The sequence below is a fragment of the Xenopus laevis genome, chromosome 3L (genome assembly GCF_017654675.1).
Source record: "Xenopus laevis strain J_2021 chromosome 3L, Xenopus_laevis_v10.1, whole genome shotgun sequence".
NCBI classification, from domain to species: domain Eukaryota; kingdom Metazoa; phylum Chordata; class Amphibia; order Anura; family Pipidae; genus Xenopus; species Xenopus laevis.
In genome coordinates, this window is record NC_054375.1 from 152,787,232 (window position 1) to 152,848,179 (window position 60,948).

At 41.9% G+C, this 60,948-nt stretch overlaps 3 protein-coding genes across 5 annotated transcripts in view; all 3 read right to left on the reverse strand.

The window, feature by feature from the left end:
* Window positions 1–3,404, reverse strand: part of gal3st4.3.L (galactose-3-O-sulfotransferase 4, gene 3 L homeolog) — a 3,797-nt gene extending 393 nt beyond the window's left edge. The window contains exons 1-3 of the mRNA XM_018251763.2: window positions 3,165–3,404; window positions 2,394–2,682; window positions 1–604 (exon numbers count right to left, since the gene is read on the reverse strand). The exon at window positions 1–604 is cut by the window's left edge and continues 393 nt beyond it. Of these exons, the coding sequence (XP_018107252.1) occupies window positions 1–604; window positions 2,394–2,682; window positions 3,165–3,358 (1,087 nt within the window). The 5' untranslated portion in view covers window positions 3,359–3,404. The remainder of the gene's footprint in view (window positions 605–2,393; window positions 2,683–3,164) is intronic.
* An 11,127-nt stretch (window positions 3,405–14,531) lies between these two features.
* On the reverse strand, window positions 14,532–21,517 carry gal3st4.4.L (galactose-3-O-sulfotransferase 4, gene 4 L homeolog). 2 transcript variants are annotated; one of them, XM_018253758.2, is made up of 4 exons: window positions 20,975–21,517; window positions 18,542–18,652; window positions 16,871–17,159; window positions 14,532–16,082 (listed from the first exon to the last, which is right to left on the reverse strand). In XM_018253758.2, the coding sequence occupies exons 2-4, from the start codon at window positions 18,646–18,648 to the stop codon at window positions 15,255–15,257; spliced, it is 1,224 nt and encodes a 407-aa protein (XP_018109247.2). In that variant the 5' UTR covers window positions 18,649–18,652; window positions 20,975–21,517; the 3' UTR covers window positions 14,532–15,254. The 2 variants fall into 2 exon arrangements, with proteins under 2 accessions (XP_018109247.2, XP_041443274.1); XM_041587340.1 differs by lacking the exon at window positions 20,975–21,517 and adding an exon at window positions 19,416–19,684.
* Window positions 21,518–28,962: 7,445 nt separating this feature from the next.
* gal3st4.5.L (galactose-3-O-sulfotransferase 4, gene 5 L homeolog) lies at window positions 28,963–52,990 on the reverse strand. Of its 2 annotated transcripts, none has more exons than XM_018253760.2 (4): window positions 52,695–52,990; window positions 31,814–31,924; window positions 30,861–31,149; window positions 28,963–30,261 (listed from the first exon to the last, which is right to left on the reverse strand). In XM_018253760.2, the coding sequence occupies exons 2-4, from the start codon at window positions 31,918–31,920 to the stop codon at window positions 29,428–29,430; spliced, it is 1,230 nt and encodes a 409-aa protein (XP_018109249.1). In that variant the 5' UTR covers window positions 31,921–31,924; window positions 52,695–52,990; the 3' UTR covers window positions 28,963–29,427. The 2 variants fall into 2 exon arrangements, with proteins under 2 accessions (XP_018109249.1, XP_018109248.1); XM_018253759.2 differs by lacking the exon at window positions 52,695–52,990 and adding an exon at window positions 52,262–52,645.
* Window positions 52,991–60,948: the final 7,958 nt, after the last annotated feature.

Sequence of the window (60,948 nt, forward strand, 5' to 3'; positions counted from 1 at the left end):
TCCCTCTTACAGGATCCAACCCCTCCAAACATATCTCAGCTAGCTGTTGTCTTCTTTCTCTCAACCTACTAACTTCAATGTCCATCTTCTCTCTCCCAAATTTCTCTACTTTCTCCCAGAAGGTACGGTTGAAGTAGACATAAAGATACCAGTCTAGGGCATTCCAAGCTCGTAACATATCTTTCTCTCTTTTATCCAGTGGTGTGGAAGACTCACGGCTATTCTGCTTAAAGTTCACAACGTCATCAAGATCCCAGCAGAGTTCTTCCTTCAGAAGGACCATGGATTCATCAAAATACTCTGAGAGTAGAACTAGGTTGAAAACCCTCTTTATCTCCTTGACGTCTGCTCTGGCCAGAGATTCATTGAATGGAGTGTCAGGGTCCAGTCCTAGGTCAAACCACTGAAAGTTGCGTGCATGTTGGTTTCCTTTCTCCCCTGGTTTGTAGTAGTATAAAGGGTGAGCTATAAACTCTGTTAAGTTGGGGGCTTTCTTAAAGACAGATGACACTGAGTGATAATAAGAGAAAGAAGACTCTGCCAAGGTGGCTGGATCCCGTAGAATTGTGAAGTAGAAGGAATCTGCAGGCATGAGCTTCCTGACCTGGAGGCAAAAATATTTATTATATTTTAAGTAACATATAATCTGACACACTCACAACCTGACAAACAGGACTGGGTTTCTAAAAATGGGTCTGAAGGTAAAGACATTTATGGTTTACCTGTCCAAGACCACATATATCAATGTCTCTCTCTAACTTGAGAAAGGAACTGGGAGAGGATCCAACGTTGGCTAAACTATGACAAAGTGGTAAATTGGAGACAAAATATTTGAACCTGTAACTGTTAATATTTTCCCTCACATACAAAGTGTACAAGAACATGGGAGGTTTTGAAAAAAAATGTTGGTTCCTATGGAGTCTATAAGGGATGTTTATACCTTTCACTGGGGTGGACATTTGGGCAGCGATACAACCTTAAATCATTTGATGCTTTTTGTGCCATGTACCCAGACTGAAAGTTAAACAGCCAAATATGTCCAAAACCTGCACCGTTGATACCTTTATCTAATACATGTTCCCTTTGAGAGAGTGGGTGTGGCTTGTGTTGGTCCTTTAGAATCAGCCTATGGGTCGGCACTCACAGTAACACAGAAAAATGTTCTGCTGGTGCTAATATCACAGTTTACAGATGTGTTCACACACTAGTAAGACACATTGGATGACACAAAAAGTAGAAACAGAGCCAGGGGTAAAAATTGCATCTCACCCTTATCGCTTCCATCACAGTAGAAAAGGTCTTGCGAGGAAGGAGCTAGCATGTTTAGGTTAGGGGTCTAATAGGGTCTGGTGTAGCCCCATAGTCCTGTCTCCTGAGCCAGATGGGTCAATAAGGTTTTGTGTAGACCTGTGCAAGGTCAATGCAGTGTCTAAATTTGATGCCTACCCAATGCCGTGAGTGGATGAATTACTAGACTCCGTGGTCAAGACAACTTATACATCAACCTTAGTCTTAAGAAAAGGCTATTGGCATATTCCTATTGAGGAAAGGTCTAAACCCAAAACTACCTTTGCAACTCCCTATAGTTTATACCAATTTACTATCATGCCATCTGTCCTACAAGGAGACCCTGTACCTTTCAGGTGCCCTAATCCAGGTCATGCAGACCCCAATTCCAAAGACAATAACTGAGATAAGGTCCTTTTTGGGGTTCACTGACTACTACAGCCACTTTATACCTCATTACTTCACCAGTCACAGAACTGACAAAGAAAAGTTCCCCAACAAGGTAGTCTGGTAACAAGAGCATTAAAGGGCTTTTTGGTCAAGATCTCCTACTTTAAAAAGTCAGAATTTTACAAAATCTTTTGCTTTTCAGTTAAACTCCTCAGAGATTGGCTTAGGGGCAGTGTTACAGTCTTAAATGGGGTTGCAGAGACAGACTTGGGAAGGCAGGACCTCCTGCAAACAGTAGAGGTATGTAGCATAGTGGAAAGCTACAGGGAGGCCAGCTGGGTCTGAATAGTCTTAGGTGGCTTATCAGTGGGGCTTAAAACCTTTAATAAAGTCTAATTCAGCTCATAAAGGTAAGTGCTACAGTCCCTCTGGGGAAAAATAAAAGGTTGAGTCTCAAAACACTTTTGTATCAAGAGGGTTTTGGGGTGGTTGGCATTACTGGAACCCCACATTCCAGTCATATTGACGTATCTGATTGTGTTATTATTATATTTTGTACAACTTTAGGGTAATGGCACATGGGTCATTTTAGTGGTAGAGTAATGGTCACTATCAGGCACCCCATAATCATTTTATTATACATAATGACCACAGGAACGCTACCAAATGGGCCACATCGTCAAGGAAATAGTTTAAATGTGTCCTTGTCTCCTTACCTCCGGGAGGTTGAAGCGCAAGTGGTGGCACAAGATATCATACGTTGACTTGTTGACTTCATCGTATCCTTTCACCATGTTAGAGTTGAACAGGTTGGGGTAACTGAACTGATACTTCTGGGGTAGAGCAAATGTTAGTGAGTTCCTGTCCCCATATCGGTTTAACATATTCAGTACGGTGCTACCGGCGGTCTTATGGGTCTTCAGGAACACTATGTGAGACTTTGGCTGACAATTTGATGTTGAGGGTGAGAAGAGTAGGCGCTGTACAGTGAAGGTCTGAGGGGAACTAGTAAAGAAAGAAATCTCATGTATCATCCCCTACATATATAAATCCATACACAACTGGATATATGAAACTGTTTAACAACATTAGAATGGGTCTTCTGTTTCTTTGACACAAATTCAGTGGGCAAGAGACTTTTGGTCACTTAGAAAGACCCTAGATCCCCCTCTTATTTCGTTTCCCCACAAAAAAAGGACTATTTAGCTTAAATAACTGCTGCCAATCCTTGTATAACATCAAGAAATGCCAGAAAATAAATATCCCCACTCTTGCAGTCCAGTTTTTCTTTAGAGAATCCGAAACTTGGTCCATTTTTCTTCCTTCCCTATCCCTACATAATAAAATGTCTCTAATCCTATAATTTCTTGGTCTTTCAGCAAACAATTTATTTGTGTCGTTCGGCAGTTCCAGTTTACTGACTCTTGACTGCTATAGTCTAAATTGGAGGTGTGCCCTTCAGAATTATGTTTTTTAGGATCACTCACCTTTTCTGTAGATGCCTGCCCAAGAACTGAGTAATGAAACCAATAGCAAAAAGGACTAACAATCCTTTCCAGTGGATTGGAGAGATCTGAAGTAACCTCATGGTTCTGGAAAGTAAATGCACCAATGTGAGGTTGTAAAGCATCAGAAACATAATGCGCCACATATATATACGCTGGCATTCGAACAAAACCATGACCGATATTAAGGCTAAAATACGACCAGTCTAAATTTAGTTTATAAAGTAGTTATACAACCGGTTACATATGTCCTGCACTTCCTGCACCACCTTTATAAATGTCCACCAGTTATCAAGGGTTGACCTCCTGCTAAGCTTTTTATTCCACCAAATCCCTCAAGGCTTTACTCCTATTAATATTATAAGTAGCCTATAGATCCCAAATGGACAACCATATATATTTAGCTGTACTCATATCAGGCATTTGGACACCCAGATTGACAAGATCTCCCTGAAAGGATGACCCCTCCAGGGTGGATTTAGTTGTCCTACATAATGTTCATGTAGAGACATTACATGGTTTCCAATACCAGCTTACAAGGTAGAAGAAATAACCGGCTTAATCGCATCTCTTTTGCACATTCTATCATATATTGGGAGGGGATAGACCCACTGGACCTGCTTAGGAATACAATTAGAAACCTTTCTCACATCTTTCCTAAGCAGAAGAACATCAGAGCAGCCTCTTTCTTTCTCCTGACAACTTCCTTGACTACTTGCTGGTCAGACTGGTGGGAAACTGACCAGCAGGTGGCGCTGTTGTAACAAAATTCATTCATATTAACAGTACATGTATCCCTTAATATCCTGGAATAAAAAATAAATAAAAAAATAATGTACATTGCAAAAATGCTTAGAATAGCACTCTCATCAATTCTATATTCACTTATTTTAAAGGTTTACTTATGCAATAATATAAGATACACTTAAAGGAGAAGTAAACCCTAAAAATAATATTGGTTAAAAATGCCATACTTTATATAGTGAACTTATTGCACGAGGCTAAAGTTTTAGCTTGTTAATAGCAGCAATGATCCAGGACTTCAAACTTGTCACAGGGGGTCACCATCTTGGAAAGTGTCTGTGACACTCACATGCTCAGTGGGCTCTGATTGGCTGTTGAGAAGCTAAGCTTAGGGCTCGTCACTAATTATCCAGCAGAAAATGAGCTTCCCTGGCTGTAATATAAGCTGATGCTACAGGTTTGCTGATTATTAAATTCTGATGCTAATTGCACTGGTTTCTGTGCTACCATGTAGTAATTATGTGTATTAATTACTAATCAGCCTTATATTGTGACATTTCTATTCTATGTGTACTGTATATTGTGAGTGGCTCCCTAAGCTCAGTAAGTGACAGCAGCACAGAGCATGTGCAGTGAATCAGCAGAAAAGAAGATGGGGAGCTACTGGGGCATCTTTGGAGACACAGATCTTTACTGCTAAAGGGCTGTGGTTGCCTTGGGCTGGTACAGAAGCACAAAACATCATGTGCAACATTTCTAGCTACTTATTTAGTTAGGCTTTAGTTCTCCTTTAAATATACTGTACATACACACAAATGCTTAATACTTAAAGCATTTTGATATAATATATTAAGTATATTACAAGCAGACAGATAACCTGCACCCCTATCCTTACCAATACACTAAACTACCTTAATATGTATTAGAATATGTATTAGAGGTGTCTTACCTGTATCCATGCAGGTAGAGGTCTGATGTCTTAGGTTCCTTTGCATAATCCCTTTATATACACAGGAACAATCTATGGGTATATAGAGACGCTTGAGGGATGGTGTTTGTACAAAGCTTTGATAAGCCAGCCCACCCCTGCCCAGTCCTGATGGATTGCTCTTAATGTATATAAGCTTACAGTAAAGTGTTGCACTACCTGCATTGGTTGGAACTACATGTAGTACATTTTTCCCACTCATGTTGGGAGGAACAAAAATCCTCTTCTCCTTCTTAGATTAATATTCAGAGAAAGATTCTGCTCGTGGTAAAGGTTTTGACAGCCTTTATTTCAGGCAGTTCCCCAGGAGGTTTTGGACAGTTAAGAGCTGGTTCTTATCTACAGTTGTGAGGGAGAGTTGTTTCCCTTTCCTGGGTTAAAATATTTCCATGGGAGTTTAGAAACTGTAGTAGGTGAAGATACTGCAAGAAAGTTATAGCAATAGCTCACTCTAGTAGTGAGAGGCAGGATAAAGATCATTAGTAGGGCAGCCAGAAGCTCCAACGAGGAGGCCAATTGGATTAGTACCCTAAGGTTTCACCTGACAGTATTGCGACTGAAACATTCAGGTTCAGGGATATGAGATTCCTTGAGTGAGGGGCCACTTTCAGCTTTGCCAGGCACTGGGAATTTTTTCACCAAATCAGTAAATGAGTTAGTACTACATCTGGGGTGTTGTGAACACTACATTGAGTAATAGTGAAGTGATTGATGTTTGAACCGTCAAATCAGCACCAAGCAAGAGATCATGAACCTCTCTGTCAATAAAGAGCTATCATTTTGTTTTAAGAGCAAAGTCATTTGAGAGATCAAGTTCTGTGTGTGAATTCAGCATGTGAATTCAGAGAGGGCCCGCCTGAGAGGAACACCAGAAGAGTGCACTGACGAAATGTCCAGAAGAGGTGGCAGCTCTGTTTTATTCTCTGCTGGCTTCATTATCCCATTCCCAGTGCATTTCATGATGCTTTAAACAGTGGAAGTAAAATTTGGTCAACGATGACACCTCATTACTGATGGACGAATCTGACCCTTTTTGCTTCGCCCCAAAACCTGTGAAATAGCGAAAATTTGCTGAAATGCATTAATGTCATTGGGCGTCAACATTTTTTTGACGCACAACAATATTTTTCACCCAAAAAAATTATGGATACGATATGGCTTTTCCTTATGCCCCCAATTTGGGCTCTCCCTGACTTGGATGGATATTGTCCTCAAGCTTGCATTGGTCACTAGTACCCTGGACTTGGGGGAAGAGCCACCAGTTCTTGTTTTTTCTGGGCTATGGAGTGATATCTCTATGCTCTTCACCAATAACTCACTCTGTGATGCCTTTGCTCAGGTTCTGGCTGGTTGTGAGTTCAGAATCCACGGATCTCGTGCCAAATAAAATCTGTCTTTCACCTCAAGTGGTCTCCGGTAACTGAATTTCCCCAACAAAGGAATATGCTGTCATTAATTCAAGCATATTTGTTTCTTTAGCTACAGCTTAACAGCTGGGAAAATGGAAAAACCACTGAAGATCCAAAACAGAGGAGGGCATTTGTACATGTTCTATACAATTCTTCAAGTATAAGTCAACCTTGAAAAAATCTTCATAAAATTGCTCAGGGTGCTTTTCGAAGCACTCTTGCAATTTACAGCATTATTTTTTTCCAGTTTCAGAGCTATTCAGGTTTTTATTAACTACCAATTTTGTAACAGCACCACCTGCTGGTCAGTTCTTATAAATATAGAGTAAAATAGAAATACCATCAAAAGTAAAACAGAGAAGTGTTCTGATGTTGCTCTTCTCAGAAAGAGATGGGGAAAGGCATCTGAGGCTTCTGATCTCCTTCCTGAGCAGAGCAACATCAGAACACTTCTCTGGTTTCCTTCTGAAAGTATATCTATTTGACTGAACAATTACAAGAACTGACCTGTTACAAAATTAATTCAATTGCTCGTTAATGAAACATTTAAATGGCTCTGAAACTGAAAAACTAATTCGAGTAAACTTCAAAAGTTCTTAGAAAAGCACCTTACCCAGAACAGTATAATGCATTTTACTCTTCATTCTCCTTTAAATTCTTCCTGCTGTGTCTTTCATATCCTGGAACTGTATAAAAACAAACACTGACTTAGCAAAGAAATAGGTTTATTTCTAGGCCTGGATATGTAAGAACTTCATTAGACATAGATGTCTCGTTTACATTCCTTCTCTATTACCGTGCCATATGAGCCATTCCTTTTAACATCTTGTCCAGTAATCCAGGATATATTCTAAAGCCTAACAACAATTTTATTTGCTCAAATATAAAGAAGCTGCTGATGGTGATGTGCTGGCTTTCCTGCCTGGAACATTTTGGCAAGCAGATACTCTTACTCTTTATAAAGTATAACAATTGGAATAGTATCATTGTTTCTGGTTCAGGTTTCTGGCACCCTACTGTGCATGTCAACATCCTATGTGGCTTCTGGTTATTGCCAGGACAATCTAACCAGCCGTGGATATCATTCTTTGGTTTGGATGGGACCACATTCTGGGGTACAGATGTGCTGATAAGGACTGACAGATGTTGTTTGTCTCTAACATTGAATCTGTTGAGTATTTGTCTCTAAAATTGAATCTGTTGAGTATAACTGGCATATGGAGGTGTTTACCACATATTCTTCTTTACCAGATACGTCGATGATGTTTATTGTTTAAGTCTTACTTTGCAAGGTTGATATGGGATAAATCCTTATGACACACACCACAGACTGGACTCCTCACTTAGATAGGAATGTTCCAGACGATGGCTTTCTCATTCATTTCAAGTTTCACCCCTCTTCTGCTTGTCCCACAGTGGAAGAGGACTCTATACTGCTGAGGTTGAGAAATATAAATAGTTACCCTGGGTCTATGGTGCAGGAGGAATCCTGTCTCAGAATGTGCTTCAGCCTATAACAGCCCTCTTTGACCCCAAAAGGACAGAACCTATGAATGGGTTACTTGGTTTCCAAAAAGCACTTGGAGATTCCCTCTGGCCAGACAAGGGCTACATGAGCTAAAGCTCAGTCATTGACGTCGATAAACATTATAGATATTATACAGATGAGGTCAGAGATGGACGTTTATGGGAAACCACCCTAGTTGCTTTAAAGAGGTGGTTCATCTTTAAGTTAATTTTTAGTATATTATAGAATGGCCAGTTGTAAGCAACTTTTCATTTTTTTTCTTTTTTTATAGATTTTTAATTATTTGCCTTCTTCTTCTTCTGACTCTTTCCAGCTTTCAAATGGGGTCAATTAACCCTTCTAAAAAAACGAATGCTCCGTAGCCACAGCCAAGGAGGAGACATGTTGTTATGTTAATCAAAAATCCCTGTACATTTTAGCACATGCTATAAAGGTGTTAGAGCAAATGCTGAAATGGCGATGGAATGAGGTTTACTGGGGTTTGTGTAAGGAACCTTTTCTTTCATCGCTGATCCATTTCTACAGTTGATGCGAAAAAAAACTTTTTTCAGTGCAAAGAAGCCGATGATATTTCTGACTGCTGTGCCTGATTAATAGGCCACGTCCAGACAACATTTCAACGTAGCAGAGAAGAACAGACATGTTTACAAAGGAAAAATTACAGTTGTATGAAAAAATTTCTCAAATCTGTGTCCATGAATTTGCCTTTATATCGTCAGCACACTTCTTTCCCCATAGTGCCCAGAAGATGGGAGAGGCCCTCCACCTGCCAGGTGCCCCCATCTAATAATAATAATACAATTATTATTAATAATAATAATAATAATAATAAAATGTATAATAAAGCACCAACATATTCTGTACAATAGAAGTACATGCACATCACAAATTACATTATAAAAACTCACTTATACAGTTCATGAAGTGTAGTGAGCCCTGTTTACAGGAGCTTACAATCTAAAATAATTGTTAGTCAATGGACATGGGGAGGAACCAGAGGAGGAAGAGAAGTTGCCGTCTCCCTTTGAATGGAGAGTGTTAGAGTCCAAGCTATGTGGGACTATAAAGCAGAGGAAATTTTGCTGAACAGGAGGGTTCTGATCCTAGTAGCAGGTATGGGACCTGTTATCCAGAATGCTCGGGACCTGGGGTTTTCCGGATAATTGATCTTTCTGTAATTTGGATCTTCATACCTTAAGTCTACTAGAAAATCATATAAACATTAAATAAACCCAATAGGCTGGTTTTGCCTCCAATAAGGATTAATTATATCTTAGTTGGGATCAAGTACAAGCTACTGTTTTATTATTACAGAGAAAAAGGAAATCATTTTAAAGATTTGGATTACTTGATTATAATGGAGTCTATGGGAGACAGCCTTTCCGTAATTTGGAACTTTCTGGATAAGGGGTTTCCGGTTAACGGACTCCATACCTGTAGTTTGAACAGAACAGTTATAAATAGGGATGCACTGAATCCAGGATTAGGTTCAGGATTCAGGCAGGATTCGGTCTTTTTCAGAAGGATTCAGATTCGGCCAAATTCTTCTGCCCGGCCTAACCGAATCCTAATTTGCATATGCAAATTAGGGCAGGGAGGGAAATCGCTTGACTTTTTGTCACAAAACAAGGAAGTAAAATATGTTTTCCCCTTCAAACCCCTTATTTGTATATACAAATTACGATTTGGGTTCGATATTCGGCCGAATCTTTCGTGAGGGATTCGGGGGGTTCGGCCAAATCCAAAATAGTGGATTTGGTGCGTCCCTAGCTATGGCACCTCGGGGCAATACTGACTGTCGAACTGACCCATTGATGTAGTTATACATTGTTTAAGCTGCCACTACTTCCCAGACAATGGCAGGGATTCTCAAACTTTTCTTACGTGGGAGCTGCCATATATTTTCAGTCCAATGTTTGACCCCAGGGTCACAGCTATAGGAGACCAGTGAGTTGTCAGTTTCACTACTATTATTGCAGAATAAGCACAACAAGGGTTAAAGTCATGCGCATGCCTGATACTAAGGGGACTGTGCATTTCATCATGTGTCCCGGCAGACTGGAATGCGTTGGATACATTTCATAGCCATTAAACAAGAGGCATTTAATATGAAACAAGTTAAAGGAATTCACCCACCTGCTCGTTCACCCCTCTGCAGCATTTGCTCTGCATTAATCCTCTGCAGCTCAGTTCACAGTCTTGGTCTGCATTTCAGCTACTTGATCTCTGATCACCCCCAACTATACCCGCCAAATTCTCCCAAGCTACTTGCCTCTTCTGTATACTCCTAGTATGTTCAATCTATGGAAAGAGGCATTTACTGCTCCCTTATTACATCAAACTGGGAAACTGGCACTGCATTTATCTGATTTATGATGTGTTTTGGGCACATGAAGTTGGCACGGTATTTGCACTGCTTTTTGTTTCGGACCATTGAATAATAAATTGGTGCTGCATTTATACTGCTCTCTGCTCTTGGTCTTTAATTAATAAATTGGCACTGCATTTGTATTGCTTTGTGTTCTGGGCCTTTAATTAATAAATTGGCATTGCATTTATAAATAAAATTAATTTATTTATGAAATTGGTGCTGCATTTATTTCGCTTTGTGTTCTGGGCCTTTATTTAATAAATTGGTGCTGCATTTATATGCTTTGTGTTCTGGTTCTGACAGGACTTTGAAGTGACATGTTATCAGTCCTGCCCCTGACATCATCCGTACCCGCCTCCCACATCACTGGCCCGCCCCTGAAATCACCTGGTTCACCCCCTACATCACAGTCCCACCACCCAATGTCACCGGCCTTCCCCCTGCCCCTTTTCAAAGAAAAAAAAAGATGGCCACCCTAATTTACAGTGTTCTCTGCTCTGGGCCTTTAATTAATAAATTGGCACTGCATTTATATTGCTTTGTGTTCTGGGCCTTTAATTAATAAACTGGCGTTGCATTTATTTATAAAATTAATTTATTTATAAAATTGGCGCTGCATTTATTTTGCTTTGTGTTCTGGGCCTTTATTTAATAAATTGGTGCTGAATTTATACAGCTTTGTGTTCTGGGCCTTTAATTAATAAATTGGTGCTGCATTTATATGCTTTGTGTTCTGGTTCTGACAGGACATTGAAGTGACATGTTATCAGTCACGCCCCTGACATCATCCGCCCCGCCTCCCAAATCACTGACCCGCCCCTGACATCATCCGCCTCGCCTCCATCACCTGATTCAGCCCCTACATCACAGTCCCACCCCCTAATGTCACCATCCTGCCCCATTTTGAAAGAAAAAAAAGGTGGCCACCCTGATTTACAGTGTTCTCTGCTCTGGGCCGTTAATTAATAAATTGTCACTGCGTTTATACTACTTTGTGTTCTGGGCCTTTAATTAATAAAATAAACCTTCCTACTACAAGGTAAGATTGATGGCCCAGGCGGCAGAAGGGTTTCTGGAACACAGGTTTTATGATTACGTTTGTTATGGACAATTCAATTATTTGTAATTTATGTTTGCAGTCACTAAAATGCCAGTGTTGTCTTTTATTTTTCTGTGAATTATTATTTGTATTATTTATAAAGCACACATATTTTGTACAGTAGAAGGGGATACATGAAACGTTCAGATTCGATTACATAAATTGACGGACTAATGGAGATCCTTAGTCAATGTGCAACATACAATAGTTCTAAAGACTGCGACTTCCATATCGTGGCGCTGTATCCAGAACCTTGCTGCTTAAATTGGTTCCAGTATTCCATATAGAATAGAATGTCAGATGGCACACAGTTCAGCAATTGTGCTAAAACACTGTGTGTGGAGATCTAAATAAATCGAAATAACTTTTAGCACAATTGCTGAAGTGTGTGCCATCTGACTTTTTATGCTATATGGAATCCTTAGTCAATGGACCAGAAGAGGAGGAGAGGCTCCCATCTTGCTTTGCAGTTTTAATGGGACAGTTGAACAGACAGTGACCAAGAGTCTGAGCTACGTGGGACCATAAAGCAGAGGATCCAAATATTCCCTTCAGATACTAGATTTCAGCTAGTTTATACCAACTCCTTCCATGGAGGCCATAGGATTTCAATCCCATCATCAGGGTGGTCAAAATGAACAAAAATCTGTACCTTGGACGACATCACTAAACTATTGTCTCTTCCAGTGTCTAGCCGTTTCAATTTATCAAGAGAAAGAACCAATTCTTGGAGAATTTCCCTCTAAAGGATAAAACCAGCAGGGATTTAGCTCATTTTATTGAATACAGAAACAGAAGTTCTGCCGCCCTGGCACAATACTGGGCACAGAGGAAATAGTAATGAAACCCAGAGCTCTGGGACTGCTTAGTACTAACTGCACAGTGCTAATACTGACCCAATATGATAAGCAGAACAGAACCTCTGTTACAGAGCTATTATCAGTCTCATAAACATCTGATCCTGATATCCTGGTAAGTGAGTATAATCACATACTATCCTCAACCATTGGCTTATTTGTCCCTTTACAGGCTAAGCGTTCACGTGCTCTGAACCCACAACCCTGACTGAATTCACAAACCAGATTCTTATGCTCCTGTACGAGATCTGCTGAACGTATGTGAAAGAAATCCCATACGCAAGCAGACCTTATTCACTATAAATTTCTATTGTCCTGCCTCAATTCTGCCTTGTCAAAAGCCAAACAAGAGAACTACAGTGACCTTATAAACAATCACAAATCCAACCCACGACGCCTGTTTTCTCTATTCAATACTCTTCTCCTCATCAACAGTATCAGTCAACCAGACACTCTCTCCTCAGGACTTTGCTGATTTCTTTAAAGACAAAGTAGAGTCCATCCGCAATCAGATCCCTACCTCTACTAATGTAAACCAGCTCCTCCTTCCTAAGCCCCTTCTGCGTCTTAATTCCTTCCCTCCGGTAACAATGTCTGAAGTCTCCAAGCTTCTCTTGTCCTCCCCACTCACAACTTGCCCTCTTCTCTGCTCAAACACTGGGTTGCAGAGCTTACACCACCACTTACTCACATCTTCAATTCTTCTCTAGCTTCTGGAACCTTCCCTTCTCCTTTCAAACAGGCCTGTGTAAACCCTATTCTTCAAAAGGCCACGCTTGACCCAGCCTGTCTATCAAATTACTTTCCTGTCTCCCTTCAACCACTTGCCTCTAAACTCCTAGAGCGTATTGTGTTCTCCCGTATTACTAACTTTCTATGCACCCATGATCTGTTGGACCCTCTGCAATCTGGTCTCTCTACTGAGACTGCTTTGTGCAGAGTTACAAATAATCTTCAGGTTGCCAAAGCCACAGGTCACTTCTCCATCCTTCTCCTCCTTGACCTATCATCTGCATTTGATACAGTTGATCACTCTCTCCTGATGCAGATTCTCTATTCGCTTGGCATCCGTAACCAGGCTGCATCTTGGCTCTCTTCTTACCTCTCTAACGATCATTCACTGTCTCCTATGATAACAAAACCTCATCTCCAGTTCCACTTAATGTTGGGGTGCCGCAAGGCTCTGTACTTGGGCCGCTGTTGTTCTCCCTGTACACTCTGTCTTTGGGAGATCTCATCCATTCATTTGGCTTTAATTATCATCTGTATGCTGATGTACCCAAATATATTTATCTACCTCTTCATTAACAGCTGAGACAGAGGCTCAGATCTCTAACTGCCTCCTGGCTATCTCAAATTGGATGAACCAGCGTCACCTCAAACTCAACCTAACACTTAACTAATCATCTTTCCACCTAAGCCTGGTCCTACTCCCCTATTTACTATCTCTATTGATGGCTCATTAATCCTATCAACTCAGCTCGCTGTCTGGGGGTAATCTTTGACTCCTCTCTCTCCTCTGATCATATTAACTCCACTGTCAAAACCTGTCACTTTTTCTTACGCAATATTGCCAAAATCTGTCCCTTCCTTTCAACTGATACATCCAAGACGCTAATGAATGCTCTTATCCTATCCAGACTAGATTACTGTAACCTTCTACTAACTGGCCTCCCTAACTGCCATGTCTCCCCTCTGCAGTCTGTATTAAACACTGCTGCCAGAATTATCCTCCTCTCATCCAAAAGGTACAGGCCCCTCCCCTGCTGAAGTCCTTATCATGGCTTCCTATAAAACAAAGAATAACTTATAAACTCCTCCTCATAACCTTCAAAGCCCTTCATTCCTCTGCACCTAACTACATCTCATCTCTTGTCTCTCTATATGTTCCTGCCCGAAACCTCCGCTCCTCTCAGAGCAACCGCTTAGTTGTACCCCCCACTACTACTGTAGTATCAAACCCTTCTCTCTTGCTGCTCCTTATATTTGGAATGCCATTCCTGAATCTCTCAGGAGAGAATCCTCCTTCAATGTTTTTAAAACAAAACTCAAAGACTCCCTCTGGGAGCACCTGGATAACAGCTGAACTGGCACTTATATAACAGTGTAACAAACTGTAACCCACAGCACCTTAATACGTCTCCGAATTGTGTCTCTAAGTTACCCTCCCATTTAGACTGTAAGCCCTACGCGGTAGGGTTCTCTAGCCTTTTGTTTCCTTGGCACTGAGCACTTAATCTGTTTTGTAATTATATTTTTTATATTTATGTGATTTGTACTTCTAATAATGCACTTATTGTTACTTTTTATTCCAATGACCCCTTGTTTGTTACTACTTATTTATTGTTTTGCTGTACAGTGCTTTGCCCTCAAGGAGCGCTATACAAATAAAAATATACATACCTACATACATATACAGTAATTGGTTTCAGTTTATTCCTATTGGAATCTTCTGCTGTTATTCACCAGTACCCCATTAGGTGGAAGCACTGAGCATCATTATGGACCTAATTGCTCTTACCCACAACAGTGAAGGTTCTCAGATTGTTCCTATGTGATTAACCACAGTACTGCTTAACAGGAGGGATATAATATCATTGCTTCGATTAGCTAATATCATGTATGGTAATGACAAGGGTTCCCAGGCTGTAGAAGACCATAGTGTGTCTAGTGACACCTGCTGACATTAGACAATCATGTGGGCAGTCCATTGATATCCCTATACACCCCCCCTCTTGAATGATGTACCAGTAGCTGCTGATGTGAGGGGCATTGGCAGTATTAATGACTTTTTAGCCTTCCACTTACTCAATGGAACTGCCACCTGGGCACTGATTATCACATGTGAGGGAAGTTCCATTCCTTGGGGTATGGGGAGCAATCCTTTCTCTCCCACAGTCCCTACTTTACTGAAGATGTATCATATAAGGTATAAGGATTACAGTTTAGAGGACAGTAGTTTTGAAGCATCCTTGTATAAGTCTTATGGGTCTGATGTCTAATAAACTCAACAATAATTACCTTTATTCCTAATACCCACAACAATGTCAGTTCTGTATTTTAATTTAGGAACCTTCTAAGACCCTGGAAGCTTCACTGTGGTCCCCACTGACTTAGACCTGTTTCTTACACTTCCTGGAAACTGCTTTGCATCCAAAATGTCCTTGTATTGCAGCTCTGGAGTTATCATTTGAATACACCATGCCCTGGTGTTGGGCTCAAGATCGCTTTTCACCACCCACCCCAAGATCTTCTGCTTTCCAGGTTGGTATGGCTTCATACCCTTTTCTTTGATTTGATCTGCTCTTATGGGATTTTGCCCTTCAAGACATATCTCGGCTAGCTGTTGTCTTCTTTCTCTCAACCTCAGAACGTCAATGTCCATCTTCTCTCTCCCAAATCTGTCTACTTTCTCCCAGAAGGTACGGTTGAAGTACACATAAAGATACATATCTAAGGTATTCCAGGCCCGTAACAACTCTTTCTGTTTTTTTTCCAGTGGTGTAGAAGTCTCACGGGTGTTGAGTTTAAAGGTCACCACGTCATCAAGACCCCAGCACAGTTCTTCCTTCAGAAGGACCATCGATTCATCAAAGTACTCAGAGAGAAGGACCAGATGGAAAGCCCTCTCTATGTCCCTGACTGCTAATCTAGCCAGAGGTTCTATGAATGGGGTGTCAGGGTTAAATCCCAGATCAAACCACTGCAAGTTGCGTGCAAATTGGTTTCCTCTCTCCCCTGGTTTGTAGTAGTGAGAAGGGTGAGCTATAAATGCTTTTAGGTTGGGGGCTTTGTTAAAGGCAGGTGACACTGAGCGATAATAGGAGAAAGAAGACTCAGCTAAGGTGGCTGGATCCCGTAGAATTGTGAAGTAGAAGGAGTCTGCAGGCATGAGCTTCCTGACCTGGAGAGAAAAATACATTTTAAAATATTTACGGAACATGTTTTGTGACACACTGATGAGAATAGAACGAATGCCCCAGGTGCATGTACAGTATATATCTATCTATTTATGCATTACTATCTATCTAAAAGCCATAGCCTATGAAATATTACCTTATAACAAGTGCTTAGCAATGTCTTCACGTATAGCCGGTGATTAACAGCACCAGTTATGATAGGTGCTTACTAATTACTTATTAATTACTGATAACGTACGAGTGTCACATTAAAACTTGTGCATGGAATCACCTGCCTTTAAAAGTCATCTTGGACTTGGAGACCTAAATTAAATACGATGGGCCTATGATGTTGTTCTTTTATACAACCATGGGGCTCCTGAGTGACTTCTTATAGTCTTATAGTTTATGATGGGGCTACATAATATATATTTTTGACGACTGATTGCTTTTTCTCTACACAAAGAAACCCAAAATCTCAAATCCTACATACATTTTGGGGGTGACCGACTCTAAAAGATCAGGGAGATGACATACAATTTGGATGAATGGATGAGCTTTGGTCAAAATGCATTTTTCACACAAACACCCTCATATAGGCCATGCCTTTGTATGACTATAATGAACTCCACCTCACCTCCATAAAATGAGTGCTATAATCCCTTTGCCAATATTAAGGAGGGGGATATATAAAAATGGCTGGTTCCCCAAGAACATCATTTTGTCAAGAAGTTTTTAGGATGGTTGGCATTACTGGAACTCCACATTCTGATTGCCATATTGGTTTCCTTACCTCTGGGAGATTGAAGCGCATATGGTGGCACAAGATATCATATTTTGGCTTGTTGAGTTCATTATATCCTTTCACCTTGTGAACCATGAACAGATTGGGGTAGTTGAACTGATACATCTGGGGTAGAGCAAATGTTAATGAGTTTCTGTCCCCATAACGGTGTAGCATATTCAGTACAGTGCTACCAGCAGTCTTGTGGGTCTTCAGGAACACTATGTGAGTTTTGGGTTGACAAGTTTGTGTTGAGGTTGAGGAGAGCAGGTGTACTACATTGAAGGTCTGAGAGGACCTAGCAAAGAAAGACATGTCATGTACCATCCTCTAGATCAGTGATCCCCAACCAGTGGCTCATGAGCAACATATTGCCCTTCAACCCCTTAGATGTTGCTCCGAGTGGCCTTAAAGCAGGTGATTCTTTTCAAATTTCTGGTTTGGAGGCAAACTTTATAAAACCCATGTGTAATGCCAAACAGAAGATAAAGAAGCAGGGCTGACCGGCACTCAAACGGATCCACAAGACCAGAGATATTAGGTTAAAAGATAAATTTATTAGTAGAAAAATTAAAAGTTATGGCTTCATCTCCATCCACCCTACGTGTTTCACACCCTACAGGGTGCTTAATCATAAACGGAGCCCATGATTAAGCAACCTGAAGGGTATGAAACGCGTAGGGTGGATGGAGATGAAGCCATAACTTTTAATTTTTCTACTAATAAATTTATCTTTTAACTGAATATCTCTGGTCTTGTGGATCCGTTTGAGTGCCGGTCAGCCCTGCTTCTTTATCTTCTGCTGTACCGCTCCCCGAAGCTGGGGGTCTGGAGCTGGTGCACCCGGACCACTTTCACTGTTTGGTGAGTAACTTTACAACCAATTCTGGAGCACCTTGTCGTCCTTTAACCATTTGTAATGCCAAACAGAACCTCCTGTAGGATGCCAGTCCACAAAGGGGCTACCAAGTGTCAATCATATCCCATATTTTGCACCCCTAGGAACTTTTTGCATTTTTATGTTGCTCTCCAACTTTTTTCATGTTTAAAAGTAGCTCATGGGTTGGGGACCCCTGCTCTAGATAAATGAAGACATACAATGAGTAACAAAACAACTGTATATAAGAACATGCTTAACAACAATACAATGGGTCTTCTGTTTAGTAGACACAGTATATGTTGGCAAGAGTCCTATGGTCACTTAGATCCACCTAGATTCTCCTCTTTTGTACTTTCCCTGCAAAAATGGTTTATTTAGTTATTTAAATAGCTGCAGCCAATCCTTTCATATTATCAAGAAATGCAAGACAATATATCTGGCGATTCTTGAGGCCTAAGTGTCTTGTAGTAACCCCTAAATCTTGTCCATATCACTTCCTCCTCTGCCCACATAAATAATGGCTCCCTGACTCCTGTCCCATCATTCCTTGGTCTTTCAAGCAATTAACACATTTGTGCCATTTGGTTCATAGAAAAGCCTTGGTTGGACAAATGCTACTCTAAGCCTCCAGATGAACAGTCATTAATATGAAGAACAGGTGGGTCATTTGTATTTGTCCACAATTACTGGGTGCCAATGTATCTGGGCTGAAGGCATGTGCTGATTGTGAGACCTAAGGACTGAACTGAAAGGTTATGGCATCTGTTATTTTATAGATTTGTGTATTCCAGATCACTTACCCTTTCTTGAAATGGGTTCCCAAGAGCTGAATGGAAAAACTAACAGCCAAAAGGACTAATAGTCCTATCCCAAGGATTGGTAGTCGGCGAAGCTGACGTAACCTCATGGTTCTGGAAAGGAAATGAGAGTGCACCAATGTTAGATTGTAAAGCACCAATAAAGGAAATATAAACACTGGCATTCTAATAAAACAATGACCTCTACTAAGGCACCAAATTAAGCATTATATTAATCAGACCTGCTCCCTGCACAAATCTTCCTGCGCAACCTCCTTTTTTTGGGCACATTGCGGCAAATACAAAGCACGCGCATGCACACACACATGTGCGGTGTGGGCAACTCGGCAGGGGAACCTGGCAGGGGACCAGGGGGGCTCTGAGACAGAAGCCTTGGTGGACCCTGACTGGGCCCCCCAGTCCAACCCTGAACGTAGGTCTATTTTCATAGTTCCTGGGTGCGCTTATTCTGTTCTTTATCCTTGACCCTTGCCTGTTCCTGACTGCTGATACCTTGTACCGACCTTTGTCTGTTTACTGACTACTCTGCGGATTCTGATTTTGTATTGTTGGTTCTGACCCCACCCTGTGACCCAAACTACTTTATTGCCTGATTGTTTCCCACCCAGCCTTACCATCGACTACGCTTCTGGTTCCCAGTTCTACTACAATACGTTTGGTTCCCTAGCCTGCCCAGAACTCTCTCCTTGGTCGTCTCACATTAAGACCTGGCAACATCCGCGTAGCTTAGGGCCGAGACTGGGTCCTTGAGGTTAGTCTTGGGTTAGGGATACCCTACGTACACTAGGATATGGAAACTCCTAAATTTAATACGATCAAGGAATGAGAGACTGTGGTAATGGTGATGTGGGCTTACTACAAGTCCAAGGTATTGAAAGAGTGATTCTGAGCCACAGGATTTGATCTTGATTTTTGATCTGGCCGAACAGTCGAAGTCCCGAAGCTGCAAAAAGACCCGAAGTCATGAAAACAGCCAAAGTTGAAGTTCTGAAGCGACAAAAAGACCCGAATTTACAAAAACATCTGAAATTGAACTCCTGAAGCGGGGAAAACACCCGAAGTCACTAAAGGAGGCTAAGTTGAAGTCCTGAAGCCATGAGTTCAATTCTACTGAACACCAATGCGTGTTTTTTATTAATCCCCTGTCATCAATGTATTATTTTTATAATCTATAGCAGTGATCCCCAACCAGTAGCTCGTGAGTAACATGTTGCTCTCCAACCCCTTGGATGTTGCTCCCAGTGACCTCAAAGCAGGTGCTTATTTTTGAATTCCTGGTTTGGAGGCAAGTTTTGGTTGTATAAAAACCAGGTGTACTGCCAAACAGAGCCTCAATGTAGGTTTACAATCCACATAGGGGCTACCAAATAGCCAATCACAGCCCTTATTTGGCAGCCCAGGAACATTTTTCATGTTTGTGTTGCTCCCCAACTTCTTTTACTTCTGAATGTTGCTCACGGGTTCTAAAGGTTGGGGATCCCTGATCTATAGGTTTCCCGAGAGTGGAAGATTCTGTTGCGTATGGAGGTTAAATGGATTTACAAGCTACACACGAGCCACAGGGTTTAAACACGATTTTTGATCTGAGTTGCTAGTTTTAAATTACAGTTTTTTAACAGCGCAACTAATACATTGCAACAGTGGTCATATGTGTTTTGCAGTCATTTAATGATCGTAACCATTCTTAATTTATGATTTTGTAAATAAAAGAACTATCTATACATTGAAATTGATATTTAAACATCCTGGGATATTTTAGATGTTTATTTTAGATGTTTATATGTATTTGTATTACCTATTGGAATTGTTCTTTTTAGGGGATTATGGACAATTAAGAGTGAAATATCTGGGAGGTACTACTGGGCATTTACATGTGATGATGTAGTGAGGGCATTGAGAGTCACTGAGGAAGACGGTCAGCGCAAAACGCATCTGGCTCTCAAACTAATTTTTATGGATGTTTAAATAAATGTTTGAAGTTTTACTCCTGGCTGCAACCTCTTTGAACTCCGCTGTGCACATCTGAATAAAATAACAAAATACCGGTAATCAGCAGCCATAGATACACTGTTTTCAATACACCTCCATTGTACTTATTGATATCTCATTTTGGGAGGGGACGGATCCTTCAGACCAAGCACCAGCTGAACCCATATACATATACTCTACATGCATGCAATAGATATACACCTATATACAGTAATATTAAGAGGGAAATGCTCAATAATAAAACATTTTTATATTATATATTAAGTAAAAATGCAGTGGGGGGCACATATTACAACAGACATATGTCTGTTGTAATATGTGCCCCCCACTGCATTTTAATAATGTTCACCCCTATCTTTACCAATAGACTATAGAACCCTAAAGCACATTGTGTTCTGTACTATGTATTAGAGAAACTTCTCTCACCTGTATGCGTGCAGGTACAGCTCTGATGACTTAGACTCCGTTGCAATGTATGAAGCAGGTAATCCCTCTATATACACAGGAACACCTGTACCTGTAAAAAGAGATGCTTGAGGGATGGTGTTTGTAGAAAGCTTTGGTAACCAGCAAGCCCCTGCCAGACCCAATGGATTTTCTTTAGTGTATATATTTGCTTACAATAATGCGTGGAGCTACCGCCATTGGTTTGCACTACACCCACCCTTGTTGTGAAACTGCCCTTAAATGGGGGATGGGTGGTGGACATCAACAGACAAACATCCTCTTCCTTTCCAAGTTAAACATTCAGTGAAAAAGAGCAATCAATGGACACATTAAACGTTCTTATAGAAGGATGCAGACAACATAAAATTACCTGGGCCTTTGATGGAATTTCAAATCCAAAATGGGACACCTGCTGGATACAGGAACTTGAAGTCCTGAAGAGGCGAAAAGACCCAGAGCCACGAAAATAGTAGAAATTGAAGTCCTGAAGTGGCAAAAATACCGAAGTCATGAAAACAGACGAAATTAAAGTCCTGAAGAGGCGAAAAGACCCAAAGTCCCAAAAAAAGCCGAAATTGAAGCCCTGAAGCGGTGAAAAGACCAAAGTCACAAAAACAGCCAAAATTGAAGTCTTGAAGAAGCGAAAAGACTCAAAGTCACGAAAACAGTCAAAACTGAAGTCCTGAAGCGGCGAAAAGACCCAAAGTCCCGAAAAAAGCCTAAATTGAAGTCCTGATGCAGTGAAAAGACCATAGTCACAAAAACAGCCGAAATTGAAGTCTTGAAGAAGCGAAAAGACTCAAAGTCACGAAAACAGTCAAAACTGAAGTCCTGAAGCGGCGAAAAGACCAAAGTCACGAAAACAGACGAAATTGATGTCCTGAAGAGGCGAAAAGACCCAAAGTCATGAAAACAGTCAAAATTTAAGGCCTGAAGCTGCAAAAAGACCTGAATTCACAAAAATAGCCGAAATCGATGTCCTGAAGCTGCGAGAAGACCAGAAGTCACGAAAAAAGCCGAATTGAAGTCCTGAAGCTGTGAAAAGACTGAAGTCACAAAAACAGTCAAAATTGATGTTCTAAAGCTGCGATAGACCCACAGTCAGGAAAACAGCCGAAATTGAAGTCCTGAAGTTCCGAAAAGAGCCAAAGTCACGAAAACAGCCGTAATTTAAGTCCTGAAGCCGCGAAAAGACCGGAAGTCATGAAACTTGAAGTCCTGAAGCACCGAAAAGACCCAAAGTCATGAAAAAAGCCGAAATTGAAGTCCTGAAGAGGCAAAAAGACCCAAAGTCACGAAAACAGTCGAAATTGAAGTCCTGAAGCTGCAAAAAGACCTGAAGTCACAAAAACAGCTGAAATTGATGTCCTGAAGCCGTGAAAAGACCTGAAGTCACGAAAACAGCCGAAATGGAAGTTCTGAAGCCGCGAAAAGACCGAAGTCATGAAAACAGCCGAAATTGAAGTCCTGCAAAGGCGAAATTGCGTAATTTAAGTCCTGAAGCGGAGAAAAGACCCAAAGTCACGAAAACGGTTGAAATTGATGTCCTGCAAAAAGACCTGAAGTCACAAAAACAGCTGCAATTTAAGTCCTGAAGCGGCGAAAATACCAGAAGTCATGAAAACAGCTGAACTTGAAGTCCTGAAGCAGCGAAAAGACCCAAACTTGAAGGAGGCGAAGTTGAAGTCCTGAAGCCACGAGTTCAATTCTACTGAACACCAATGTGTGTTTTTTTATTTTTTTGTAATCCACTGGCCACCACTGTATTATTTTAATACTCTATAGGCCCCTGCCACCAATGTTTTTTTTAAAAAATATTCTCTGGGGCGCCAATTTTTTGTAAGGGGGGCCCTGACACCAATGCTTTTTTTAAAAAAACTTTTATGGGGGCCCTGGCGCCAATGTTTTTTTTTTAACTTATAGGGGGGCCCTGACCACCAATTTTTTAACAAAAAACTTACAAGGGGCCCTGACTAGCTTTTTATAACTTGTGTGTGTGGGGGAGGGGTTAAATTTTTTAGATGTCTGTGTGGTCTTTTAACTGTGGTGTGGATTGGACGGGATCTGGGGTGGGGCTTGTGGGCCAGGGTGGGCGGGGCCCAGGGGACCCCGAAAATGTTGTTGTACAGGACCCCATGATTTCTAATGGCGGCCCTGACTGGATGTACTGAAGCCTTATCCCCTCTAAGTTATGACGCCATTCCACCCATGACTATTGGACAACATAAAAGATAATCCATTTACAGGTTATGAAACATTGGCGTTTACCAAAATAGGAGGCAACTTGTGTATTCAGAAAACCAAGAAAAGGAGACGGCACTCCGGTGAGAAGAGAAGCAGATTTATTGCAGTATCCTGCAAAGATGATACACTTTACGCGTTTCGGGTCACAATCCCTTAATCATATGCATACCACTGTTGCCTTGCGGCCATCTTATATACAAAACGTGTATAGTGACCCCTGTTGGGTTCACCACAATATTACCGTTAAAATTTGCAATTTTATGTGTCTGAATAAAAACAAAATGCAAGACTAAAATTTCAATATGAACATAAAAACAATATCTTGATTCGAAAAGGGAACTCTATGTGTTTCTGTGTTTTTATTCCCGTTTCTTACTAGTCATCCTTTTTGTTTTCCCATGGGGCAACATTCATATCGGTCCAATATAAAGTCAAAGTTAAGGGAGGGTGTAGATACAAGCGGATATGTGGGAATAAATATAAAATAACGAAACTGGTAGACAAGAGCACCCAGTAGGGCCTATATCCTTAAATATGATGTTTACAAAGAACACCTTTGAACTAAAGATCAGTACAAATAAGCAATGTCTTGTCTCATATACCTTAGGTCAGGGATCCCCAACCTTTTGAATCCTTGAGCAATATTCTGAAGTAAACAGAGTTGGGGAGCAACACTAGCATGAAAAATGTTCTTGGGGTGCCAAATAAGGGCTGTGATTGGCCATTTGGAAGCCCCTATGTGGATTGTCAACCTACATTGAGGCTCTGTTTGGCAGTGCACCTGGTTTTTATACAACCAAAACTTGCCTCCAAGCCTGGAATTGAGGCCGCTGGGAGCAACATCCAAGGGGTTGGAGAGCAACATGTTACTCATGAGCTACTGGTTGGGGATCGCTGCCTTAGGTACTCTTGTCTCCAGTTTCAAAATCCAGAAGCCTCCCTTAGGTTTAGGACAGAGACACACAATCAGATTCGAAGGAGATTAGTTGCCCAGTGACAAATCTCTTCTTCGGGGTGACTAATCTCCCCAAACTGCCTCCCACCGGCTAGAATGTTAATCGCCGGCGGCCGAGCCAGGCCAACCCGGCCAGGTGCCACAGCCAACTGTGCTTGAGTGAGCATGAGCGAAACGACTTATGCGCATGCACAGAAGCGCATTTGAGCAAAGAATAAAATCGGCAGTCAGGGGCCAATGGACCAGACATAGGGTAGGCAACAGAGCAGGTACGTGCCTGGCGCACCCCCAGCTTTGCTCCCTAGGCACGTGCCTACTCTGCCTACCCCTAGTTGCGGCCCTGGCTGGCAGGATTGCAATTGGTGCCCGAAGTTGCCTCACAAGGAAACTTTTGGTGACTTCGGAAAACGAAGCGATCTGAGTGCCATCCCACCAGCGATTTAGATTGTAGCCGGCAGGAAGCAGTTTGGGGAGATTAGTTGCTCAGAAGAAGAGGCTAATTATTTCCGGGCAACTAAATCTCCCAAATCTGCGTGTGTCTCTGCACCCATTCACCTCCTCTTAAAGGTATCCTCCCTTATTAAATAACTTTGTCTATCAAGTCTTGGGTGCCATTGGAGGAACATGAAGTAAAATTTGGGGACAGTGGAGACAATGTGGACAGAGAACCCAGAAGAGAGTTTAGGAGCAGATCTATGGGATAAAGATCTTGAATGGTTTCCTTTGGTTGAGGTTGGAGCTTATTGTGTATTCAGAAACCCCGCAGAGAATATGCCCTGTGTGTATTTTACTGTGTTTTAGATTTATCAGTGGCTTTATTAAAAATAGGGGTAAAATGTTGAAGCCTATGTTTTCCGGTGCCTGCAACTATCTCATCTCAGCTCCCCAGTCAAGAAATAGAGCAGAGGAACAAAGAGGTCCTAACCAAGTCACCACTGTTTACAGTAGCTTAATTAGATATTACTTGGCTCCACAGCAAATTATTTTTCAGGCCCCCAAAATGTTTAGAGGTTGACTAGTTTTACCAATATTTATTTATTTGACTTGGATGGATACTGTTCTCAAGCTAGCCTTGGTCACTACTACCCTGGCCTTGAGGCAGAGTCACCTGCTTGGCTGTAAGAGCAGTTTTTTGTTTTTCTGTGCTGTGGGACGATATCTCTATGCTCTTTCACAAGTCTAGAGAAACTCTGCCATTCCTTTATTTCGGGTTCTGACTCTTTGGGAGTTCAAAATCCACAGAGCTCGTGTCAAATAAAAGTTGTCTTTCACCTCAAGTGGTCTCCGGTTCCTGAAATTCCATGAGTTGTAATATTGGGACTAAGACTATAGGTGAAGAGACTGAGAATTCTAATGACATTTCAAGATTCATGCATTTATATAAATACAAATCTTCTCTTTTGATCAAAATGTTGTAATATATTAGGTGAATAAAGATCTGAGGGCACACTTATTAGCAAATCAAAAATCAAAATTTGCAGATTCTAGTTTCCACTGGGCAGCCATTCAAAGCTAAAAAAGGAGAAAAGGCACAGGATATACAGTAGATAACAGATAAGCTCTGTAGTATACAATGGGATTCTTCAGAACTTATCTACTGTGTATCCTGTGCTTGAATGGCTGCCCCCATGGCTACACAGCAGCTTGTTTATATAAACTATAGTAGTACTTATCTGTTATCTACTGTGTATCCTGTGCTTGAATGGCTGCCCCCATGGCTACACAGCAGCTTGTTTATATAAACTATAGTAGTACTTATCTGTTATCTACTGTGTATCCTGTATCCTGAGGGGCGGGGGTCTGTGGGGGGCGGTGTCGGACAGGGGGGGTCGGCAGCAAATTTGGACGCGCCGGCGTCCAATTCGGGGCGCACCGGCATCCAATTCGGCACGCCACCTTTTTCGCACTGGGCTCGGCGGCACAGTGCAGGAGTGTCGGCGGCCCGGCGGTTGGGGACCCCGGCAGCCCGGCACTACACCATGTATATCATCTTAAGCCAAATACATTTCCAGAACATAAGTATTTATATATTGTGTAAATTCCGGTAAAAGACCAGAATTCCCAGTTTCTGGAAGGAGCTGCCATATCTCTGGGGTCCACTGGTTGATCAGGGCCCCATTGGCTTGTTTCAAGGTTACAGCTATAGGAGACCACTGAGGTGTCACTTCCACTACTACCATTCCAGATATGAATATATATTTCAGATATACATGGTGACTCCTGCTGGTGTATGTGACAAACTGCATCTTTGTGGGTAATATCATTATAGTATTATAAGTATGTTGCACTGCAAACAAAAATCTCTCCATTCTGTGCAGTGTAATGAGTCTGTCATTGGCTTTATGATATATCAGAGGGAAATACTATTGATGTGTGCCCACAGTTAATAGATCCCTGCTCTCTCTCCCTCCTTGTATGTACCCTCTCTACTGCCTCCCTACTTCATTCCCAATCGCTGTACCCTCTTCATACCCTTCCCAGTCCTTCCTAAAATTCCATCCAATCTCCCCTCTCTGTTTCCATTCCCTTTGACCTTTCCATCCCTTGTCAGCCATTCCCAAAACCCCATGTACTCTCCATGTTCATGTCCCATTCTCCTTGCCCTTTCCACCCTCCATTCACTCTCTGTGGCCCCTCTCTTCTTTCAAGATAGTAACATAGTAAGTTAGGTTGAAAAAAGACACATTATATCAAGTCCAATCCTTAAACTCTATTTGAACCTGCCTAACTTCCAGTTGATCAAGAGGAAGGCAAAAAACCCATCTGAAGCCTCTCCAATTTGCCTCAGAGGGGGAAAAATTCCTTCCTGACTCCAAAATGGCAATGGGACCAGTCCCTGGATCAACTTGTACTATGAGCTATCTCCCATATCCCTGTATTCCCTCACTTGCTAAACACCATCCAACCCCTTCTTATACCTGTCTAATGTATCAGCCTGTACCACTGATTCAGGGAGACAATTCCACATCTTCACAGCTCTCACTGTAACAAACCCCTTCCCAATATTTAGCCTGAACCTCTTTTCTTCTAATCGGAATGGGTGACCTCTTGTCAGCTGGAAAGACCTACTGGTAAATAAATCATTAGAGAGATTATTATATGATCCCCTTATATATTTATACATAGTTATCATATCACCCCTTAAGCGCCTCTTCTCCAGTGTGAACATCCCCAATTTGGCCAGTCTTTCCTCATAGCTAAGATTTTCCTTTACCAGCTTAGTTGCCCTTCTCTGTACCCTCTCTAATACAATAATGTCCTGTTTGAGTGATGGAGACCAAAACTGTACGACATATTCTAGATGGGGCCTTACCAGTCTCTATACAGTGGAAGAATGACCCCTCCTCCCGTGACTCTCTGCCCCTTTTAATACAACTCAAGACTTTATTTGCCCTTTATGCTGCTGACTGGCATTGCTTGCTACAGCCAAGTTTATTATCTACAAGGACTCCAAGCTCCGTCTCCATTATGGATTTGCCTAGTGCAGTCCCAGATGTCCATGATATTCTACTGGCTCCTATGTCCTCTCTCCTTCTGCTGCCTTCCCCAATCTCACTCCATTATGATCTCCATGTATGGGTCCTAAATTCTCTTATTGGCCCTTCCCCTCCCAATGGCCCAAACGTTTTAAATATTTTATAGATATGCAACAAAAGTGCACCATCTGGTGATGTGCAAGTAATTTGGACACCCAGAGTATAAATCACTATATAGGGGTCCTGATATCACCAGTGGGGCAGGGACATGCAGAACATTCATCCTATAATCTACTAAAGGGTTGCATGGGGTTTGGATCATCCTGCACATCACTCCATGCAATTATGCTGCATTCTTCTTCCCTCAATTTCCCGTCTCTCCCAGCCAGTTCCAGGTGCGAGTTGTATTGGCACCAAATACAATATTATTTATCACTGCCCCAGTTCACCCACCTGCTCACTCATTTTGCATGTCATCAAACCCCTGACGCTTGCTCCACATGGCTGCTGCTGGCTCTCTGCTGCCAGTTTCTACTCATTGCCCCCTCTAAATGCACCCCCCAGTTTCACCCAAGGCACATGTCTTCTCTGCCTACCACTAGTTCTGTCCCAGCTCTCTGCTATGAAAAAAGGCAATTACAGTTGGTGTCTAGCAGAATAATGTCCAAAATGGAGCACAAAGACTTGCACTACCACCATGAATACAGTGCTACCTGCATTCAGCATTGCTGTATTCACTTAGGTGTCCCTTCTCCTGACACCTTTCTCTTTTCTTGCATTTTATTCCAATGGGCAAGTTCGGGGGTTCAAGGTGCACTCGTTGGCACTCTTATACCTTAAACCTTTTCACCCAGCAAATGGGTGAATTCACTGAGCTCAACCAGCAGGCTGTTGGAATCCATATGAGTGGTAATTTGGGGACACAATTTTGCACATGTAACTATTTCTATTAACCATAACGGGAAGCCACAGGGACAAAATGAGGCCACGTGTGACTGACGTAGTGCATTCCCCTCGTAACCACAAGCAGAGGATGAAATAGAAGCTGTAATTACAAGGCTGCACACCATCAGTGACTGCACCCATTCTCAAGGGAGATCACATTACAGAATTCCGGGATCTATTGTTGCACACAATACACAAGTCACTGTGGGTATGTTTCTGCTGGCCACAGGCTGAGAGACCAGTATCTGGGGAGGCTGCGTCATTGGAATAAGAAAAATGGACAAAATCCAACCCATTATTATCCATCTTCCTCTATTCTTGAAACACTTGAAAGAGGAGATGGAGGCAATTGAAAGGAGTGTGTTTACTGCACACTAGTATAAAAACATCTCTATAAATATACAAGTTCAACATTATATTTCCTATAAAAATTCTTTGACATAAACCATTCAATAAAGTCTCAGTCTCTAAGGGGCTGACTCTTACTGAATACCCAATGATGGTTGTACGCTTGTTATGGCAATGGCGGTTCCCCCTCAACACACATTGGTATGTTCCACAGGTAAATGATAATCATATCTGAGGGCAGTTACATTCCTTTGGGTAAGGGGATCAAGCCTTTCTTGCCCACAGTCCCCACCTTAGTGAAGATGGATGACATTCATGTGAAAGGAGTGCAGCTTGGTGGAAAGTAGTCTTGAAAGATAGCATCCTTGTATAAGTCTTATGGGACTGATGTCGACTAAACCCAAAAATAATCACATCAGTATTCCTAAAACCCACTTCAATTGCATTTCCAACTTTAGAACCTTCTAAGACTTTAGATGCTTTACTGAGGTCCCTGCTGGGCCTGGCTCAGACCCACTTCGCACACCTTGTGGAAACTGCCTTGCATCCAAAATGTCCTTGTATTGCAGCTCTGGAGTTACCATTTGGACACAATGTGCCCGGGTTTTGGGCTCAAGATCCTTTTTCACTGTCCACCCCAGGATTTTGTCCTGCCCAAACTGAAATGGTTTGATACCCTCTTCTGTGATTTGATCTGCTCTTATAGGATTCAACCCTTCCAGACAAATCTCAGCTAGCTGTTGTCTTCTTTTCTTCAACATTCTAACTTCAATGTCCATCTTCTCTCTCCCAAATCTGTCTACTTTCTCCCAGAAGGTATGGTTGAAGTAGATATAAAGATACCAGTCTAGGGTATTCCAGGCCCGTAACCTGTCTATCTCTCTTTTTTCCAATGGCGTGGAAGCCTCGCGAGTGTTGAGTTTAAAGGTCACCACGTCATCAAGATCCCAGCACAGTTCTTCCTTCAGAAGGACCATTGATTCATCGAAGTACTCAGAGAGTAGGACCAGGTGGAAAGCCCCTTCTACTACCCTGGCTCCTGCTTTGGCCAGAGCTTCTCTGAATGGAGTGTCAGGGTTAAATCCCAGGTCAAACCACAAAAGATTGTGTGCATAGTGGTTTGATCTCTCCCCTGGTTTGTAGTAGTGAGAAGGGTGAGCTATAAACGCTTTAAAGTTGGGGGCTTTCTTAAAGGCGGATGAAACTAAGCGGTAATAAGAGAAAGAAGACTCAGCTAAGGTGGCTGGATCCCGTAGAATTGTGAAGTAGAAGGAGTCTGCAGGCATGAGCTTCCTGACCTGGAGAGAAAAATACATTTTTAATAGTAAGGCTATCAATTAATCTATCTATCTATTGGTCTATCTAAAATCCATAGCCATTGTGGTGGTGGATGGGGGTACATTATATACAATAATACCTAACAATCTATTTTTCTGTACTCCTTTGCACCAATGTTCTATTTTTACAAAATTCAATCGCAAATCCTACATCCATGCAGTGTGACGTAATCTGAAAAATCAGGGATATGACTTAGGATAAAGGTATGGTCTAAGACTAAGTGATAAGGCTGAGGCCAATTCAACTCCTTAAGAGCAGTGCTACAGTCCCTTTGCCAACATTAAGGTTGGTATATAAAAGAATGACTGGTTCCCCATGAAAACCTCTGCATCGAGTGCATTTTAGGGTGGTGTCATTACTGGAACCAAACATTCCAGTTACATTGACTTATTTGTGATATGATTATATTTTCTACCTCTTTAGGATAATGACACATGGGTCATTATAGTGGTAGAGTAATGTCCACATATCCAGCTATTTACACACAATGACCACAAGAATCATGTCCATAAGGTCTCACCCTCAGGGAACTGGTTCAAATCCATATTAGTTTCCTTACCTCTGGGAGATTGAAGCGCATGTGGTGGCACAAGATATCATACGTTGGCTTGTTGAGTTCATTATATCCTTTCACCCTGCGACCATGGAACAGATTGGGGTAGTTGAACTGATACTTTTGGGGTAGAGCGAATGTTAATGAGTTCCTGTCCCCATAACGGTGTAGCATATTTAGTATAGTGCTTCCAGCTGTCTTGTGGGTCTTCAGGAACACTATGTGAGATTTTGGCCTACAAGTTCGTATTGAGGGTGAGGAGAGCGGGTGCAATACAGTGAAGGTCTGAGGGGGCCTAGCAAAGAAAAATATGTCATGTATCATTCCCTAGAGAGATAAATACTTATAACAATTAACAAAACAACTGGATATATGAAAATGTTTAACAAATATTAGAATGGGTCTTGTGATTGGCCGCACAATTTCTGTGGCCAAGAGTCCTATGGTCTAAACCCTACAGCCCCTCTGTTTTACTATCAAAAATTGGGAATATAAGTGTTTAAATAAAGTTATAGAGACCGCTGATAATTAAGAGACCTGCTCAGACATATAGAGCAGCGATGACCTGCTTAAAGGTTAATTAACATCTTGAGGAGGACAAGGTCCATAAAACAGCCAGTCACACGCTTCTCTAAACCTCTAGTTGAACAACCATTACTGATAAGAAGAGGTCGGTCAGTTGGTGGCAATGTAGATAAGCTGAAGGCATCTGCTGTTGATGAGTCCCAAGGGCAGGCCCGGACTGGCAATCTGGGGGTTCTGGCAAATGCCAGAGGGGCTGCTGTAAGTTGCCTATCTATTGGGCTGGTGGGAGGCTGTTGGGGCTGCTGTGTGGCCTGTTTGGGCCTCTGTGTTCCTGAAATGCCAGGGCCTATTTTGAATCTCAGTCCAGGCCTGCCCAAGGGCATTACTGAAAGGCATCTGTCATTCTATAGATCTGTATATTCCAGATCACTCACCGTTTCTGGAAATGAGTTCCCAGGAGCTGAATGGTGAAACCAATAGCCATAAGGACTAATAGTCCTATCCCAAGGATTGGTAGTCGACAGAACTGAAGTAACCTCATGGTTCTGGAAAGGAGACAAGAGTGCACCAATGTTAGGTTGTAAAATACCAAAAAGAAAATGTATCACATATACAATGGCCTTCTAACAAACCTGCACAAAGGCACCAATAGGTGCAAACTAAATTCAATATATTTCCCCAAGGCATTATTGTCATGACTAAAGCTGGCCATAGATGTTGAGATTTTTAAAAGATCAGATCCTGATCGTGAGACCACGATCTTCTCAGAACGATCGTACGATCGTACGAATCTACCATCAACTAAAAAGACCAATTTACCAGGAAAACAAAGGGGAGCTGCCTGCTTGGCCCTGCAAACATAGAGAGATTGCACTGGGACCGACAAAGATTTTTTGACCTGGCCGATCAATTTCCCGACAGATGTCGGCCTAAAAATCGTAAGATGTACGATCGTTCGAATACCACTAACCGCACGATAATTTCGAAGGATTGGTCGGGCTTCCCTAAAATCGGTCGTTCGGCAAGAAGAATCGTCGCGTCTATGGGGACCTTAAGGCAGCAGCAACTGTCATGTCCACTCTCCACTAAAAGTGATTTTTCTGAAGCATTTCAAGGAACACCATCCTCACTCTATCATCCCTTTTTATTATAAAGCAGTCATGTCTATAAGTCACTTGGGAGAAGATTTGTGCATATCCGCACAACCTCAACCCTCAACCTGCCTGGATTTTCTGGGAGGCACCTAGATTTATACTCTCAACAGGGTATTGTCAAGTATAACTGGGGGGTTCAAATCCCTATATGTACTCTCCTTTTTGTATAAAGATGTTTATGTTTTATGTTTGCCATTACATCTACATAAACTCAGCATTTTTGAGTTCCCATTTTTACATGTACTCGCAGATGAAAGGAGCCACACAAAAAGATTAAAGGGCACTACATCACCACTAGCAACTGGTGGAAATATCAACTGGAGACTGTTTAATTGCTTCCCACTTGCTTTGTTTTAACCTTAGCTTCTATGTTACTGACTCCCTGCCCCCTCTACTAAGCACCATAAGTCTGGGGTAGAACCCAGTTGCTGGAGATATTTTCACCGTAGGAGGTGCAGATATTCATAGTCTCTATTCTATCTAGTTCCTTTATGCCCATACTGTGCATTACTGTGCATTGTACTCTATACTAAGCCTTACCAGTGCTTTATATAGGGGATTGAGTTGCGCTTGAGTCTCAGTAAATTATCTCTAATAAGTAGCTTACATCTAAATCTTAAGTTAATACTTGTCAGGGGGAGGGGATATCTTTTACTTGATTGCCTGTGGACTTTTAGTTACACCGCTACCTCCAAGAACCTTGGATCTTCAAATCAAATGTAGACATAAAGATGTATTTACAAATGTATTTACAGGTTCTCAAGTTGGACCCAAACAATGTTTATATAGTAGCTTGGAGGCACGAAGACAGAGGTGACTGAAGTAGAACAAAATGCCAAAGCCCTGGAAATTTGGAAAACAGCTAGCATGACTTCCATGGGCAGTCTCTAGTGAAAGAGAGCATACAAAATTATATTTCACTAGTACTATACACACTTTTTTCACATCTAAGACAAAACCCAGCATAAACCCAGATATGGCAGCCTGTTTCAGAAGATACAGAAAAAGTGGCACACTCATGCCCATATGGTGGTCCTGCAGAGTTGCTATTAAGTTCTGAAAGTAGTAGTAAACAAAATCTCACTAGAGACAACCTTCTAGAGAAAATCTATGAAGAGGAGCTGGAATGGTTCCCTTGGGCCAGATATTTGAAACCCTCAACAAGGAACCCTCAACTCAACCTACTTGCCATACACCCAATCCTTACACTCCATGGAGAGCACCAAAACCTTTCCCTCATTCTTTCCCTTTTTTATTGTTCTTAACTTTCTCAGTCTACGATAATGTCAATTTTTACTTATGAATGAACCATGTTTTGCACGATCGCTATTACACATGGTATCATAACACTATAATGTAGTGCCCATAATATACTGTAATTCAAACAAAATATTGTTTCTTAGGGAAATATAACAGCCAGTCAAGAATGGGCCAGAGTTAACAGGACATTACCCCAGTTCCTAGGGCACAAATCACCATGTAACAAAAAATATCCCTTAGCTTAAAATTCGTAAAAATCAATTTTTTATTCAAAGATACATAATTAAGGAAATTTCAACGTGCTCAACCCACGACAATTCACCTTACGCGTTTCGTTCCCTCTGATGCTTAATCATAGGTGATGATTATGTACCGCAGGATACGAAACGCATACGGTGGATTGTCATGGGGTCAACATGTGGAAATTTCTTTTAATATGCATCTTTGAAGAAAAAATAGCTTTTTACGAATTTTGAGCTTTGGGATATTTTTGGTTTTATGTCCATAATATAATTGCCCATGACCGCATGCTGCAACACTGAGCTCATGTTATATTGATATAAAACTTTAAACCAATAAACATTCCAAACTTGAAAATTAAAAAATATAGATGCCATGACCTGAAGGCCTTCTACAAGAAGATATTTCAGCAGTACTTCGATTTTGGTGAAAAAAGTGTAATTTTATTTGTGCCTCAAGCTAAGCGACGTTTCGAGCTTATCCAGCCCTTTATCATGCTTGTCTTTGTGGGATGCCCTGAAGGCCTCACATGGGAGGGTCAGGAATGTCAGTAGACGCTATACTGAAAGCATAATCTGGAATTCACTGCCGGCAGATACAAATACAGTGACACTGTTGTTGTCTTGAAGAATAGGGATATCGTTTTGAAATAAATATAAAAATTTGTCTCAGCGTATATATATAAATAATCATGCAGGGAGAGGCATATGTATATGGCGTTGGCATCATGGTGAAGTGTTGCGCCATGGCTGCAAGACACCTTCCTTTTATCAATAGCAACTGCCATTCCACTCAGTAGCGACTGTCAGTGTTATTAAGGCTTCATCTACGGGACTTGCCTGTACATGTTGATGAATGCCTAATTTCCTGGAATTCTCCAGAATGATAGAGAAAAGTACAACACAATTTAGTCTATCCATTACATCAGCAGCAAAGTCTGTAGCTTTGGCACTATTTATTTATAAAGAACTTATCCCAATTCTGATAGAGCCAGAGACAATTCCAGGTTCCTGGGCATGAGGCCATAGAAAAGGTTCTGTGGATCTCTATTCACCAGTAGATCCTTTCTTTAGAACAAAGGAGGTTTCACCTTTAGGCTAGTGACATGCTAAGATTCGGGAGCCTTACCTCGTGTTTCCTCGTGAGGCAACTTCGGAAAATGAAGTGTTCCGAGTGCCATCCTGCCGGTGATTTAGATTATAGCCAGCAGGAAGGCTTTTCAGGGAGATTAGTCATCTGAAGAAGAGGCAATTTGTCACCAGGCGACTAATCTCCCTGAATATTAACATGTGTACTAGCCTTAAAGGGAAAAGGAATCCTAAACAACAGCATACCTCCCAACTGTCCCTTTTTTGGAGGGACAGTCCCTCTTTTGACAGCTCAACCCGCAGTCCCTCATTTGTACTGGAAAGTCCCTCTTTTCTCTGCACTGAACAGCCGGGAAAAAAAGTTTCTCACTTAATTGGCTTTTAGCAGAGAGCCCAGAACAGCTAACAGGTGCAAATAAGATACTTTGTAACAATTTTGAGACACCAAAACACAGTTTAGATAAGTAGAAATATTTTCAAACTTTCATAACCTGCCAAATTTTGTAAAACAAACATGGTAATTAGGGGGTGTGGCCACAGAAAGGGGTGTGGTCAAAAAATTGCTGCGCTATGTGCGAAAAAAAATTTTTTGTCCCTCTTTTTACATCCAAAATGTTGGGAGGTATGCAACAGGAGGGTGTGGGGAACAAATGGCAGCACTCTGGAGGAAAGTACCCCTGGACGGCACATTATTTTAAAGATGAGCCACCTCACCCCCCCCGTCCCCCGAGATTTAGGCTAACTTTTCCTCTGCATAAAACTGCTGATTGGCTGGCCCCCTCAAAAAAAAGGCCCAAAAAGGACCCCTGCCCTCTCCGTCTCACCATGCTGCCTACCGTGTCTAATAGGTGGTGTGGTACCGAGGTGCTGCAATCATAGCAACCAGATGAAAGGAACACACCACATTCCCCTGCTTTATGTTATTACCCCTGTGCCAGAGCAATCACATTCCATAGCAGTACAATGTTAGAAGCCCAACTACCAGCGGAGCAATTTCTCTCAGTACATTTGTCTCTATGCCTCTGGCTCCCACAAGTCGCAACCTCGCCAGATTCCGCTATTTGCTATAGTACTTGGCAGGTTCTTTATTTAGAAGTATTTGCAATTCATCTGCCCACTATAAACAGTGGTCTGGCATGTGCCCAGGGGAATTAGGCGGTTTCCCACACAGAAAAAGGCCTGCCAGTACTCAGGCTGTTAGTAGAGTTGCCTTCTTGTTATTGGGACTATTTCACTAGAAACAAGGTTTGCCTTTACTGATTCAGTCTAAGTAAGACACACATTCATACACTTGTAACGCTAATCTGGGCTATCCAAAAGCATAGAGTGTAGTGCTACACAATCAGTCTCACCGCTTTTTGAAGCGTCGGGTGCCAGCTGCGACTCTGTCTGCCCAGGTCCAGTACAAATTCCAATACAAATTCCAGCAGCACTCCGGTAAAGTGAAAAAAATTTATTTGTGCAAATGAAGCAACGTTTCGGGCATAACCAGCCCTTTATCAAGCTTCTATCAAGCTAATCTGGGCTATCCACACAACAGATAGTTGTGCACCAGGGCCTGCCCCCACCTAGTTCCATCTCTGTCTCTGGATCAACCTCAGGGTAATCACTCTCTCCTGATTCCCTCTCCACTGGGATCCCTTTACTAAAGGCAATATGGCCTGGGAGAGATACCTCCAATCTATCACTCCTATGTTGGAGCTCAGAACTGCTCTTATCTAGCTCAACCCTGACTATCTTACACTCCTAGGGTGTACTAGTACTGGGAGCTACACCTGTCACTTTCAAGTCCTCATTCACGGGGTTGCCTGGTCCCCGACTTGGACATATGACTTTCTGGGCCTTGCTGCACCCAGGCTCCCCTGGACACACCCAGCTGGATCAGCATCCAGAGGCCAAAGAGGAAGAGGCCACTCCTTACACTCACTATAGTGCAGTGTGGCAGGAAGTTGTCATATCACCTCTTGGCCAATAACACTGAGCAAAGGGTGGGACCTTAAAGCCATAGGGACAGATTAACCCCCTATGGCCCCCTACACACTGATAAGTAAATGGAATGAGGCTGTAACAAGTAGTTAAATCAGGCGTTCCCCATGTTAAGGGTCTGGCCACACAGGCAGATTTGGGGAGATTAGTCCTCTCCCCAATCTGCCTTCCGCCGGCTAAAATGAAAATCGCCTGGGGGCAGGCACTCGGAGCGGTTTTTTTTCCGACGTCGCCCGAACTTTCCTCATGAGCGACTTCGCCTGGCGACTTATCTCCCTGAATCTGCCCCTTAGGTGGGTTTCACCTCACAGATACACTTATACCATGTGACACACACACAGAATGATGGGTAAGTGGGAGGGGCCTGTAACAAGTAGTTTATATGAGATGTTCCTCATATCTAGGTGGGTTTTACCTCACAGATACACTTATACCATGTGACACACACACACACACAGAATGATGGGTAAGTGGGAGGGGCCTGTAACAAGTAGTTTGTAGGAGATGTTCCTCATATCTAGGTGGGTTTCACCTCACAGATACACTTATACCATGTGACACACACACAGAATGATGGGTAAGTGGGAGGGGCCTGTAACAAGTAGTTTATATGAGATGTTCCTCATATCTAGGTGGGTCTCACCTCACAGATACACTTATACCATGTGACACACACACACACAGAATGATGGGTAAGTGGGAGGGGCTGTAACAAGTAGTTTATATGAGATGTTCCTCATATCTAGGTGGGTTTCACCTCACATATACACTTATACCATGTGACACACACAGAATGATGGGTAAGTGGGAGGGGCCTGTAACAAGTAGTTTATAGGAGATGTTCCCTATATCTAGGTGGGTTTCACCTCACAGATACACTTATACCATGTGACACACACACACAGAATGATGGGTAAGTAGGAGGAGCCAGTAACAAGTAGTTTATATGAGATGTTCCTCATATCTAGGTGGGTCTCACCTCACAGATACACTTATACCATGTGACACACACACACGGAATGATGGGTAAGTGGGAGGGGCTGTAATGTGAAGGCGGTTCATCACTGTGTAGCAGAATCACAAGTTAATCAGTAACTGCCCTATTCTCAGCCTACAGATGGTCTGAGAGAGAATGTGCAGAATAAATGAAAGTATTTAGACTATGTGAGATGGGGATGTGTTGGGACAAGCATCACAGGGGTTAATGTACATCTCTGACATGTTGCCTGGGGCTGATGCTTTGAAACTTCAGCCTTTTCTCCTCTCTTAGGATCCCACGTTCCCTTCCGCTCCCTCATCCTTCCGTGTCTCTGTGGTTTTCCTGCCTTCCTAAATCTCTCATCCCTCTCTCTACACCTCTCATCCTTCCTTCCATATCTTGTCTGCACTTTCACCCCTCTCCCTGCATTTGTCTCTCTGCTGTTCCTGTGCCACCTCCCCGCAAACCCCAGCCACAAAATACCACCTTGTGCTGCTCTGGAATGTGCCTGAGGCTCATGGGAAAACTACAAGGCAAACAAATGCTGCTTTATGGATACTGTATACTGAATACTTTTGGGTTTAGAAAACAATTTCTGCTTAAAGGAAAACTATACCCCCCAAACAATGTAGGTCTCTATAAAAAGATATTGCATAAAACAGCTCATATGTAAAATCCTACTTCATGGAAATAAACCATTTTCATAATAATATACTTTTCTAGTAGTATGTGCCATTGGGTAATCATAAATAGAAAATTGCCATTTTAAAAAAAAAGGGCCGCCCCCTGGGATCGTAAGATTCACTGTACTCACAAACATACCAACAGACCATACATGTTAGGTCACATGAGCCAATTAACAGACAGAGTTGTGTCTTTTGCTTCCACACTTCTTCCTGTTACAGTTAGAGCTGCAGTATTTCTGGTCAGGTGATCTCTTCCTGTTACAGTTACAGTATTACTGGTCAGGTGATCTCTTCCTGTTACAGTTAGAGCTGCAGTATTTCTGCTCAGGTGATCTCTTCCTGATACAGTTAGTGTTGTAGTATTTCTGGTCAGGTGATCTCTTCCTGTTACAGTTAGAGCTGCAGTATTTCTGGTCAGGTGATCTCTTCCTGTTACAGTTAGAGCTGCAGTATTTCTGGTCAGGTGATCTCTTCCTGTTACAGTTAGAGCTGCAGTATTTCTGGTCAGGTGATCTCTTCCTGATACAGTTAGTGTTGTAGTATTTCTGGTCAGGTGATCTCTTCCTGTTACAGTTAGAGCTGCAGTATTTCTGGTCAGGTGATCTCTTCCTGTTACAGTTAGAGCTGCAGTATTTCTGGTCAGGTGATCTCTGAGGCAGCACAGATAAAGTCACGAAATGGTGGTTCAAGGCAAGAGATGTAAAAGGGCAATATTTACTTAAATATATATTCCAGTTTGGTAAGATTCTTTAATATGCCACTTAATATGATATGAACTATCTGTTGCTTAAGTGTTCATTTTGGGGGTATAGTTTTCCTTTAATTGAGTAAAACATTGATATTACTATATAAGGAGCACACAAAAAAAGTTAATTCTTTATAAAACAACAGAGGCATTTTGCTATGATAGGTCCTTGTCCCATCGGTGTCTATGGATATGGTTATATCATTAGAGCAATAATGGTTTTCCCCATTGACGTCATTAAACACAGACATGCAAATCAGAAAAGCTTTAAAGGAACAGTTCAGTATAAAAATAAAAACTGGGTAAATAGATAGGCTGTGGAAAATAGGCAAAAATGTAATGTATAAAGGCTGGAGTGACTGGATGTGTAACATAATAGCCAGAACACTACTTCCTGATTTTCAGCTCTCTAACTCTGAGTTAGTCAGTGACTATAAGGGGGGCCACATGGGACATAACTGTTCAGTGAGTTTGTAATTCATCCTCAGCATTCAGATCAGATTCAAAAGCAACAGATATGACCCATGTGCCCCCCCCCCCAAGTCTCTGATTGGTTACTGCCTGCAAACCAATCAGTGGAAAGCAAGAGAGCTGAAAAGTAGTGTTCTGTTCTATTTTGTTACACATCCAGTCACTCCAGCCGTTATACATTTTTGGCTAACTAACTCTATTAGAAACATTTTTTATTTTTTATTTATTTAGCACAGCCTATCTATTTACCCAGTTTTTATTTTTTCACTGAACAATTCCTTTAATGTGCAGTACAATCAATTGCAGCATTTACATTGCAGAGCTGGGCAAATGAGAAGCTCAGGAAGTTACCAAAATCACTCCCAGCACCCCCATGGAAAGCCTACTTATATATACAGGTATGGGAACTGTTTTCCGGAAACCAGTTATCTAAATTACGGAATGGCCATAGACTCCATTTTATCCAAATAAACCAAATTTTTTAAAATTATTTCCTTTTTCTGTGTAATAATAAAACAGTCGCTTGTACTTGATCCCAACCAAGATATAATTAATTCTTATTGGAAGCAAAACCAGCCTATTGGGTTTATTTCATGTTTATATGATTTTCTATTAGGTATGAAGATCCAAATTATGGAAAGATATGTTATCCGGAAAGCCCCAAGTCCCGAGTATTCTGGATAACAGGTCCCATACCTGTATTGTATAGTTCTTCCTATGCACTATTGTATGTATCGAGTTAGGTTTAAGGAGCAGACTGGCTGCTGCTCTCATTAACAAGGAGAATTAGAAGTTAGACAGGACAGGCAAGTATTGAGACATGATGATGTCAGATGCACTCGTAAGATCCTAGATGTCCATATATTGTGGCTAGAACCAGCAGGGCTGCTCTCAGGGGATACTCCGCAAAATTAGAACGGCTGTCGCTCCCCTCACATGATGGTGGCTACTACGTGAGGATTATTCCCTATCCAGTAACTACCAGAACAAATCTACCATGCAAGGGCGTTAATTCGTCAATGGAGTGTGTGGTCGTGACCCGGTGATAGCCGGCAAAGTCCGGACTCGGAGTGGAGATATGTACTGCTAAGTATCGTGGTTAAATGCACATGGGGAACGACTAGGGTTGCCACCTTTTTTAAAATGTATTACCGGCTGCTGGGGGGCGGGGTCATAAAGGGGCGGGTTGTGACGTCAAAAGGGCGGGTCGTGACGTCAAAAGGGGCGGGGCCGCACCACCGTCACTAGAAGAAGTAAAAGATAAGGTAAGTTCCAGGGGATTGGGGGCGATTGGGGGCAGGCCGAGGGCTCCTTTTACTGGTATTACAAATTTACTGGCAGCTACATTGCCGGTAAATTTGCAATACCGGCCCCAGCCTTGGCAGGTATTTTACCGGCTAGGCCGGTAGAATACTGGCCGGGTGGCAACCCTAGGAGCGACAGCCGTTCCAATTTTGCGGATGTATCCCCTGAGAGCAGCCCTGCTGGTTCTAGCCACAATATATGGACGTCCGGGATCCTAGATGCAAGGTGAGCGATGATTCTGGGTATAACCATGCGGACTATTTACCCAGAGCAGTACCGCTAGTTCCAGCCATAGCATATGGTCAGCCGGGATCCTAGATGCAAGATTCGGATTGCCTGTGTTTCCTGTGTTACTGCGATGACGCACCAGAGGTCGGCCCGTACCTCCCATGAGTGTAAAGGTTTCGTGATGGCGGTTGAGAGACAAGTTGCGGTTGGAGGTAACAACACTGCACAAGGATTTCGCATTTAGGAAGCTGCTCAATGAGCTAGTGCATATTTAAATGATTAAGTACGATTTGACACTTGTCTAGATGAATAGGTGGACTCTATCCAAATGAACGGAACATTTATTTACATTGAGGAGTTTATTACCACCATACACGGTGTATGCATATTTCTATATTTTTTTTGTTTTTTGGCTCATTTTTTCACTTATTTAACGTCTAATTTACTGAGCCTGAGGTGTATTTGGGGATTAAGGAACAAGCGTACAAGCTTGGTATATGGTTACACATTTTACTTTCACTTAGATTATCATTACTAATATCGACACAGGGTAGATTTTAACGGGGTTACTGCACATGTATTCACATAAGTGGGGCGATATCTTTATCATTAAAGATTTACTGGATGTCCCCCCATATCATCAACATGCGAATGATATATTATTGTACTAATTATTTGTTCCAACCTATATCTTGTCCCTACGAGATCACATTGAGTGTCACAGGTTTTATAAATGGATCCAATACGTATAAAACACAGTCTCCTTATACACAGTATGCCCGATGATATTTCTGAGACCCACTAACTAGTAGATTAGTTTCCTTCCCCTAAAGAGCAAAATATGATCAGGTGTGTTAAAATAAAGACATGCAATAGTTCAACAATTGGTATTTTAGCATACAGAGAGCTCCCACGAAACAGGATTTTTACATTTTGGGGTCTCCCTCTGCCAAGAATCCCTGGACTTCAGTACCACCTGTACTTCCACTGACAACAGCCCTGCTCTATTGTCCCTATTTTGCCCTGCTGTATCAATTATGTCCAATGTTTCTGACTTGCCCTACTGTCTTCATCTTATCCTACTGTCTCCATCGTACCCTACTGTCTACATCTTGTCCTACTGTATCCATCTTGCCCTACTGTCTCCATCTTGTCCTGTCTCCATCGTGCCCTACTGTCTCAATCTTATCATACTGTCTCCATTGTACCCTACTGTCCGCTTCTTGTCCTATGGTCTCCATCTTGTCCTACTGTTTCCATCTTGCCCTACTGTCTTCATCTTATCCTACTGTCTCCATCGTACCCTACTGTCTACATCTTGTCCTACTGTATCCATCTTGCCCTACTGTCTCCATCTTGTCCTGTATCCATCTTGCCCTACTGTCTCCATCTTATCATACTGTCTCCATCATACCTTACTGTCTACATCTTGTCCTACTGTATCCATCTTGCCCTACTGTCTCCATCTTGTCCTGTATCCATCTTGCCCTACTGTCTCCATCTTATCATACTGTCTCCATCATACCTTACTGTCTACATCTTGTCCTACTGTATCCATCTTGCCCTACTGTCTCCATCTTGTCCTGTCTCTATCTTGCCCAACTGTCTCCATCTTATAATACTGTCTCCATTGTACCCTACTGTCCCCATCTTGTCCTACTGTCTCCATCTTGTCCTACTGTTTCCATCTTGCCCTAATGTCTCCATCCTGTCCTACTGTCTCCATCTTGTCCTGTCTCCATCTTATCCTGTCTCCATCTTGCCCTACTACAGGGGTAGGGAACCTGCGGCTCTGTCTTGCGGCTTTACCTGTCACGTCATCTATACAGCTCTCACACTTGCTAGCATTTAATAGGGCTATTCAGTGTTTAATTTATTTCAAAGTAGGCCTAGACATGCACACTGCACTTCTGTTTGTTGTATTCTGTTGTTGTAACAATTAAAATTAAGAAAAGGTTAAAACTTTTAAGAGTTTACAAGCTGTGTTATGTTTTGCGGCTCCAGGCTATTTTTCTTTAGTGGAAGACTGGGCAGAATGGCTCTTCTGATAGTAAAGGTTGCTGACCCCTGCCCTACTATCTCCATCTTCCCCTATTGTCTCAATCTTATCCTACTGTCTCTATCTTGTCCTACTGTCTCCATCGTATCCTGCTGTCTCCATCTTGCCCTACTCTCTACATATTGCCATACTGTCTCCATCTTATCCTGTCTCCATCTTGCCCTAGTGTATCCATCTTATTCTACTGTCTCCATCTTGCCCTACTGTCTCCATCTTGCCCTACTGCCTCCATATTGCCATACTGTCTCCATCTTGTCCTACTGTTCTACTTGCCATCTTGCCTTGCTGTTTCCTTCTTGCCCTACCATAACCATTTTTCCCTACAGTTGGCATTTTGTGCTACTGTCACCATCTTGCCCTGCTGTCTTCGTCTGTCAGTGTCTCTACTGTCTCAACTTCTCACTTATTCAGATTTAGTCAAAACTCTCTGGCCATCTATGGTTTATTCAGTTTTTTTTCCTAATGCAATTAGGCCACCATCCTAGAGCTGCAGCCCTTGGCAAAGGCCATTGGGTCACTATATATTAAATACGACCCTGCTATAGTGGATCATTTAGTACCTTCTGAACTAAATGATGATTATGTTCCAGTAGCCACATGCAGAATTCCTCTTCAGTTCCCTCCACATGTCTCTCCCTCTATCCCTTCCTCTCGCCATCTCTTTTGTTTCCTACTACAAACCAGCACGTAGATCATTCCCAGATGTTGTACATCTGGTCCCACTATGTTGGCTGACCCAGGTCAGACACGGCCCTTGGGAAGCTCGGAACCTGACAGAGGCAGGATGGGGCCACAAATACACTGACACTAAAAGAGATAGAGAGAGAAAAATACATTGTGGTGTAACTATGGGCCCACCCTAAACTTACTGCCCCAGTGCCATTGAACTCCAGCAGGCTTCTGCCCCACGATTGCATCTCAACCCCCCACTGGTGTACCTTTGAAGATTTCTAAGAATTAAAGGGACACTATTATGAAATAATGACGTGTTGCTTTTCCCGAATACAATATAAAGAGAAACCTTTGCCTTACCTTGTCGCTGTGATACTGTAAGTACCATACAATCAGCTCTTTGTCCAGAGAGAAAACTGATACATCATTGTATAACAAGCATCACTTACTGTACTGACTCAGTTTCTCAGAGTACATAAGATTTTACACTTACACTGTATCACAGAGGGACAGATGCACTCTAGGTAAAGGTATAAAGGCACCTATGTCTCCCCAAAAAACATATTTGTGGGGTCACAACAGCACAAGTTACTGGCAGACTTACTAAGGAGCTGCTGGGCACTGCCATAATGAAACATAGACATCAACCTGACTTCCAGTGCTTCATAGTGACGGGAGCAGAGAAGTCTGTGGACCCAAAAATAGAGCATTTTATGCATCTAGAACATTAGGTCCTGGGAAATGCACAACAGAAATGTCAGCACTATGTTCTTTTCCTTTAAATCCCTTCATACTATATATAATAGCATTACACTATTCCTATCCAGAGAGATAATAGAGGACTGAATGGGGAGGCATGTGATCTACTGAATGACTCCTCTTCTATAGGGGAACTAAAGCCTTACATTTATTTATAGCCATATTTATGGTTATCCACTTATAAAATACCCAAAAGAAAAGAAATTCCCGGAAGAGTTATTCGTGTCGCACAATCCATTACTTAGTAAGTGTAAAATTCATTGTGTGAAAGAAAAAAGAACAAGAAACGAAAAAAGGAGAAAAGGAAATCACTTAAATTCATATGTTAATTCATTGTCACTCAGATAAATGCCATTAAAATCCATTGTGTGAAAATCATTCCTTAGTGTGATTCTTGAATCAATTAGTATAAATAATTGAATCAATTCATTAGTAATAAAGTGCTTATAGTGAATAAAGTGCCAAATGTGTCATAAGCGGCTCTCAATCCACCGGTATATTTATAAACCTGATTAAAAGATAACATGTAATAGCTCCATTAAAAAAAATTGCAATGAGGGAAAATTCATGAAGTTAAAAACATTTTAAAATATTGATGTGTATCGATTAGGTATTGGAGTATCAGAGATTTTCATCATGCTGGTCCAACCTAGATTGGTTTTCACAAACGTATGAATTTAAGTTATTTCCTTTTCTCCTTTTTTTATTTCTTGTTCTTTTTTCTTTCACACAATACATCTTACACTAATTAAGGGATTGTGCAACACAAATAATTCTTCTGGCAGTTCCTTTCTTTTAGGTATTTTATAAGTGTTAATTCTAGAGTTGTTAGCACATCTATAATTTATGTACTTTTAATTAGCAGTGCTGATGTGTTAGGAGGTGCACAATTTTTGTAAAATTTATGGTTATCCAACCTGGAGTGACTTTATTGGGCCCCAAACGTACTCAGAACCTGCAGAGCGGTATTGTAGGAAGATCACAACTTTTGACATCAGCGGGAATATAACTCTTAGTGGCTGTGGGATAGATTGACAGATCCAAAAAAGGTGGCAGTAAAATATTGTGGTGGCAATAGGGAAAGATGTTGGCAGAAGAACAAGATATTGACAAATGCAAAGAATGTGGCAGTAAAATAATATGGTGGCAGCAGGGAAAGATGTTGGCAGAAGAACAAGATACTGACAGAGGTAAAGATGGTGCCAGTAAAAATAATATGGTAGTAGAGGAAGATGTTGGCACTAGATCAAGATGGCAGCAGTAGGGCATCATGGTGACAGTAGGTCAAAATGTTGGCAGTAGAACAAGATGGTGACAGTAGGTCAGAATGTTGGCAGTAGAACAAGATGGTAACAGTAGGTCAGAATGTTGGCAGTAGAACAAGATGGTGACAGTAGGTCAGAATGTTGGCAGTAGAACAAGATGGTGACAGTAGGTCAGAATGTTGGCAGTAGAACAAGATGGTGACAGTAGGTCAGAATGTTGGCAGTAGAACAAGATGGTAACAGTAGGTCAGAATGTTGGCAGTAGAACAAGATGGTGACAGTAGGTCAGAATGTTGGCAGTAGAACAAGATGGTGACAGTAGGTCAGAATGTTGGCAGTAGAACAAGATGGTGACAGTAGGTCAGAATGTTGGCAGTAGAACAAGATGGTAACAGTAGGTCAGAATGTTGGCAGTAGAACAAGATGGTGACAGTAGGTCAGAATGTTGGCAGTAGAACAAGATGGTGACAGTAGGTCAGAATGTTGGCAGTAGAACAAGATGGTGACAGTAGGTCAGAATGTTGGCAGTAGAACAAGATGGTGACAGTAGGTCAGAATGTTGGCAGTAGAACAAGATGGTGACAGTAGGTCAGAATGTTGGCAGTAGAACAAGATGGTGACAGTAGGTCAGAATGTTGGCAGTAGAACAAGATGGTAACAGTAGGTCAGAATGTTGGCAGAAGAACAAGATGGTGACAGTAGGTCAGAATGTTGGCAGTAGAACAAGATGGTGACAGTAGGTCAGAATGTTGGCAGTAGAACAAGATGGTGACAGTAGGTCAGAATGTTGGCAGTAGAACAAGATGGTGACAGTAGGTCAGAATGTTGGCAGTAGAACAAGATGGTGACAGTAGGCCAGAATGTTGGCAGTAGAACAAGATGGTAACAGTAGGTCAGAATGTTGGCAGTAGAACAAGATGGTGACAGTAGGTCAGAATGTTGGCAGTAGAACAAGATGGTAACAATAGGTCAGAATGTTGGCAGTAGAACAAGATGGTGACAGTAGGTCAGAATGTTGGCAGTAGAACAAGATGGTGACAGTAGGTCAGAATGTTGGCAGTAGAACAAGCTGGTGACAGTACTGCAAGATGACACCAGTAACATATTGGCACATATTCTCATGAGTTTATTGGCACATACAGTAGAATGTTGGCATGTTGGCAGTAGAACAAGATGGTGACAGTAGGTCAGAATGTTGGCAGTAGAACAAGATGGTGGCAGTAGGTCAGAATGTTGGCAGTAGAACAAGATGGTAACAGTAGGTCAGAATGTTGGCAGTAGAACAAGATGGTAACAGTAGGTCAGAATGTTGGCAGTAGAACAAGATGGTGACAGTAGGTCAGAATGTTGGCAGTAGAACAAGATGGTAACAGTAGGTCAGAATGTTGGCAGAAGAACAAGCTGGTGACAGTAGGTCAGAATGTTGGCAGTAGAACAAGATGGTGACAGTAGGTCAGAATGTTGGCAGTAGAACAAGCTGGTGACAGTACTGCAAGATGACACCAGTAACATATTGGCACATATTCTCATGAGTTTATTGGCACATACAGCCTTATTTATCTCAGCCTCAGCACTCAACCCATTATCAATGTATTTAAGACAGAGACATTTTGTGCTACTGCTACTGAAAAATGCCTTAACCTTTAAACAAAACAGGGATTAACTTGCTTTAACATGGATAAATATAATTTACAGACATACATAAACTACATGACAGAATGAACAAGCAACACTAGAACAAAACCACTTCCTTTTACAATGCTAGAAAAGATCATGTGACAGATTATATATTATATTTCCCCAAACTGAATGGCCAGTTCCATACTTCTGACCAAGGGGGTTGATCCTTACACACCTATAATTCCCCCTTCCCCTTACACACTTATGATTGTGCCATGCAGAAATGAATGAAAGGCCACTTTAGGTACCTTTACCTTAAATATCCACTTGCGTAAACAAGGAGACCATAACATACTTATAGCGGAAAGTACCATAGGACTTACTCTCATTATAGTTACATAGTTACATAGTTAAATTGGGTTGAAAAAAGACAAAGTCCATCAAGTTCAACCCCTCCAAATGAAAACCCATCATCCATACACACACCCCTCCCTACTTTTAATTAAAATTCTATATACCCATACCTATACTAACTATAGAGTTTAGTATCACAATAGCCTTGGATATTATGTCTGTCCAAAAAATCATCCAAGCCATTCTTAAAGGCATTAACTGAATCAGCCATCACAACATCACCCGGCAGTGCATTCCCCAAACTCACTGTCCTGACTGTGAAGAACCCTCTACGTTGCTTCAAATGAAAGTTCTTTTCTTCTAGTCTAAAGGGGTGGCCTCTGGTACGGTGATCCACTTTATGGGTAAAAAGGTCCCCTGCCATTTGTCTATAATGTCCTCTAATGTACTTGTAAAGTGTAATCATGTGCCCTCGCAAGCGCCTTTTTTCCAGAGAAAACAACCCCAACCTTGACAGTCTACCCTCATAATTTAAGTCTTCCGTCCCTCTAACCAATTTAGTTGCACTTAGTCTCTGCACTCTCTCCAGCTCATTTATATCCCTCTTAAGGACTGGAGTCCAAAACTGAACTGCATACTCCAGATGAGGCCTCACCAAGGACCTATAAAGAGGCATAATTATGTTTTCATCCCTTGAGTTAATGCCCTTTTTTATGCAAGACAGAACTTTATTTGCTTTAGTAGTCACAGAATGACACTGCCCAGAATTATCTACAAAGACCCCTAGATCCTTTTCATTTAAGGAAACTCCCAACACACTGCCATTTAGTGTATAACTTGCATTTATATTATTTTTGCCAAAGTGCATAACCTTGCATTTATCAACGTTGAACCTCATTTTCCAGTTTGCTGCCCAGTTTTCCAGTTTAGACAGATCACTTTGCAAAGTGGCAGCATCCTGCATGGAACCTATAGTTCTGCACAATTTAGTATCATCTGCAAAAATAGAAACAGTACTTTCAATGCCCACCTCCAGGTCATTAATAAACAAGTTGAAAAGCAAGGGACCTAGTACAGAGCCCTGCGGTACTCCACTAACAACACTGGTCCAATTAGAAAATGTTCCATTTACCACCACTCTTTGTAGTCTATCTTTTAGCCAGTTCTCTATCCAGGTACAAATACTATGTTCCAGGCCAACATTCCTTAATTTAACCAGTAACCTTTTGTGTGGCACTGTATCAAATGCTTTAGCAAAGTCTAAGTAAATCACATCCACTGCCATCCCAGAATCGAGGTCTCTACTTACATTCTCGTAAAAAGAAATTAAGTTAGTCTGGCAAGATCTATTATGCATAAAACCATGCTGGCACACACTCATAGTATTATGATTTGCTATGAAGTCCAGTATCTTATCCTTTATTAACCCTTCGAAAAGCTTTCCTAATACTGACGTCAGACTAACTGGCCTATAGTTTTGAGGCTGAGAACGGGATCCTTTTTTGAATAGAGGCACCACATTAGCAATTCGCCAGTCTCTCGGCACAATGCCAGATCTCAATGAATCCTGAAAAATTAAGTAAAGAGGTTTGGCAATCACAGAGCTAAGCTCGCTAATTACCCTGGGATGAATACCATCTGGCCCTGGACCTTTGTTAATCTTAAAATGTTCAAGTCTCTTTTGAATTTCTTCATGTGTGAACCATGCATCATTAGTTGTATTACTAGAATTTGGAGTGTTAAGAAGGAAACCTTCACTTACTGGTTCTTCATTTGTGTAGACAGATGAAAAATACGAGTTCAGAATCTGTGCTTTTATTTTGTTTTCATCAACCAGCTGACCCCCCTCTGATAGTAAGGGTCCCACCCCTTCCTGCTTCATTTTTTTACTATTGACATATTTAAAAAATAATTTTGGATTTTTTTTACTGCTTGCTGCAATATCCTTTTCTATAGCAATTTTAGCTTGCCTTATAGCTTCTTTGCATGATTTATTGGCCTCCTTGTACCTTATAAATGTTTCGGCTGTACCAGCTAACTTGAAAGCCTTAAAAGCACGTCTTTTCTTACCCACCTCAACACCAACGCTTCTATTGAACCAAAAAGGTTTTGCTTTGCAACGACGTTCCTTGCTTACAAGTGGAATATACTGACACGTATATTTATTAAGCAGCATTTTAAAGACTTCCCATTTTTGTTCTGTGTTTAACCCTGTGAAAAACATTTCCCACTTAATATGTTGCAGAGATGCCCTTATACTGTCAAAGTTTGCACGTCTGAAATTTAGTGTTTTAGTTACTCCCTTATAGAATTGCTTCTGCAACAGAATCTCAAAGGAGACCATGTTATGATCACTATTCCCTAAATGCTCCCCCACACAAATGTTAGAGATGAGTTCAGTATTGTTAGTTATTACAGGTCCAAAAGAGAGTTATTCCTAGTAGGTTCTTGAACGAGCTGGAATAAAAAGTTGTCATTCAGCATATTTACAAACCTACTAGCTTTTTCTGTCTTGGCAACCCCATTACCCCAGTCAATGTCTGGATAATTGAAGTCACCCATAGCAACAACTTGACCCAGCTGTGAAGCCGCTTGTATCTGCAAGAGTAGCTGGGCTTCATACTCGACACTTATACCAGGTGGTTTATAACATACACCAATGATAATTCTTTTTGTTACCTTTTGCCCAGTCGAAATCTCTACCCAGAGTGATTCTACACCCTCACCAGTGCCAGCTATTTTTATTTCTTTAGTGCATGGCTTTAATTCAGGCTTTACATACAAACACACTCCTCCACCCTTTTTAATCCCTCTATCCCTCCTAAAAAGGGTGTAACTATTTTAAATTCACAATCCAGTCACATGTTTCATCCCACCAGGTCTCAGTGATACCAATTATATCATAATTTTTAGAGCATGCAATTAATTCTAGGTCTCCCATTTTACCTGACAAACTCCGTGCATTTGCCAGCATACAGCGGAGGTTATTATAATTATTTATTTCAAGTCCATTAGCAAGAACTGAACCATTAACCAAGGAAACAATCAATTACAATCCTAAATGGAGAACCCTTCCTTAATAGAAATAGATCCTGGTATGGCAGAAGAGGGGGGCACTGTTCTATTGCTGTGTATAGGAAGAAACAGGTGATCAGAGGTACTAAGTCTACTATGTCTCTCTCTTAAGTGTCTCCTGTCATGTCAGCCTGTGTCCTCCCAGCTATCCTAATCTCTATGTCTAATCCATGGGCCCCTAGGATCTCTAGTGCTGACATTCCTAATTCCCTTGCCATGTATTGCCAGTCATGCCCCCTGTCGTATCTGTGTTATCTAAGTACATAGCACAGTTGTTCACTGTTCACTCGCTGTCCCATAGAGCTTACTATCTAAGTCGGTGGGGTACAGGTGACTTGTCTGAGGAATCATAACAAGAATCATACAACTCCCAAGTAACAAGTGAGGCTCCTTGTCAGTCAGAATGTCACTCTGTCTGTCTAATCGAGGGACGTGAAAGTGTCTATCAGCCAAACTGTCTGTCCAATTCTGTCACTTTGTCTGCCTGTCACCCTGTCTGTCCAACTCTACTACCTTGTCTGCCTGTCTCGCTAACAATGTCACCTCGTCTGTCCAACTCTACTACCTTGTCTGCATGTCTCTCTAACAATGTCACCTCGTCTGTCCAACTCTACTACCTTGTCTGCCTGTCTCTCTAACAATGTCACCTCGTCTGTCCAACTCTACTACCTTGTCTGCCTGTCTCTCTAACAATGTCACCTCGTCTGTCCAACTCTACTACCTTGTCTGCCTGTCTCTCTAACAATGTCACCTCGTCTGTCCAACTCTACTGCCTTGTCTGCCTGTCTCTCTAACAATTTCACCTCATCTGTCCAACTCTATTACCTTGTCTGCCAGTAACATCATTTACCCTATCTGTGCCCCTCTCTGTCTGGCCGACTAAACTCTGTTGCACTATGTATGTAGTGTTATATCTGCTGAGCAACAAGCACTAACCTGCTGGGTGTGAGAGTCGAGCTTAGTGCCAGTGCCAGTTCATCTTAGTGAGGAAAAACAGTTCTCGAAGTTTGTCAGAACTTATCGACCAGGTGTAAACTCCTCCTGTCTCTGCTACTCGGCTACTGTCTCTGTCTCACTGTCTGTTCCGTATCTGTCCCTGTTGTCCTGTCTCTTGCCCCGTTACCTCCTACTGATAGAGCCACAGACCTGCCCCACACTCTTTCCATTCAGTCTTCCTCCCGCTGATGTTATATATAAAGTCCAATTCTCTCCCCTCTCAGCAGCAGAACTTTACTGCCTGAATTCCAAACCTGATTTCCCCGGCTCCCTCCCTCTGTTCCCCTTTTCCCTCCTCCTCTTCCCAGACTCTTCCCTTCTATCCCTCCTCTCTCACGCTCTTTCCTTTCTGTGTGTTTGGCTCTCTCCTTACCTCTGTGTGTCAGTGATTGTGTGGCATCCTTCTGTGCAACTCTCATTCGACTCTTGCCTCTCTCCTCACTAGCAGGACTCTTGCCTCTCTCCTCACTAGCAGGACTCTTGCCTTCCCCTACACCTTTGTGAGTAACGTCCCCCTGTCTGTCTGTCACTCTCCCAGCACATTTTGTGCCTCCCTCCTGTTCTCTCCCTTTCTCCTCTCTTCTTACTTTCCCATCTGTCCTCAGAATTCTTTCCTAACAAAAGTGCCATTTAGTGATCCTGCTCTTATTCAGCAGGGGAGAGGGTGGGGGGAGCGAGCGCCTGGCCATGGGAGGAGGGCTCATCCCCACTTATAGGAAACTTCCGAATTCAACCTGAGGCACAGCTGAGACATAGGGACAGCCTTCACAGAACCACTAATGGGCCAGCCACACTTTCTTAACCCCTGCCTTGCCAAGGCATTGTTGTTCCCAGGCTAGGACAACACTCAATGAAATTTTCATGCCAAGCCTATTTAACACTGAATTAACCCTTCCTGCCAGGCTAGGGCAACACTGAATTAACCCTTCCTGCTATGCTAGGGCAACACGGAATGAACCCTTCCTGCCAGGCTAGGGGAAACTGAATTAGACTCTCCTGCCAGGCTAGTTAAACTATATTAACCCCACCCACCAGACTAAGTCAGCACAGAATGAATAATAAACCAGTGGTAATAATGAATTAACTTATCGTCTGCCAGGCTCGGGCAACATATTTAACCTCACTTGTCAGGCTACGGCAACACTATATTCACCCTTCCTACAGTGAAACTCTGTTAACCCTTTGTGCTAGGCTATGTCGACACAGATTTGACTCCACTGAATTAGCCCTTTCACACAATAATGGCTGAAAGCTTGTTGTCCTAACCCCTGCAACCAGGTGTAGGACAACACTGACATAACACCATCTTCCAGGACAACACAAATTTAATTGATCTCACTGGGCAACCCTTTTAATGCCCTTATACTTGTAACTATCTCTGTTCTCCCAAGAATGAAACACAATATTAACCCTTTAGCTGCTGGATACAGTTGATAACTGCCAGGATACATTATGACCCATCACAAGTCAAGACAACACTTACCCTTTAAAGGAGAAGTAAAGGTTAAACGTAAGTAAGCTTTATCAGAAAGGTCTATATAAATACACCATTAAACCCCCAAAGTAATGCTGCTCCGAGTCCTCTGTCAAAAGAAACAGCACATTTCTTTCCTTCTATTGTGTACTCATGGGCTTCTGTATCAGACTTCCTGTTTTCAGCTTAAACCTCCAGGGCTTGGGCTTGAGCATGCTCAGTTTGCTCCTCTCCCCTCCCTCCTCCCATCCCTGCTGTAATCTGAGCTCAGAGCTGTAAGTGAGCAGGGAGAGACTCAGGCAGGAAGTGATGTCACACCAAGCTAATATGGCAGCTTCTATCCTAAACAAACAGAGACAGTGTCTAGAGCTGATTACTCAAGTATGGTAAAGCATTCTGCAGAATAAATATAGCGTTCTAGCTTGCACTATTGTGGCTAATCTGTTGGCAATAAACTGTCTTGGAGCTTTCCTTCTCCTTTAATCTCTTATGTCTTCGGATCTCATTGAAGCTTTCCTCCTCTCCAGCCAAGATGTATTTGACTAGTAGCATCTCATCTCTCAGCTAAAACAACACTGTCCTTTAACCTCATAATTGCCAAGACCGAATTGTCCTTTAACCCCTCCTACCTGGACACCCTTAACCCTTTCATCACCAGGCCAACAACCTTCCTTAACACTTTTCCTGCAAGACCAGAATCTTGTGCAACTGTTTCAGACCATACTGATGTGTAACTTTTTCTCAGTTCTAAATACAACTACCCCAATTTACTTACATTTCTTTTGTTAGATCGTAAGCTCTGTTAGACAGGGCCCTCCTTTATTGATCAATATTTGTGTGATATCTGTATGTTCAGTGTATATGCCCATCTATTGTACAGAGCAGCAGAATATGTTGGTGCTTTATAAATATGCAATTTCTCCTATTCATCCTGCTGTCATTCTTACCACTGCCTTGTTGCTAGGGAAAGTGGAGGTATAACAACAAAAAAGCCAAGTACAGTAAAAGACCAACAGCAGATTATGAATTTTCCTTTCAACAAACATTGCTCCTGAAAATAGTCTCGGTCTCAATTACCCCCACCAAGTCTTTCTAGAAATATTAACCCAGATCAGCATCAAACCATCTGCTCTGCATTAAGAGCCTTTGCCAGAGATCAGATTAAAAAGCTTTATTTCTCAGCTGGCCATCTGGGCAAACTTACCAGCTACCAGGCATGGCAATCAGGCAAGGGGATTTCACCTTTATTTAAAGGGGTTGTTCGCCTTTGAGATAACTTTAAGTATGATGTAGAGAGTCAACTTCTGAGATAATTTGCAATTGGTTTACATTTTTTATTATTTAAGGTTTTTGTGTTATTTAGCTTTTAATTCAGCAGATCTTCAATTTGCATTTTAAGCAATTTGGTAGCTTGGGTCCAAATTACCCTAGCAACCATGCACTGATTTGAATAAGAGACTGGGATATGAATAGTGTTGCCACCCGGCCGGTATTTTACCGGCCTAGCCGGTAAAACACCAGCCAAGGCCAGGGCCGGTATTACAAATTTACAGGCAATGTAGCTGCCGGTAAATTTTTAATACACCTAAAAAAAAGCCTGTGGCCTGCCCCCAGCCTGCTCAAACTTACCTTTTTTTGCTGGGCTTCTTGCCAAATGCGCGCACTTGGCTCCGCCCCCTTTGAAGTCACGACCCGGCCAGCCAATAGAGCATCACGGCCCCACCCCCTTTATCATCATGGCCCCACCCTTTTAACCCGCCCCCTCCATCTGCCGGTAAAGATCATTTTAAAAGGTGGCAACCCTAGATATGAATGAAACATGAAACAATACTTTTGTAGCCTTACAGAGCATTTGTTTTTAGAAGAGGTCAGTGATGCCCAATTGAAAGCTGCAGAGAGTCAGAAGAAAAAAAGCAAATAACTATAAAAAATAAATAATTAAAACCCAGTTGAAAAGTTGCTTAGATCTGGCCATTCTATAACATACTTAAAGTTACCTTAAAGGTGAACCACCCCTTTAACGCCAGTCTTTATTAGGGAAAACATTTTTTTAACGCAATGCTGGATTCAGCAGAGGAATTACATCCATATGCACTAAAAGCCAGGTACATAAAATAGTGTTCAATCAGCTAAAAAATCAAAGCAAATGCAGAGTTTCTACTGTTTGCTGGTCCTGCTTCTAATGTGTCACCAAATACACCTTCCTCTTTATCATCTAGCAATTCAGTTGTTCATACACATACGTACATGGTAAATTCCCTAATCCAATCCTTTGGCCGCTGAGCCAACAATCAAATCACAGCAAAGGCCTATGCAGGAAAGCACCACGTCAAAGCACCACTGGGGTTCTCACACAGTGGGATTTTTAAACTTGTCCCATAGATATCTGGCCTATTTTCATTTAGATATCTTTGGGGGATGCAGCCAGAAGGGTCCATACACAGACAGAGAAGCTGCCTACTCTGTGTAAAAGAGCCAAATAAGAAGCTTAAAGGAAAACTATACCCTCAAAACAATGTAGGTCTCTAAAAAGGGTATCGCATGAAACAGCTCATATGTAAAACCCTGCTTCAAGTAAATAAACTATTTTCATAATAATATACTTTTCTAGTAGTAAGTGCCATTGGGTAATCATAAATAGAAAACTGCCATTTTAAAAAAATAAGAGCCGCCCTCTGGGATCGTACGATTCATGGTGCACACACACAAACCACACATGTTAGGTCGCATGAGCCAATTAAAAGGCAGGGTCTGTCTTTTGCTTCCACACTAGAGCTGCAGAATTTCAGGTCAGATGATCTCTGAGGCAGCACACAGACCATCACTAAATGGTAGTTCAAGGGAAAAGATGCAAAAGGGCAATATTTACATAAATATATATTCCAGTTTGATAAGATTCTTTAATATGTCACTTAATATGATGTAAACTATCTGTTGCTTAAATATTCATTTTGGGGGTAAAGTTTTCCTTTAAAGCTGTCTCCGTATGGCCTGCTTTAGACAGTAGTGTCAGATTGGGGTGTCCAAGGCCCACTTGGGCTGCCGCCCTGGGCCCCCCAATCCCAGTCACAAGATTCACATCATATCATAGCTCCACCCCCAATGTCAAGACCCGCCCCACCACATCACAGCTCTGCCCCCTGCCCTGTCTCCACTGAGCAAAAAGGTGGCAGCCCTATACTACGAGTGGAACAGGCCTGTGTGGGTGGGGGCTCCTGGGTCCACCGAGTTTTTCCATGGTTTCCCACAAGCCCAGTGTGACCCTGTTAGGCAGACTTCAGTTGGGCAAATAGTTACACTTGATGGACACGTGTCTCATTTCAGCCTCTGCTACTGTGTTAATAGTTCACTATGGTACACATACCTCCCAACTGTTCTGTTTTCTGTGGAACGGTCCCAATTTTGACAGCTCAGCCCACAGTCCCCGATTTCTTACTGAAATGTCATGAGTTTCTTTTGATCTCCTGCACTGAAGCCAGAAAAAGATACAATGTTTCTGAAACTTAATTAAAATAAGAGGCTTTATGGCAGAGAGCCAAGACCACTCAGCACCTGCACTTGGATACTTTTGTAACCATTTAAGATAAGCAAAGATACAATTGTAACTATTTAATATAAGCATGTCTCTTGGGAGAACTGAGAATAGCAGCCTAAAGGGCAATTCCCTTTCATTAGCAAAACTGATATAAGACATAAAACATGGCACTAAAACTCCTAGAAATATGTTTAAACTTTCACAACCTGCCAACTTTTGCTAAACGGTAATTAGGGAGTGTGTCCAAAAAATGTTTCAAATGTTGGCAGGTATGGGTGCATATTTATCATAGGATGATGTGATATTTAACGGCCCCTACAAATCCTACCGGAGAACTGGATGTTTTTGTGCTGAGCTCCAACTGTCACCATTCTGTGTGCATGAGCCTTAAAGGAAAACTATACCCCCCAAATGAACACTTAAGCAACAGATAGTTTGTATCAAATTAAGTGGCATATTGAAGAATCTTACCAAACTGGTCTATATATTTAAGTAAATATTGCCCTTTTACTCTTGCCTTGAGCCACCATTTTGTGATGGTCTGTGTGCTGCCTCAGAGATCACTTGACCAGAAATACTGCAGCTCTAACTGTAACAGGAAGAGATCACCTGACCAGAAATACTGCAGCTCTAACTGTAACAGGAAGAGATCACCTGACCAGAAATACTGCAGCTCTAACTGTAACAGGAAGAGATTACCTAACCAGAAATACTGCAGCTCTACCTGTAACAGGAAGAGATCAGCTGACCAGAAATACTGCAGCTCTAACTGTAACAGGAAGAGATCACCTGACCAGAAATACTGCAGCTCTAACTGTAACAGGAAGAGATCACCTGACCAGAAATACTGCAGCTCTAACTGTAACAGGAGGAAGTGTTGAAGCAAAAGACAAAACTCTGTTAATTGGCTCATGTGACCTAACAAGTATGGTTTGTTGGTATCTTTGTGTGCACCGTGAATCGTACGATCCCAGGGGGCAGCCCTTGTTTTTTAAAATGTCAATTTTCTATTTATGATCCCACATACTACTAGAAAAGTATATTAATATGAAAATGGTTTATTTACATGAAGCAGGGTTTTACATATGAGCTGTTTTATGCGATACCCTTTTTAGAGACCTACATTGTTTTGGGGGTATAGTTTTCCTTTAACATTTTCCTTAAATAAAAATTCGGAGCAGTGACAGTATGGGCTGCTTTGCCCACCCTTGAGTGTCACTGTTTCGTACAGACGACGTGGATGGACTGTGTGGGGTCTTAGTTCAACCCTGAATACAAGCAGCAGGATCAGCTTCATATGACTCAGTACAACCTGTAGGGATTTTGCCTAATACACCCCCAATGTAACAAACCAGGCACAGGTTCAATCCACACCCTGTGTAGCTAAGTAGCTGATCAGTATCAGAGATGCCAACTAACCCCGAGTCATTAGGGAGATAACCATCCACTTTAAAATGTATATCATCCTCCCATTCGGAAATGAAGAAGGATTAGCCTTTAAAAAATCCAGGACTGGATGGCTATCTCTCTAATGACATGGGGTTTGCTGACATATGTGACATGGATTCTCCAACACTACCGGAATGGAAGGCGGTGTCCCTCCCTCCTAGACATCCTGATGTGTTTCTACTACTATTCCCCGCATCCCATAGAAAATCTAAAACTAGCCTTTACTTTTTACCAGATAATCCAATATAATTTATGGTTTTACAGATATATTGGGGCATGGGAATGTTCGGCAGAGTGACTTGTCCAGAGACAGGGCAGAATGCCATATCCCACGGTGGAGAAAATATTTTTTATAAACATTGAAACTGCTTAGCATTTAGTGACCCAATGAATCCCCCAATACCTCACGGACCCCCCAGCAATCACATAGTCTGCTTCCTCTATAGTTACACTGCTGATAAGTACCTGTGTCCTGCCAATACTCTGTCAGGCCCCAGCCATCATTTAAATCCAGGCCTAAGTAGATGTCATTTTGCGCCCCTATTTCACAAAAAGTAAACTGAAAAGCAGTGACTGTGTTCATATTTATAACTCCGTGGCCCCAGTGCACATCACCTCCGTGGTAATTCCACCCTGGTTAGAATAGTGAATTTAGTATCCTTTAGCTTGGTCAAAAATGAGCACCCAGATAGTTATAGGTTCTGGTTCTGTATGAATAAGCCCTGCCCACACATTATATATTTAAATAACCTCAACTATTCAAAAAATCTTTCAGGGTGAACCTTGATTTCCATGCTGAGTGGTTAATCCATGGGAAAATACTAGCTCCAAGCATCCGAGGAACGTGATTCCTGTCCTTAATGGCTTGTAACCGATACATAAGTCTAGAAAAGCCCTTTAGTGCTGGGCCACTACTATTATCTGCTACCAATAAAGTGTCATTAGTATCTGCTTTGTACACAACCTGTATCAGTTTACTTTCTGGCTGGAAACCTGTCCTCCCTGAAGATGTCATTCTCCATGTAATTAAGCCTATTACATAACTAATCTGGTAAAACCCACCTACATATGAGGAACATCTCATATAAACTACTTGTTACAGTATCATTCTTACTTACCCATCATTCTGTGTGTGTGTCACATGGTATAAGTGTATCTGTGAGGTGAGACCCACCTAGATATGAGGAACATCTCATATAAACTACTTGTTACAGGCCCCTCCCACTTACCCATCATTCTGTGTGTGTGTGTCACATGGTATAAGTGTATCTGTGAGGTGAGACCCACTAGATATGAGGAACATCTCATATAAACTACTTGTTACAGGCCCCTCCCACTTACCCATCATTCTGTGTGTGTGTCACATGGTATAAGTGTATCTGTAAGGTAAAACCCACCTAGATATGAGGAACATCTCATATAAACTACTTGTTACAGGCCCCTCCCACTTACCCATCATTCTGTGTGTGTGTGTGTCACATGGTATAAGTGTATCTGTGAGGTGAAACCCACCTAGATATGAGGAACATCTCATATAAACTACTTGTTACAGGCCCCTCCCACTTACCCATCATTCTGTGTGTGTGTCACATGGTATAAGTGTATCTGTGAGGTGAAACCCACCTAGATATGAGGAACATCTCATATAAATACTTGTTACAGGCCCCTCCCACTTACCCATCATTCTGTGTGTGTGTCACATGGTATAAGTGTATCTGTGAGGTGAGACCCACCTAGATATGAGGAACATCTCATATAAACTACTTGTTACAGGCCCCTCCCACTTACCCATCATTCTGTGTGTGTGTGTGTCACATGGTATAAGTGTATCTGTGAGGTGAGACCCACCTAGATATGAGGAACATCTCATATAAACTACTTGTTACAGGCCCCTCCCACTTACCCATCATTCTGTGTGTGTGTCACATGGTATAAGTGTATCTGTGAGGTGAAACCCACCTAGATATGAGGAACATCTCATATAAATACTTGTTACAGGCCCCTCCCACTTACCCATCATTCTGTGTGTGTGTCACATGGTATAAGTGTATCTGTGAGGTGAGACCCACCTAGATATGAGGAACATCTCATATAAACTACTTGTTACAGGCCCCTCCCACTTACCCATCATTCTGTGTGTGTGTGTGTCACATGGTATAAGTGTATCTG

What these genes read in the sequence shown, in the direction of transcription:
- gal3st4.4.L (XM_018253758.2), bottom strand. Translation starts at nt 18,648, where the DNA reads ATGAGGTTACGTCAGCTTCGCCGACTACCAATCCTTGGGATAGGACTA. An exon ending in GGAACCCATTTCAAGAAAGG is followed by an intron (nt 17,160 to 18,541) that starts GTAAGTGATCTG and finishes TTTCTTTGCTAG; the next exon opens with GTCCTCTCAGACCTTCAATG. An exon ending in TGCGCTTCAATCTCCCAGAG is followed by an intron (nt 16,083 to 16,870) that starts GTAAGGAAACCA and finishes TTTTCTCTCCAG; the next exon opens with GTCAGGAAGCTCATGCCTGC.
- gal3st4.5.L (XM_018253760.2), bottom strand. Translation starts at nt 31,920, where the DNA reads ATGAGGTTACTTCAGTTCTGTCGACTACCAATCCTTGGGATAGGACTA. An exon ending in GGAACTCATTTCCAGAAACG is followed by an intron (nt 31,150 to 31,813) that starts GTGAGTGATCTG and finishes TTTCTTTGCTAG; the next exon opens with GCCCCCTCAGACCTTCACTG. An exon ending in TGCGCTTCAATCTCCCAGAG is followed by an intron (nt 30,262 to 30,860) that starts GTAAGGAAACTA and finishes TTTTCTCTCCAG; the next exon opens with GTCAGGAAGCTCATGCCTGC.